This window comes from Carassius gibelio, chromosome B22, assembly GCF_023724105.1.
Source record: "Carassius gibelio isolate Cgi1373 ecotype wild population from Czech Republic chromosome B22, carGib1.2-hapl.c, whole genome shotgun sequence".
NCBI classification, from domain to species: Eukaryota; Metazoa; Chordata; class Actinopteri; order Cypriniformes; family Cyprinidae; genus Carassius; species Carassius gibelio.
The window spans coordinates 16,430,230-16,502,318 of record NC_068417.1 but is presented as its reverse complement, the minus strand read 5'-3'; the positions used below and the strand labels follow the sequence as shown (position 1 = coordinate 16,502,318).

At 36.1% G+C, this 72,089-nt stretch overlaps 2 protein-coding genes and 4 long non-coding RNA genes across 9 annotated transcripts in view; 3 read left to right on the top strand and 3 right to left on the bottom strand.

Moving 5' to 3' along the window:
- LOC127988510 (uncharacterized) overlaps nucleotides 1-1,543 on the top strand; it is a 3,726-nt gene extending 2,183 nt beyond the window's left edge. The window contains exons 3-4 of one of the 2 annotated variants that reach the window (XM_052591314.1): nucleotides 148-432; nucleotides 614-1,543. In XM_052591314.1, coding sequence (XP_052447274.1) covers nucleotides 148-432; nucleotides 614-747 — 419 coding nt within the window. In that variant the 3' untranslated portion in view covers nucleotides 748-1,543. Of the gene's footprint in view, nucleotides 1-147; nucleotides 433-510 lie in introns of both variants that reach the window. The other variant, XM_052591313.1, reaches the window with a different exon arrangement.
- A 14,458-nt stretch (nucleotides 1,544-16,001) lies between these two features.
- Nucleotides 16,002-22,450, bottom strand: LOC127988528 (uncharacterized). The gene is made up of 9 exons (XR_008161717.1): nucleotides 21,965-22,450; nucleotides 18,344-18,503; nucleotides 17,644-18,088; nucleotides 17,202-17,491; nucleotides 17,011-17,101; nucleotides 16,807-16,923; nucleotides 16,633-16,708; nucleotides 16,279-16,516; nucleotides 16,002-16,143 (listed from the first exon to the last, which is right to left on the bottom strand). It is a non-coding gene; the product is annotated as an uncharacterized LOC127988528 (long non-coding RNA).
- Nucleotides 20,216-21,600, bottom strand: LOC127988535 (uncharacterized). Its single transcript, XR_008161728.1, has 4 exons — nucleotides 21,313-21,600; nucleotides 21,159-21,224; nucleotides 20,449-20,508; nucleotides 20,216-20,333 (listed from the first exon to the last, which is right to left on the bottom strand). It is a non-coding gene; the product is annotated as an uncharacterized LOC127988535 (long non-coding RNA).
- Nucleotides 22,451-22,582: 132 nt separating the features above from the next.
- On the top strand, nucleotides 22,583-24,438 carry LOC127988530 (uncharacterized). 3 transcript variants are annotated; one of them, XR_008161719.1, is made up of 4 exons: nucleotides 22,590-22,771; nucleotides 23,386-23,418; nucleotides 23,512-23,794; nucleotides 23,880-24,438. It is a non-coding gene; the product is annotated as an uncharacterized LOC127988530 (long non-coding RNA). The 3 variants fall into 3 exon arrangements; XR_008161721.1 differs by lacking the exon at nucleotides 23,880-24,438 and having other exon boundaries at nucleotides 22,597-22,771; nucleotides 23,512-23,578; nucleotides 23,687-23,831; XR_008161720.1 differs by lacking the exon at nucleotides 23,880-24,438 and having other exon boundaries at nucleotides 22,583-22,771; nucleotides 23,512-23,825.
- Nucleotides 24,439-59,125: 34,687 nt separating this feature from the next.
- Nucleotides 59,126-62,305, bottom strand: LOC127988511 (uncharacterized). Its single transcript, XM_052591315.1, has 4 exons — nucleotides 62,090-62,305; nucleotides 60,617-60,946; nucleotides 60,094-60,378; nucleotides 59,126-59,976 (listed from the first exon to the last, which is right to left on the bottom strand). Exons 1-4 carry the CDS (start codon nucleotides 62,127-62,129, stop codon nucleotides 59,819-59,821), a joined length of 813 nt encoding a protein of 270 aa, XP_052447275.1. The 5' UTR covers nucleotides 62,130-62,305; the 3' UTR covers nucleotides 59,126-59,818.
- Nucleotides 62,306-70,035: 7,730 nt separating this feature from the next.
- On the top strand, nucleotides 70,036-72,004 carry LOC127988529 (uncharacterized). Its single transcript, XR_008161718.1, has 4 exons — nucleotides 70,036-70,232; nucleotides 70,505-70,563; nucleotides 70,652-70,717; nucleotides 71,399-72,004. It is a non-coding gene; the product is annotated as an uncharacterized LOC127988529 (long non-coding RNA).
- The last annotated feature ends 85 nt before the right edge of the window (nucleotides 72,005-72,089 follow it).

Here is a 72,089-nt window from a genome sequence, read left to right as displayed (position 1 = left end):
ATGGAATGAAAAGGTTCTATGGATGTTAAATCCAGGCGATTTACAATGTTTACAGTAACCATTTACACTTTTTTTAATCAATGAACTAAAAAATATTTCACAGCTCTTTTACATACTGAATTTGATTTATCCTCCAATATTCTCCAGCTCATCTTCCTGTTCCTGTCATCAGCAGAAACTGTTCATCATCTTCATCGGCACAGAATTGTTCATTGGCGTGTTCAGTGGTGAATGTGGTTCATGTGACTCTCTCCTGGTACAAAGGAAACAGTTTATTGTCCAGCATCAGTGTGTCTGATCTCAGCATCAGTCTCTCTCTACCTCTGGAGGTGAAACATCAGGAGAAAAACAGCTACAGATGTGTGATCAACAATCCCATCAGAAACCAGACCACACATCTGGACATCAGCAAACTCTGTCACACATGTGCAGGTATGTCAGCAGCACTATATTCTCCCACAAACTAAATGAATCATATTTCATATTTTAAGTGGTTCATTCTTCTCTCAGAACTCTGTATCTGCTGTTGTGGTTCAACTGAAGCTGTGATCCGATTGGCTCTCTCTGCTCTGGTGGGCGTGGCTACTTTTTCTGTGCTGATTTGTGATTTCAGATCCAAAAATCTTCAACAGAAGAAAAGTGTGCAGACATCAGCGTCAGACACTGATTAATAAGATACTCATGAAAATCGAGATGTTTTTGAATGACTATAGACATTATGTTACAAGAAATCCTTTGAGTAAATAGCATTCATGAAGTTATATATATAAAAAAGGTAAATGAATAAATGGAATATATAATTTATGTGATTATTAATTAAATCAAATCTAAATGAAACTTAAAAAAAAAAACAGTATACATTTTTCCACTTCTATAAAATGCAAATCATTCTGTTTTACAGAGAATAATGCCTTACAAACCTGTGATTAATCATAAAATTTATAAGTATAATGATTTTTGTTGTTGTTGTTGTTGTTGTTGTATTCTTTTGCATTATTGTAAGACAGTTTGCAGGCTCAAAGATTCCTGCTTAGTGAGAAAATCTGTAAACTTGTGGTAAGGGGAAGATTAATACTTAAATATATTTGACAGAGAGCTGGGTGTAATACAGATTTTTTTTTTTTTTTCATTTTTGTGTTTTATTCATTCATTGGAATATTAAATAATTAAGTGATATTACTGTCCATATTTCATCACTCACAGTTACATTTACCACAAAACATAATGTGATATTATTAATCAAACTTCTGTTGTAAGCCCATGATTAACATTCAGTTTACTTAACTGATTTTGGATTTATCATATTATAAGAAGAATCTGATTGACCATTTTCATCAAACAGACTGACTGACTCACGAGGTGCAGTTTGTCCTTTTGCTGTCCTGAATTTGTTGCTTCAAGTTTTCTAAAATAAATAAAATAAATAAATAAAAGCTACTGTTACCAATGTTGGAGATTTTCAAATTGGCATAAGGCCTACAGTATCACCTGTGTTTTCCTGGATGTACTGTCTCTCTTTTGTATGACTGTGTATAAAACTTAACGAACCGGTAAGCTGAGTCAGGTGTTTTTTCATTAGGGAGACACAGAGTTCCAGGTCTGGCAACCACTGATTTATTAGGCCTATATATACATATATATATATATATATATATATATATATATATATGTGACGACTCAGCTGCCTCCCCCCTAATTATCATCGGCACCCCGTGCTAAGTCGCCGCCCTTCACCAGGCTCCCGACAGGAGTGGGTGTGTGAGAGAGGAGGGGCGCTGGGTGAGTCAGGGCTTTTTTTTTTATTTTTATTTTTTTATTGAACTTTACGAATAACAGAACCGTGAATACAAAAAAATATATCAATATATAATACAATTATTATATCAGCAGAAATAGATATGAAACAAAAAGTAATTACAAGTAAAAAATAAATCAATAAATAAATAAAATAAATAAAGGATAAATAAAAAGGCTTGGAAAGAATATTATAGAGTCAATAAATAAACAAAGTAGAAGAGGGTACTACACAAAATAAATTACATATTGAGTACATTTATAAGCTTATAGCTTTTACAGATTGAATATGTCCTAATTGCTTTTTTATTTACAGAGGCAGAGATAGTTTTTAAATACTGCTTAATCACTTGTAAGAATACAGTAAATATTGGTATACAATTAGAAAATTTACATTTATGTATGTAAAATCTACAGAGGTACAAAATTAAGTTTATAATGAGGCAAACATCTGAATCTCCATCAAAAAAACCAAAAAGAACCATTTTGGAATTTAAATTGAAACCTTTTAAGATCACATTTGAGATAAACAAGCCAACATGTTTCCACAGTTGCTGAGTATATTTGCATATCCAGAATAAATGAAGAATGGTCTCAGTTTTATCTATACAAAAAAACACAGTCAGAATCAAAATGTGTATCAAATCTTTTTTTAAGGAAATATTTGGTAGGATAAATATTATGAAGTATTTTAAAAGATATTTCTTTTACTTTATTTGTAACAAAAAGTTTATATTGCATAGACCATATAGGTTTCCAATTTAAATTGTCAAAAAAAACTATTCCAATAGGAGACAACAGAAGGGGTACAGGCAATTGATTCAACCAATAAGGCTCTAACTTTATAAGAATGACTTTTTTTTTCCTGTAAAACATATCTCTCCAATTGGGGTCTTAACAGGTTCAGGTAATGGGTCATACCTCAAAATTAAGGTATTATTTTTGAAAAGCATACAAAGGCCAGATGGAATAGCATCCATAACGGTGGCAAACTCCTTTGGTGTCACTGGAATATTATAGGTTGACAGAAATTCTGAATATCTAAAGAGCATACCATCTTTATCAAAAAGTTGGCCAACAAATATCAGGCCATTGCTGAACCAGTGTTTGTAAAATATCGATTTTCTTTTAAATAAAATATTCTTGTTATTCCATATATAACAGCGGTGGGGAGAGAAGTTGTGTTTGTAAATAAGTGTCCATGCAAGAAGAATTTGCTGGTGAAACTGTGACAGTTTGACAGGTAGTTTTGGAATGTCATAGTTGCACATTAAAACAAATTTTGCTCCACCAAGCTGTGAAAAAACTAACTGGGGGAAAATATTCCAAACAGAGGTTGGATTTTTTTAAAAACGACTAAGCCAAGTTATCTTAATTGAATTATTTAAAATATTAAAATCAATAAAATTTAAGCCACCTTTGTTCTGAGAATTTATTACCACTGACCTCTTCAAATAATGCGGTTTATTTTTCCATAAGAAATTATATAACATTGCATCTACTGTTTTACAGATAGACTTATCTACACACAATGACTGAGCGGCGTAAATAAGGCGAGATAAACCTTCTGCCTTCACAAGCAACCCTCTGCCTTTTAAAGACAGGTCTCTCTGCAGCCAACAGTTAAATCTTTTCTTTGTTTTGGTAATGATTGGATCGAAGTTTGCAGAGCATCTCATATTTTTTGTTATTTTTATGCCCAAGTATGTTACACAATCCTTGACAGGAATACCATCAATTGAAGAAGTCAATGTATTTTTAACTGGTAATAGTTCACATTTGTTAAGATTGAGTTGTAAACCTGAGGCTTTGGAGAAAAGCTGGAGAGCAGTCAGTGCTATAGGAATTTGGAGAGAGTCTTCCAAAAACAGGACAGTGTCGTACGCTAATTGACTAATAATTATCTCTGAGTTTTCAATCCCAATTCCCTTTAAAGGGCTTTCTTTAATATATAGACTTAGAAATTGTGTTGCTATTATAAAAAGATAAGGAGAGACAGGGCATCCTTGTCGTACCCCACGCTTTAAGAAGAATCTGGGAGAGGTATTATTGCCTAATTTAATCGAGCTATTGCTATTCGTATACAGCATTTTCACCATATTACATAAATGATCACCAAATCCGATACGATGTAGTGCTTGAAATAAAAATCCATGCTCTAGCGTATCAAATGCCTTATAATAGTCTAAAAATAACATAAAACTTTCTTTTGGAAGTAAATGTGAGTAATCTAATATATCTAGAACTAAACGTATATTGTTAGAGATATGTCTATTAGGCAGAAATCCTGATTGTGTTTCATCTATAACTGAATTAAGAACAGATTTAAGTATTTTGGCCAAAATTAAAGCTATTATTTTATAATCATTATTTAGTAAAGTAATAGGGCGCCAATTATCTATTATGAGGGGATCTTTATTTGGTTTGGGGATTAAGGTTATTACTCCTTGACATAAAGTGGGAGGAAGTGAAGTTTTAACTGAGCTTTCTCTAAAAACCTCGCCAATTTATCACTAAATAACTTATAAAATTCTGAGGTGAGTCCATCAGTACCAGGGGATTTCTTATTTTTTAATGACTTAATTGCATCAATAGTGTCTTCAAGGGTGATAGGGGCATCACAAATATTTTTATCAATCTGATCTAATTTTGGTACATTCTGAATGGACTCAAAAAAAGTATCCACATCTTGTTGGCACAGTTTGGATGTATACAAATCACTATAAAAAGAAGCACAATATTGCCCAATGATTTTTTGATTCTCATTTACTGCCCCATTAATTATAAGTTTATTTATATTATTACTTTTAGATTGTTCTCTTTCTAATCTAAAAAAATAAGCAGAGCTTTGTTCCCCTTCCTCAAGCCACTTTCTTCGAGAACGAATATATGCTCCCTCAGCTTTATACTTATAAATATTGTCTAGTTGATGTTGTAAATCTGCAAGTTCAGATTTTTCAGAGATAGTGATGTTGTCCATATTTTTACATAGAAGGTTGCCTATTTTAGAGATGACCTCATTTTCATTATGCCTGCTCTTCTTAGCCAGATTGCTACTAAATTTACGTAGAAATTTAGAGATCTCATATTTGGCTAGCTCCCAATTAATACCATATTTATTTTCACCTTTTGCTTTGGCCCAAAAACTTGAAATAATATAATTAACTTTGTCTTCAACTTCGTCATGAGTGAGTACTGAATTATTAAGTTTCCAATAGCAGGAGTTTCTTTTTAAATTAATATTAAACAGAGGAATGTAAATAGTAATGCTCTTATGGTCAGACAAGGGTGAAGGTGTAATATCAGTTGACACATTAACAAGTTCTTTAGAAGTCAAAAAAAGATCAATACGGGATTGCAGTGATAATGAATTATTACTCCATGTAAATGATTTTTGAGAGGGGTGAGTTTCTCTCCAGCTATCCACCAAAGAAAACCTCTGCATGAACATCTTTAAATAAGAATTAGAATTATTTGATTTTGGGGGCCATCTATCAATGTTATTATCTACAACCATATTGAAGTCTCCTCCAAAGATTAGATAAGAATTGGGGTGGTTATTTAACAATAAAATAAAATATGTTTTTCTAGTTGACTAAAAAATATCTCGTTTTCTTTTTGTTGATTAGTTCCATAAACATTGGTGATAATAATCTTCCTATTAGAAATTTCAATTAAAAGACAAACATATCGGCCATTCGGGTCACAGTCAACAGACAAAACTTTCCCCTTGAAACCATGAAGTAAAATACAAACACCAGCTGAACTTGAAGATCCATGGGACATCCACATGTCCAAACCCCATTGTGATCTCCAGAGATTTCGATCTTCTCTGAGTGAATGACATTCTTGCAAAAAGTAGAAATCAGTATTAAATTGTTTAAGGTATAAAAAAATAGCTTTACGCTTTAAAGAATTTCGTAGCCCTCTAACATTAAGAGAAAGAATAGATAGAGCCATATCAAAAAGAAAAAGAGAGAAAGAGAAAAAATAAAAATAAGTAACTTTAAATGAAACCTTTTAACAAATAAGACACAGGTAATGTGCCAAACACACTTGTTAAGACAACTGTGCAAAGATGAGCACAGCAAACTCCAGAACAAAAGAAAAAGTCTTATTGATGCAGTGCAAAAAAAAGCCCAAACGAGTGGGCAACATTAAACAATAAGCAAAAACACTCGTCCAAATCTGAATCCAAACTTAACCTACAAATTAAAGTTCTGATTAGCTAAATGCAGCCATGGTTGAACTTCGTTTACCAAAGTATTATACATTTATTTATTTTTTATCCCACGTTGCTCATGTCTGATAGATAGTAGGCCTACTTCAGATTTCAAGCAGGTGGAAATATCTCAGTGCCATCCACAAAAGCTCGACCACCGACAAAAAAAGCCCGTTTGTTTTCACGGCGTGCTTTTTCCACGAGAGGCCATAGTTTATTTCTTTTTTCTCTGTCAGACGGAGATAAATCTTCAGCGATTTTCAGGTTGTTGCTTCTGAGGAACGACGAATCCTTCGCTGCCCGCCAAACTGCATCCCGGTAGAAGCGAGATGTGAATTGAAAGATGATTCCTCTTGGTTTGTCGCCAGCGGGCCGTTTATGACCAAGTCGATGTACAGTATCAACAACAAACGAAAGTTTATCTTTAGCGTCTGGTAGTAACTGTTGGCATACCTGGATGACTCGTTCACGAACATCCTCCCTCTCCCTTTCCTGCATCCCGTAAATTCTGAGATTCCAGCGGCGCGTGTATCCTTCGAGATGTGAGAGACGCTTTTCTTGCTCAGATGTTTGGATATCAATCTTCTTTACTTGCAGCTCCATTGTATCGATTCGGACTTTGACATCAACAATTTCGCCACTCACAAATTCAACGGCTTTCTTCACGTCAGCTATAGCTCTGTTTGGTGTTTTCATTTACAGCATCTTTTACACTTGTGATTACTTTCGCATTTTCTTTCACCATTTTTTCAAGTGCATCCGATCTGTTATTAATCAGATCTGAGAGCTCGCGAAATTGCGTCAGAAAACTTATGTCCGATTTCTCTACCTTGCGTTGTTTAACAGCCGGAGACTTGCATGGGGTTTCAGGGAGCAGAGGAAAAACTTCTTCCACAAGCATGACATCTGTAGGATCCATGCCTGACTCAAGATAGTCGTGTAGGTTGTTGTTCGAAACCGTGTTCGAGGTTTGCTGCAATGTTGCTTTTGCAGAATGATTTTTGCCATTCATGTTTTTGCTTTTCCTTTTTTCAGATTTTCCCATTTTCAATCATTTCGGTTGTCGTAGCAATCGTAGTTATACTAAGTACAACTGAAGGAGTCTTAAATACTGCACTACAAATCAAATTAAACATGAGTTCGCCGAGCTCTAGCAAACACGCCTTGTCAGTGCGCCATCTTGGACCGCCCCACCCGGTGAGTCAGGGCTGGCGGCGTTTGATGAGCACACCTGACGTAAATGGAGCCTCATCACCGCCGCTGTTTAAAACATAGGGTTTAAAAGCCCAACGCGCTTCTCCTCGAGAGACTAGTCTCTTCCCAGTGCGTGCACACTGGTGTCTTCGTGGGTCCAGGAAAAGTGCGTTGAGGGATTCCCGCACCACCAGAGACGTAAGCTGCTGGCCCATACAGAAGTCATATAGATCAAAATATATTTAAAATGATTACATTTTTATATATTGCAATATCTTACATTTAAATAGAAGAAAGTGTTTTATAATATAGGCTATATGTAAATATATCTTAAAATATATTACGAAAATATATTTAAATATTAGATATTGGCCTCTTTTTAATATTTTCCACATTAAACATGTAAATCTATTTTTATTGGAAATATTTACATATTTATTTCCCATATGTAAATGCATTTAGATAGCAGACTATGTAAATGTATTGATTTGGAATGTCTATATATATTAACTTCTAATATCTGTTAACATTATATATATATATATATAGATATATAACAAATCAAACCAGCTACTTTATTGAAATTGCTATTAATACTAAAGTATGATGCTAAAACTGGAAAAGTAATTCTTGAAGGTTTTTTTTTTTTTTTTTTTTTTTTTTTTTTTTTTAATGAGAGTCTGTTTAATAATAAAAAAAAAGCTTTAGAGTTGTCTAATAGAGAGGGTGAAGGAAGAACATCCAAACCCTGCCCCTGATTCCTTCAAGATTTATGAATTTATATAATGGTGGTTTTTTTTTTTTTTTTTTTTTTTTTTTTTTTTTAAACTAAAGGCAGTGGCAAAATTAACATGGCAATACTTTGTTTTTTTGTTTTTTCTTGCAAATGCAAACCGTATCAAAATTGTTGTTTTTTGGAGTGTGTGTGTGTAGTTTAATTTGTAGAACAAAACCTCAAAGTATTGTCAGGTTAATTTTGCCACTGACTTTACTTTATGAAAAAACACAATTATATAAATCCATAAAAAAAATCTTGAAGGGAGCAGGGGCAGGGTTTGGATGCTCTTCCTTCACCCTATCTGTTAGACAACTCTGAACTCTAACAGGTTTCCTTTCTTCAGTTGGAACCTACGTTTCGCCAACTTGGAATTGATGGCCTGTCAAAGGTGTCCATCAGTTGCCGTTTCATGACCGCATCTGCAAAACGAGAGATTAAAAAAAAAAAAAAAAAAAACACTTGGATTAGTCCGTTGTTACTTGACATGACTCTGGTAAAGTGTTTACACAAGTCCTCCGAAACTTGTCCATACAAAAATATTGGATCAAGTTTGATTTTCTGCATTTTCACATCCGTAGCATACACAGGACCGACATCCTGGTGAGTCCCGACACACACACACTTACTCACACACAGGGATTTGGTGGCCCCAAGCAAAATGGACATAGAGGCCCCCCGAACCCCCCCTCCCCCCCTCCACGCAAAGCCTACAGGAACCACAGCGTAGCCATACAGTTTAAGTTCACCCGCACTTTATATAAATTAAAAATGGTTTACAGTGCAAATACTGCTTGAAAAAATAGTTTGGTGGGAATTCAATAGTGATTTGCACTTTTTTTTTTTTTTCTTCTAATAATATGACAGCGCAAACTTAGTTTAAACTCTGGGCTGAGCAGGATATCAGGATATGAAAGCGTCGCCAATAGATGTGCCTACAACAGGTTTATTAGATCCTGTACCCACTAAATTACTGAAAGTTGTTACCTGTAGCCAAAGAACAGCTTCTCAATATTAACTTAACGTTATCTTTAAGTGAAGTGACATTCAGCCAAATATGGTGACCCATACTCAGAATTTGTGCTCTGCATTTAACCCATCTGAAATGCACACACACAGAGCAGTGAACACACACACACACACACACACTGTGAGCACACACCCGGAGCAGTGGGCAGCCATTTATGCTGCGGCGCCCGGGGAGCAGTTGGGGGTTCAGTGCCTTGCTCAAGGGCACCTAAGTCGTGGTATTGAAGGTGGAGAGAGAGCTGTTCATGCACTACCCCCACCCACAATTCCGTCCGGCCCGAGACTAGAACCCACAACCCTTCGATTGGGAGTCCAACCCTCTAACCATTAGGCCACGACATCCCCTTAAGTGAGATGATCCCCTTTATGTCACGTTCCAAAACCATTTAAGCTGGCAGTTATTAAGCCTCTTATTAAGAAACAAAAACTAGTTCCAAGTGAACTGGCAAATTATAGGCTTATTTCAAATCTTACATTTATGTCTAAAATTTAAGAAAAAGTTGTCTGCTCCATTGAGCTCCTTCCTGCAAAAAATTTCTTTTTTTTTGTTTTTTTTTACAAATATACACCAAAACTACCTATATTTAGCTGTAGATCATGCTGTATACCATTACTCAGCCTCAGAAGTGTAAGGGAAACAGATCAATATAGCTCAAAGGGAATCATTTTTTAAAGACTTTAAAGGGAATTTGGACAGAATCACTGTTTCACGGCTGATCACTGAGACGCCCTGCGATTCACTGAACTGTGAATCAAAATCTGCACTGGATATTACAGTTTTTCTTCAATTGCTTACACGCAATTTTGAAAACAGTTCTTTTTGTCAAAATATAAAATCACAATTATCCAAACACCACAATCAATTAGGAAAATTCCTAGATTGTTTGCAAAATGACACACTTCAGTCAAAACATATACACATATTTGTGAAAATGCTATTTGTTTTCATTTAAACACAGTCATCAATGATCATACACTATTGCAGCCAGTTTCACACTGCTGTGATAAACATTTGTAAAAAAAAAAAAAAAAAAACATACTGTAAGAAATAATTTGGGTAACAAAAAAATAGTGAGAAACTCACAACATTATTCATGATTTGTTGAGATATAAGGAGAATGTAGACAAATACTGTAGGCCTACTATAACCTTACCAAGCACTCCATAACACTTGATGCTGCAGACTGAATATTTCAAGTATTTTTCAATACTTACAGTATTTCTTACCATAATCAGTTACAGTAATCAACCAACAATGATATCAATTACTGTAAACAAATAAAATCTATAGACAAATAAAAATTACTGCATGAATTACAGTACATGCACTTTGACTCTGAAGAAATAGACCCCAATCAATAAATGGAAAAAATACAAAAGGGTCTCCCTCTCGCTCTCACACACTCACACACACATAGAAATGAACTGGTAAAACTGCATCAGAATACATTTTTTTTTTTTTCAAGTTATTGAAATAAAAAATAAATCAAATAAAAAAATCCTAAAGAGATTCTCATTCTCTCTCTCTAACATTCAAGTACATTGAATAAAATATTAATTACAAAATGTTTGTATAGTGTTTTGAATGATCACTTTTCATTCCTTATTTTGTTAGAAGTCAAATACTGAGTAACAAAAATGCTAATTGAAAAATCTATGCGTTCCCTTTCTAACAAGAATTTAATGTTTGACTGTAATCATAATGTAAAACCTGATACTTATCTAACCAAAAATAACTAAACCTTGACAAAAAGTAATCTTTTATAATGTCTAGATATATATCTAAATGTAAAACCTAAAAAAAAAAAAAAATGAAGAGATGAGGTTAATAAAATATGGGAATCCAAAAGCCTCATATAGGGTGTTAATACAAGAGGTTTAAAGTTTTTACTTTTTTAATGCCTCCAGATTGCTCAATTATCACATCAAAAAATTGATTTTAAATGCTTTCACTCTATTTTAATGTGAACTACTGCATTTATTAAATTTTTTTAAATAAATAGATTAAAAAAAATTAATTCTAATGGAGAAAATAGCTCATTAAAATTGTATAAATATTGCGTAGTATCATAAAATTCCCTAAAAATCATATATAATAATCAAAAAATATTATGGAACAAAAATATATTACATTGGTTTTCCTGAAGAAAAAAAAAAGTAACATTTCAATGCTTAGGTCACTTTTGACCGCGAAGAAGGTAAGTGTGACTCCCAAACGAAGAGGGTCAGAGGGTTAAATATATTGAAATATATTTTGAAAATACATAGGCTGCATGTGTTTGTTTACATAGGCTATTTGTGAAATTATATTCATGCCTAAAATAACTTTTAATCAATGTCTTTTTGTAGTGCAGCAATGCATTTAGTTTCTACACTAGGTTTACCATTTTTAAAGCTATTATTATATTATATAGATCCTATGTTCTAATTCAGTTTAGGCCTACTATCAACGTAATATGTTATCAAGTGTCAGGACAAGTTTATAATTTTATGTATGTAAACGCTGTGTAATGTGTTTGATGGGCATGCGCGTTGAACATTCGAGGCTCATTTAAACTGGAGTGGAGGGAGTTACCATGGAAACGGGGCAGAAACTTCTTCCTCTCTAACGGTTGTTTTTACTGCTTTCAGGTAAGTTTAGTCCCTAAAATTACACAAATACATACAACTTTTACTGACACTTTCTTACATGTAATTGACATGCTTCTGTTGAATATTTACTTTACAGAAATGGTTCAGTGTCATGGGAATAAGTCCATTAGCATCACAAATGTGAGCTAACAGAGGCTAACTATTGAGAATGAGGAGTTGTCGTCATAGCACAGAGCCCCTCCCTCGATTTCACAGTCTCCGCCATGTTTGCAGGATACCGGCGGCGAAACAGGATTGTTTACATGTGTTGTTAACTTGGTAGTAGAGGAGGTTCTCGCATTTCTGCACTGTTTTACCATTCCTGGAAGTTACTGTTGCGTTAAAAACTGCTCCAGTACCTCTCACGATACATATGGAAAACATAGGAACAATGGAATACAGTTTTTTTTAGGTTACACCAAGCGCAAAACAGCGGTATTTGGAGAGGCTCTCAGGCATCCAAAATATCGACCCATACGAGCTCCCTGCAGTGGCACAGAGACCTGGACCATTTACCTCTGTGCACACATATGGACATTGGGAATTATATTGTTTTTGGTTTAAGTTACTACACAATGCAGGAGTTTAAAAGCCACAAGTCTTTGGAGAGTTACGAGGCTTTCTGCTGTGGCTGGGTCCATTTACAGCAGGTGATGAAAACAGTGTTGTACTGGCCAAAGTAAGTTTATTCACATGCGTTTTAGTGTATTGGAATCGCATTTATAATGCACTTCTTGACCAAAATGACAAAGTAATTAACTGTGAATGTTTCATAAACACTAGATTGTAACGAGATGTTCAATGTACTCAAACGTTTCCAACATGTTTTGATGTAGGCTAAAGCTGTGTATGATTAGTTATAATTTGATTTTAGCCCAATGACACATACTGTACCAGGTTTTTGTGTTGGGGGCTGCAAAGTGGACAAACCAGTTCTGGGTTGGCTAGGGTAGTTAAATGTGTGATTGCGAGATGTAAATGTCCTGGTTAGATTAAAGCTATTAACCCTCTCAGGCTCAAATTAAGTTTTAGTAACTTAGTAACTTTAGTAACCTTAAGTAAAGTTTTTAGTACTCCAGATACATAAAATATGTATCTGGAGTAATAAGGTTTTTATTTACTTTACTGTTGCAAATCTGCAACGCCTGCCTTGAGAGGGTTAACAGCGTGAATGCAAGGTGACTTGCATCGTAAACAATATAATCCCCAATATCCATATGTGTGCACAGAGCTAAATTGTTCAGGTCTCTGTGCCGCTGCAGGGAGCTCGTATGGGTCGATATTTTGGATGCCTGAGAGCTTCTCCAAACACCGCTGTTTTGCGCTTGGTGTGAGCTTGTTCCTGTAAGGTCCCCTTTCTTTCGCCTTATGTTTTTGCATTGCTTTACTTTCTCGTATTCGTAGATCCGTTTCGATCTGTTCCGCCGACAAAATAAATGCGCAAAAATTAAAGAGCTCTGAAATGTTTAGTCGCGCCTCTGTGAAGTTCTGAAGGCATTGCCCCTGGCAACCGATAGCATATCCTGCCATCAGGGCCGACCGGCTCAGACCCCTCCCAAATCAACCCAAATCGGCACATGACTCCTCATTGTCAATAAGAGGTAACGTTAAACCAGCTATAGATTTGAGCTCTTCTTTATGAAAGTTTGGGATTTTAAATCACATGTGTAGATGAGTTTTTTTTTTTTTTTTATAGCTTTGTAAATGTTTTGCTGGCAATTTGTTAATGGATGAATTAAAAAAGCTAATTAAATTTAACCTAAAAGTATGCACTATACTGTTAATTAGGGTTGCCAATCGTTCTGTATAATATGGAATCGTTTTTTTGTCATAACGTTTCCTTTTGTGAATGCCTGCTCATGCCCAATCTAAATATTAGTACAATTTTGAATAATAACTTAGCCGTCAATAAGATGACCAACATGATGACCTTTGACCTGACGACGATGACCTCCTCATCCGACCGGGACGGTTTGTCACGCTGTACGCGCATTTTTTAATTGTCAGAGGATATTTTCAACACCGCGGAAGCTGGTAAGTGGGGTTTCATTCTCAACGAAGTGATTTTGATATTTATTTACTTATTATTTTACAAGAACGACATGATGTGAGAACATGCAGATATATATCACTGATAGACTCTACAGTGCAGACTTTTAGGTTAAATTAGCTTAACTTTACTTCATTTATCTATTGACAAATTACCATCAAAAACATTTACAAAGCAATCAAAACCGATCCTTTACGCATAAGAGGTAATTAAAAGCCCAAACTTTCATTAATAAGAGCTCAAATCTAATATGCTATAACGTTAATTATGTTTCTATGGGAGCATTTCAAGACATTTCAAGAAAAATACCATAATCACAGAGGTATAAATATTAATAAAAAGTACTTAAAGTAGACTGTGGATAATATTAACGTGTTACTTAACAAATCTGTCGCAGTTGTTGGCCTTTTCTTTGGTATAACAGACGAGAAACAGAAAAAATGTCAGACGAGTTCTCTCCTCTCCAGCAGCTGATGTGTAGCGGTTGCCATGGTAACTCAACGGCTAGAAGGCCAATAAAAACAATAAAATAATAAAAAAAGGTTTTAGCGACGTTAGACTTTTGTTTTTACTTTGTTTTATACATTTTATCAACCCACTTATTTATTATAAATTGTAAGACTCACCTCAGAAAGCTAAATTCTCCTGTCAGACACAGTTGAAGTGAAAAGTGCGTTAAACAAACGCGCTGTCCTTCTGATACAACAGTCTCTGCTGCAGATGAGATGAACCAGTCTGTCACTATTTCACGTTATAACTCCATACGAGATAGAAAGTTTCACAACTCTTTTCTTGTCAATACTGTGCGCGCGGTGCGTCAGTTGTGGAAGCGCGCGCCTGTATGTCACGTCATTAAAAGCTTAAAAGCATGTCCATATTCTGACTTGTTGAAAATAAACATTTTATCTTTAAGGAACGTTTAATCTGGTGTCTGAAGTTTAATCACACTTTATATGCTCTCTGAGTATAGAGCTATTTAAAAAGAACGTACAAAAAATATGGTAATGATATTACGTGCATACGACGTTGTAGTTACGTTGCCAGTAAGTCATGAAGTTACCAATATATTGTATATTACCAACAGAGGACCTATCTGGGACGTTCTTGGTTATCTGGTCACGTTGGAAGGACGTACTGACGACGTTGTGAGTTGGTAATGTGATGGTAATAAAATTACGGGAATACGACGTCGTAAGTCGTGGCCTAATGGTTAGAGGGTTGGACTCCCAATCGAAGGGTTGTGGGTTCTAGTCTCGGGCCGGACGGAATTGTGGGCGGGGGGGAGTGCATGAACAGCTCTCTCTCCACCTTCAATACCACGACTTAGGTGCCCTTGAGCAAGGCATCGAACTCCCAACTGCTCCCCGGGCGCCGCAGCATAAATGGCTGCCCACTGCTCCGGGTGTGTGCTCACAGTGTGTGTGTGTGTTCACTGCTCTGTGTGTGTGCATTTCAGATGGGTTAAATGCAGAGCACAAATTCTGAGTATGGGTCACCATACTTGGCTGAATGTCAAATAAATCCATAGTGAAACAAACTACTGGTAAAATTGATCTTTTATTACATGTTAAAACGTGAGTGTCGTGCGAGATGGAGGCTGACTGCCTCATCCTTGGCAACCTTCTGGACGGAAGAGGTGAGGGGGGCGGTGCAGCAGAGGGCCTGTGGTGACTTGCAGTATTCCTCTACCAGAGAGACCATAAGATTTGTTGCGTATACTTGAGGAGAGAAATGTTTAGAAAACATTTAGTTACATGGTTGACTCACATAAAAATAGATAGATTCACACAAAAAAGATATTGAAAAACTAAGTGAAACTACTAACCGTAAGATGGTTTCTCCTTGATGGGGTGGACTGCCCAGCCACCTTTCCGAAACCGTGGGTAGCGAACAGCGTAGCGTCCCTCACCCTCACTAGTTCGCGCTACATCTCTGTTGCCATTACTATTGAAATGTAGGGCTGCCAAGAGAAGTCTGTACGAGATAAGTAGATAGAACATTAGGTCTCCAAAGCTAACCCAATGCAGTGAAATGCAACAGAAATATATGACATTAATTTTTTCAGTTCAAATGGGTCTAAGACAATGACTCATCTTTGCAATTATTTTTTTGCAAACAATATGTAATGCTGTTATCAATCTATAACATTTTGGTCTGCTATACAAGACTGCATTAGTTTTTAGCCATATTCATTCTGTCATCATTTCCTGAAATTGAGAAAAAAAGAAAATAAAACTAATTTTATTAGTATCGATACTTTTAAGTGATAACACTACCTGCTGTACATCCCAAAAAAAGAAAAGCCAGTGTGTTTGGGAGCAAAGTGCAGAATGAGGGAATGGTAGGCCTCCAGGGAGAATGTCTGATGCTGATGTGACAATTGTCGAATATCCTTTACCAGTGCTTTCCTGGCAGCTACACTCTCCAGTTTAGTGGGTGCTGGTGATCCTGAATAAAACGTATTCTGTCATATAATCCCTTGCATTTCATAACACAAGTAATTACTAGTACACATGGGGTTACGTATTGATAAAACCAAACTAAAATTTACAAGCACTGAAAAAAATGTGACATCTGTTGTACCTGGTTCCAGCCACTCCTTGTTTCTTGCCTCTCCTTCCAACGGTGGATGTGCGCAGCTGGCAAATGCAGGAGTGCTGTGTTCATGTATGTCCTGTACATTTTGCCTGCATCTCATCTGGATCTCCTGTAGGGGTGGAAGCTGCGGTCCAGTAGAGATGGTTGATGATGGCTGGCCTCCACAGCTTCAGATCCTCACAGTCCCTCTCTTTTGCAGCAGCATCCAGTGCTTTCTGTACACCTGTTCCAGAGCAGACAAACAGAGCAGAGCAAATTATTAGGAAATTATTAGGAAATTGAATTTAACTACAAAAAAACAAGTCTGTTATATAGAACTACCAACATCCCAATACATACTTTTCCCAATATGCCAGACGTCAAAGAAATGCCTTGTTCCTTCTGAACACATTTTCTCACGTACCCACTTGGCCACCTAAAACACAAATTGATTTTATAGAATTTAGAATTTATTTTGATTGATACTGTGCCTGTCAATGCTGTTCAGATTTAGATCTCTCCTAGCATCATTACCTGCCGATTTCTGTCTGTTATCAGAGCAGATACTTGCATGTCTTGGTCCATCAGGAACTGCATACTCCGCTTTAGACCCTCTAGCTCACACCAAGAGCTGCTTGGGACTTCTGAGCTCTGTAAAACCCACTGATTATTACTGAACAGTAACAGTAATATCAGTAACTAAATCAGACACAAGATTTATGTGTGACATCAGCTTACTTGGACAAGCTGAACATCCAAAACTTTGTTAATTCGATCCTCAATCAAGGAGTAGCTACCGTATTTGGCACAGTGTCCAGGAGAATCTGATCTAAGAACGTCAAAAACAGTTACATTTATAGGTTAATGCAAAAACACATTGACCTGTTCTACATCAGTGACGTGAGCTGGACCAATCTACCTGCAGTCACCAGACAGGATCAATCCACCCCCAGTCTCCTTCAACTCCCTGATGATCCCCCTCTGCTCAGTCCTCCAGGCCTGCATGATGGTAGGGATAGTGTAATAGCGCTGATGGCAGAAAAAAAGTCCCGGGACTTATGCACTGCAGTCCAAACAGCTTCAGCATCCTGATTGTCTGAGTAGCCATGCAACCTGAGAAGTGGATGGCACCGCTGAGTAAAAGGTTGCAGGCAGGCATGTTTCGATGCACCTTCTCTTGGTTTTGCCAGTAACGCTCATAACCACAAGTTCCGCAGGCCTGAAAGATGATAGAAGGTTCAATACTCAAGCAGCTTTAAGATGAGCCAGTAAAAAACCTGTATAGTTAAGACACAAATAATTAATATACATACTGTACATTCACAGACTATAATTCAGCTCCTCACACACAGTTGACAAATAAGACATTACCTGCTTGACTTTTATGAAAGTTCCTTCCGGGTGCATTATGTGTCCCTGGGTTTCCCCGCAGCATGCAGAGCAAACCGTGAACAAGGACAGCAAATGCCTCTGGCAAACAATGAACTTGTCAACAGCACTGAAAACAAGAAAAGGAAAACACACATTAATTCTGACTATGACATTTTTTGATACACAATCAGAAACAGTTTCCATTAATAAAAAGGTTTTTACTTTGGGTCAGTGAGAGATTCCAGCTCTTCTGGTTCCTCCTCAGAGGACTCGCTCAACATCTCCTCCCCTGGACTCCATGACATATCACCAGAATGATTGATGATATCAGAAAATGACCATTCATCATCACTTTGTTCAGGACTGGCCAGTGGAGTTGATCTGCGATGCTCAAACCTTTCGGTTTGAGTCCCCAGATCCACCATCTGAGGCTTTACCTGAACACCTTAGATGAAAGAGATTCATCTTACTAATTGTTCACCATTGTACATTCATTGGTAACAACACATGCACTATCTAATGCAACCCAGTAAAAAATGTATTTTTCTAACATTATGGAGTTCTTAATTTTTTAATGTTTACTGTCTGAAAAGTGGAAATGACAAAATCGTAACCATGGAGATCATGAAATTTTTTGACATAATCCTTATTTGTGATTGTATATGGCATGTATGGTGAATGCTAGATATAAGCTATCTACCTAATGAACGATGTAAACATCTTATGTTGCACTGTGATCCACGATGGACCACTTCTGGCTCAGGGTCCACTGTAGAGATGTCTCCATCTCCATCATCTTCAGGATCTGAAGTGCCAGTTGCACCGCCCCCGTCTTTGCTGGCAGCACTCTCTCCCAAAATCTGAAAACAGACCGAAATCACAACTTTGAACTTAAAAAAAAATGTAGTCCTTTCATGAAAATCCCCCATTCATGTATTATTTAAAAGACTGCTAATCTTTTTAAATTCTTTTCAAAGTAGTCCCGAGCTGCATTCTCTCGCATGTGCCTTGTTGATACCAGCTTCGATAAGTCAAAGAAAACCAAGAATTACTTGGATGCGTTTTGGAGACGGTGAAAAGTGTGCGCGCGCTCTGCTCATTCTTTCAGTTAAACATGCACCCTGTCACAAGGGCAGCAGTTCATCTACATTACTCACTTTGGCAGGGAAAAAAAATCTATTTGGCGGGCGCTAAAACAAGTTAAATGCAGGAAAATTCATGCGTGAATTTAACCGAGTAGTAATATGCGAATGCAACCACATAAATTTTTTATTAAAAAAATAAAATTTTCTGGAACCTGGTCTTAATAGCTCAATAAAATAAGTGTCAGGAGGCTCATGTGCCGCCTCACGGGGTGTAACAAGAGTAAGCTGACGGCAGCTAGGCGCAAGTATCCCAGAGTGCAGTCTGGACGATGGGGCGGGGCGACACGTTGGGGCGGAGCGACACGTGTCGCCCCGCCCACCTCAGCGGTTATTGGTTTATGATTAAGATGAGCTTATTGGTGTACAGATGAGTGACGATTTTACAGCTTATTTGTATAGAGAATTATGACGCTATTAGCAGGATTGGAATGCGGAAGTAGACACTCGGATGAATAAACTTTTAATATAAATTAAAAAGTGAATATACATGTTGTGTTTTTGCATTTATTGTTGCATTTCCACAACATCCCGTATAAATACAAAGAGTTTTGGATTACGACGAACAGAATAGAAATAAATGGTCTACTCCCTCAATGGCTGTAGTGTAGACGCTACCTCGGCATTACTCGCTGGTTTGAAAATGACACGGCAATATTATGCGAAGTATGGTTATGTAGATAGTCATGGAGTACCTTGATTTATATGTTCAAATTATATATATATATGTGTGTGTGTGTGTATATATATATATATATATATATGTGTGTGTGTGTGTGTGTAACAAATTGTCACCAGTCTCTGAACGTCACCAATAATATTCTGAACATTCCCTTGGCCCCTACGAAAATTTACTATGGTTCTGCTACAGTAACTATAGTAAAACTATGGTGTTTTTATAATTACAGCTCACAGTAATTAATATGCCAACAAATATTTTTACTACAATAAATCCATGGTTACTTTTTGCAAGGAAGGAACTATACAGGTTCTAAAGAACTTGCCCAAAAACACTTGTTACTTTTCTGTTATTTGTTTTCTGAACTGCACTACTGAAAACCTCATTAATCCTCACAATCCTGTCACAACTAAACTAAGAATCCATTATGAGCAATGCATAGCAAATGATGTTATCATCAAATATGAGAAACCTTAAAGAATGATAGACTGATGTAAATGACTGAAACCTGTTGTCATGCACGTGTTTTCCATAGCTTTTTTTATTAAAACATTAAACACTGCAAAGTTTAACTTTAAATGACATCAATTAATACATCAAAACCAGTTGATCTCAGTCCATTCTCTATTTCCCTTCAATGAATTTAACACACAAATGTGTTTCATGCCGCAAAAAAAAAAAAAAACAGTCCTTGGAACAAAATCCCGTGTAAACAAAAGCCCAGAAGATCACCACGCCAGTCTCTTCTCTGTACCCTGGTGGGTTAAACTTGAAAGGGCTCTGCACTGCAAGCATTCCCTGATGCTGTACATCCGTCTGAACTCGTTCCGGTCAGGAGACAGGAGGACAATTCTTCCAGTTGGCCACAACTTATAGTGTAAAGACAAAATACATGAAAGATAATAATAATAATACAAAAAAAGTTTAAAAGCCTTCTACTACAAAATTCAATTGGAAAATGAGCATTAAACGGGGAAATCTTACTGTCTAGCCAGGCAAACTGTGCCGCTTTCCGAAAAACTTCGGAGCACAACCCTAAACCATCTGCAAACCAGAGAAAGTGTCAAATATGCAGTCACCCGCCGACAAAATAACTTCCCTGAGGATTCCAGGGGAAGCTGTTGAATCAAAAACATACATAGGTTTATTTATACATGTATATAAAAGTTATTAAACATTATATAAACACTGAATGCAGACAACCTTGCTTTAAAACTCTCATTAAAAACTCTATAGATTGTTGTCACAACTGCATACTCATTCTTTTATAATAACACTAATAAAATGTTAATATATACAGTACTGTGCAGAAGTATAAGGCAAGTTAGTATTTTCACATTGAAAAAAAAAACTATTTGTATATATTTGTATGCATGATCCACATGAAGATCTTTTACATTGAATATAAATATTTCTGTCTTATATGGTGAACAAAATCCACATTAGATCGCAAACAGAAGTTATTTAAAAAACTCGCTGAAAATGAATTAAGCTGAAATGTTTTTAAATGTCTTTGATGCTGATGTTAACTGATAGCTATATATTAAATAATCCACAGTGCTGACCAATATAGTACTTGTACATAATACCAATTTCACATCTGAACAACTATGTAGCTGTAATAACTAAAATACCTCTGCATGTACACACATATGTAATTATTAGTTCTTAATGAATGTATGTGCACAAATAACCTGCTTTGCTGGACTCTGCCTGAAGACATGGTGAATGGTGAAGTTCCTCCCCTCAGTGGTTGAGCTCTAAAAGAACAAATGTCAAGAGGTAGGTATATTGCTAGATATAGTACAGAGTAATGTTTCATGTAGCAACATTCAAACAGCTACATACATTTGCGGAGTAAAGCTGTCCAGGAGAACAGAACACCACCACCTCCTGATCATGTCATCCTGAATAATAATAATAATAATAATATACACACAATAATCATGCATGTCTGTTCAAATAACTTGACAAATGTGATGCCATACCTCTGTAAAATCGAACCTATGCACTAAAGCCATGTACAGAGTGTACTGTTACAATCCACAAAGAACAATAAAATGAGCAATTTATAACAATTATTAACGATAATTATTCAAATTGAACGTACCATGGATAAATAAATGATCGAACATCGCATTTCATATTATAAGATATTTACACAACCAGTTTTACTCACTTTAAGCAATCAACGGAATCGCGTTATTACTCTGCTGCTGTAGTTGCCACCGTTCTGTTTGTTTCAACGCAAACTGCCCCCTGCTGGCTCGGAGGAAAATGTCAAAGGCGGGGAAAACAAATATGGGCGGGGCGACACGTGTCGCTCCGCCTCGAAGTGTCGCCCCGCCCCATCGTCCAGACTGCACTCTGGGGTTACTCGCTAGGCGGGCTTTCGTGCCATGCCAAGACCATTATAACGTCAAGAAAAATACATTTGCAGAAATTACATGCAGAGCTACATTTCGATACAACAATTTATATATGGTATTATAAGACTTACTGTGCAAAGCTCCCTTTTTCGACGCGCAGATTCTCTCCTAGTGCTAACATTAACGTTAGACTCTTCACTCCCGCCAGATTTTGCAGGTGGACCTGCATGCACCGATGGCACAGCTCCATTTGCCAGCCTAATCCACTCTTTTCGTCGAAATCCCATGCGAAATTCCATAAGATCTCCTTGGTTGTAGCTGTCCGGTGTGAAGTGTTTTTCACATACCACCGTGTCTTCCCAGCAAACACAGAACGTTGTGAGGACGTCGCCAGTTAGTCGTCATTTGGTCAGCGCGACATTACTTTATGGCAGTGAGGACGTGAGGACGTCGTGGTAAAGTTCCATTTTTTAAAATCTTGGCTAACTTCCCAGAAACGTAGTGGGCACGTACTCAAAAGACGTCGCTAGTTAGTCCCATTGGGGACATTGTAGCGACGTGGTCAGCTGGTCTTCAGATAACTTTTAATATTATTGCACTAGATGTCTTATTATTATTAAGATACCATTTGAACAGCATATTCTTTGGGAAATATACAAAAAAATTAATCAAGCATGTTAAAATAATTATATATATATATATATATATATATATATATATATATATATATATATATATATATGCCATCAGTTTAACAATAAAATAAACAATTTACTTAGCAAATGGTGATAATGTTTGTTAATGAAAGAGAGTACGGGACAAATTAACATTTAAACCTTAAACTAGCAGCGCACGTCACTTTCTGAATGAGGTGCGCGACGTGCGCGTGCCCGTCATTTTGTAACGGTCAACTTCCAGCGGACGGACACGGAGGAAAGGTAAGTCCTATAAATCTACTTTTATTCATAGATTTTAACTGATATAACGTTAAATGCCATCAAAGAGGAGTAGTGTTTTGTATTTTTGTAGGTTTTCTCTTTCAATTTAATAAATAAATGCTCTGTTTGGTTAATTAGCTCAAAAGCAGTCTCAGAGGTGGTCTAAGGTAACGGTAACTGTTAAAATCGAATATAACCTTACCTAGTTTAAATTATTTGAAATTTATCACTATAAACTATACAGTGTTAACTTTCTAATAATTTAATTTTTAACCGTAGTAACGTTAATTAGTTTGTTTGAATGCCTGCTGCTCGAGCTTGATGATGCTCATGCTATCCATGCTGTGAACTTGAATATAAACCGATAGAACGTTAAATATAAAGTTTAACGTTAATTAGACCGAGGTTGCCGAAATCATGTTCAGTGTAACGTTATGTGGGATTAATAATTTCCCCTTTTCTCCCTCAAGTGGCAGGCTTGTAAATTCTGTCATCTGTTCATTATTGGTGTTAATGGTGTTTTTCACATGCATGCTTTTTAATGCTAGTTTAATTCTCAAATTGATCTGATACTTTCGTTTCACAAAAAGTAAACAAATTTTTCACTTTCTTAGGGCCTGACAACCACCAGTTGAGTCCATGATTCAGTGAGTTCCTTATAAGGAAATATATTTGTTACCACCTAGTAATTTAAATGTATTATTTATTGCTTTAAAATGAACACATATATTTATCATCAGGGGAAGAGACAGTCTGGGCAGCAGCAACAAGACAACTATTACAAGTAGAGATGGGTTTCAAGAACTGGTACTAATTTGGTTCCTGACTTGTTCAGTACTGAAAACATTTACATAAGGTACAGGATCAATAGTGCTGCTATCAGTATTCTTGTAACATTGATTCATTACCCTTTAGACACAACCACATATCCTCCAAATCATCTCTGCGTGGATGGCAGCAAGGATCCAGGATCAAGAGATCATTCATCATGGAGACTGTTCCACAGGAAGCAGTTTCTCCTGGGTGAAAAACTAAACCTGGTTGTTTCAGCATCACTCAGGCAAGACTTAATACTTTTAAATTGATTTCAGTTGGTTATGTGTTTCAGGTCATCCTGACCATTCTGCTGTCCTGGATGTAAGGCCGTGCTGCAACTACATTTCTCGTGGTTGAAAGATTTGTGCAGCGGTATAAAGACATATAACGCCCCATCACACGGGGCGTCAACGCCTCTCGTTTACTTTTAAATGAAGTGACGTCAAGGATGGTGAAATTAATTCTAGAAATTAATTCTAAATAGAAGTTGAAGACTTCTCAAGCGCCAATGCAGCCGTCCTCCAGTCAGAACATCTTATGCAAATACCCTAGCGCAGACGCAAGCCAATCGAGTGCATGCAATACCAGAAAACTAATGTGATTGGCTGTCACTATGAGAAGAGACAGTAGTTCTGATCCGATATCAGTGTCGTTTTTTACAAAAAAAATTTTAAATCAATGTAGAATTTTCTATACTTCTGTGTAGGGATGTCAATTTTCAATCATTTCCATGATCGATCGTTGTTTAAATTAATGAACAAATAATCGATTAATCGTTAACCTTAATGCTGCAAAGTCTATTGCAGTAACACCCAGTCACTGGTATGACAGGATGTGCAAAAGTGTGTATATGTGTGTGTGTGTGTGTGTGTGTGTGTGTGTATATATATATATATATATATATATATATATATATATATATATATATATAAAACTGTAAATATATATATTTTACAGTAAAGACCAAAAGTTTGGACACACCTTCTCATTCAAAGAGTTTTCTTTATTTTCATGACTATGAAAATTGTAGAGTCACACTGAAGGCATCAAGGACTATTTGGCCAAGAAGGAGAGTGATGATGACCTGGCCTCCACAGTCACCGGACCTGAACCCAATCGAGATGGTTTAGGGGTGAGCTGGACCGCAGACAGAAGGACAAAGGGCCAACAAGTGCTAAGCATCTCTCGGGGAACTCCTTCAAGACTGTTGAAGACCATTTCAGGTGACTACCTCTTGAAGCTCATCAAGAGAAAGCCAAGAGTGTGCAAAGCAGTAATCAAAGCAAAAGAAGAACCTACAATATGACATATTTTCAGTTGTTTCACACTTTTTTTGTTATGTATATAATTCCATATATAATTCCACATGTGTTAATTCATAGTTTTGATGCCTTCAGTGTGAATCTACAATTTTCATAGTCATGAAAATAAAGAAAACTCTTTAAATGAGAAGGTGTGTCCAAACCTTTGGTCTCAAACTGATATATATATATATATATATATATATATATATATATATATATATATATATATATATATATATATATATATATATATATATATATATTAGACAGTTTCATCGGATGCACGCGCCTGGACCTAAGTTAACTTCCGGTCTGTGTTGTGTATATCGGTCTGGCTGCGGTGCCTTCTACAAACACAGTTAAAGGCAAGGTGATGAGTAAACTGAAGTTGGGCTCAGGTGGTAGTGCTGCGGGATATGTTTCCCATACATTTATTTATTTTTGGAGACCCGCCACAATTTTAAAACTGATCGATTTTCAAAAAGGCTTCGTTAAATAAACATGAGTAACGTTACGTACTGCACGTTTAATAATTCCTAACATTTATATGTTTAAATATCAAAACGAGGCACAGGTGTTTTTATATCGCTGTATTTCTGAAGGAAGACTTGCATGTTATATGCCTGATAAAGCAGCGTGTGAGCGTAGCTCTGCTTTGTTTACAGCTGTTACTGGGGAAACCTCAACTTTATGTCTATGCTTTAAAACATCTCCTGCTGGCAAAGGATGAATTTGCATTTTCATTAAGTCCGCCTGATCCACGCAGCAAACATTTTTTGTTTGTTATCAAAAAATATCTACTCTAGAGGGACTTGGCTGTTGTTATTGATTCTATTTGGAAGTGTACCGGTTAGGTTAGGTCCACAAAAGCGCGCATGCGCAGTAACGTTTGTTTATGTTGTTGCCGTTGAAACCGTCTATATATATATATATGTGTGTGTGTGTGTGTATAATGTAAGTGTGTGTAAAATACATTTCTTTTAAATTCATAGCACAGTAATGAAGGCAGCAACATGTGGTAGATGGGACAGAACAAGAATCTTTCATTGTGCTAATGTATTATAATACGAAAGGGTATGGCTCCTATACAGCGTGCATCGCGTAAACACAACCAGTGCGCAGAATGATGCACTTGAAGCAACACAGAGTCACAGCGTGTAGCATTACTCACAGAAATGTTCAAAACACCAAAGGAAGAGATATTGTTGTGTATTATATGTGTGCAATATTTTGAGCCTTTTCTTTTAACAGTTTTAAATCGCAGTTATTGTGCGCTCTTGAAGAGAGTTTCATTGTTTTGACTGTAGTAACTAGGGCTGGGATGATACGCTAATCTGCCAATTCAATACTATCCCGATACTTGTGTGCCTATTCAATATATATTTATAATTATATATATATATATATATATATATATATATATATATATATATATATATATAATTTAGCATTGTGATTATAGTTATATAACTATTGTAATTCGTGACTTATCCAAATTGTCTGTAAAATGATGTTTGTTTCTGTAGATTTGAGGGAAAGATTAAAAACAAGGAGGTCTGGGAATGACTGAAGGGAACTGACAGCAGTGAGGGAAGGAAGTTATCACCAGAATGTAAGTTCTTTGAGAATGTGTGCTTTGTTTATTACAAGTTGAGTTTTCATTTAAATGTGGCAATGTACACAGCTGGTCAAAAGTTTTAAATATATTTTAAAAGTTTAATTTATTTCTATAATGCACAGCTATATTTTCAGCATTAATTACTCCAGTCTTCAGTGTCACATGATCTTCAGAAATCATTCTAATATGATGATTTACTGCTCAATAAATTTTTCTGATTATTATCAGTGTTGGAAACAGTTGTGCTGCCCAAACATTTTGTCTACACTACAGTTATATTTATTTATTATTTATTTTATTTATTTATTTTATTTGGGGGGGGGGGGTGGCTAATAGCAAGAATGCATAAAATTGAAAACCAGTGGTAGAGAAGATTTTTGTAATTTTACAAAAGATTACCTTTTTTTCAATGTTTTGAACTTTGTGTTTTATAAAATAATAACGAAGAAAAAATTCAACTTTCCAGAAATGCTAAGTTTTCTTCCCCATCATTTCTAATATGCGGTGCGTTTCCCTAAAACCAACTTTGGTCACAAGTTCCTTCTTTACCAATAGAGTTCAGTGGAACTAACAACCGTAGTAAGCTAACTGCAGATGTGATTCACATCATGTATGTCATGAGCAGATGTACACTTTGATCATAGCGCCAATAATGCGATTAGGTGCATGTAAATGCACTGATTTGTGATAATCAGCAATGTTTCCTGATCAGCAAATCAGTATATGAAAAAGATCGTGACACTGAAGACTGGAGTAAAGTTACTGAAAAATTCAGCTTTGCCTCATAATTATTTCAATAAATATGTTTAAGTATATTAAAAAAAAAGAGTATGAAAACTGTTATTTCTTTCTTTCTGTTTTCTTTCTTTTTTTTTTTTTACAATTTAATTTTTTTTTTTAATCAAATTAATCTAGCCTTGGTGAGTAGAAGAGACTTCTCTTGAAAACCATAAAGAAAAGATTCCAGATTTTTGACTGGTTGTGAACATACATGAGCGACATTAACAAGATGATCCTCCCTTTCAGCTCAGAGGATGTTGACAGCAGGCCCAGGATGAAGAAGAGGAGGAAGAACACGTTTAACAATTTTCTATAAGCTTGCCATGTGTTAAAATAAAAACAATGAACATGACTACAATAATATGCTAAATGTTATTAAAAGATTCCAGTTTGCAAGAAGTCTGAGTGTCTGACTCTACACTAGAGGAACTCTTTCCTGAAGAAGATCAGGTGCTGGGAAGAAGCCTTGTTCTACAGCACAACACTGCAAGCCTCCTGTCCTTCCCTCAGAAGAGCCTGTCTTCTGCTGCTGGGGTAAGAAACACACTCTTCCTCTTCTCTATTTTTCATATCTTTACGCTTTATGAATGTTCTTCTTCTGAGAAGCTCAAAAATTATGGTTCTTTGGTAATTGCTTTATTGTTTAGGTTTATCCTCTGATAGTGAGCACAGCCCTGATCATGACATGCAAGAAAAAGAAAGAAATCATGTCCATGATTTACTAATTCGTTCCCTCTATGTACTAAAACATGCACGATTACTTTTACATTTCATTGATTTGCTAAATCGTATGCACAATTTACTAATTCGTTCTCTTGATGTATAAATAGTGTACACGTTTTAGCAAATCGAGGGAATGAAATAGAAAATCGTGCGCATGAATTAGCCTAAATTTTTTCCTGCATGTCGTGTAATTAAAGCACATCACCACCAGACATTTATATCAGGAGCCTCATATATGACGCTCACAGTTTTACTTTGTGCAGTATCTCGGTGCAGTATCTGCTGAATTGTTTCATATCTATTTATCATGTATTTTTCGTTGCACTAAATTATGTTGTATCAATAAGTTTACTGACAATTATTTTAAATTTTCACTAATAACGTCATTAACCATCTCCCCATCTTTAAGACAAAAATTCTCTATTGTTTATATTGTGTAATCTATGAATTTATGTGTTTAGTTTTCTGTGCTCATAACTTAGTAACATTTTGCATGGTTAAAGAACAGGTGCGATGTTCAAAATGTTTTTATACAAAGTAGTGCTGAATAAATATTGATTTGTGAATGAATTCAGTGTGTTTTTGTCTATTTTATATTAGAATGTAATGTTTTTGTATTTGTTTGCATTGCATGTAATGTATGTAATTAATGTATTAACTATGAATCCCCTATAATTAGATTACAATTAGATTTCATAAGGTTTATTTTTTGCACCAGAGATGGATTGAGTTTATTAGTTCTTTATGTATTTCAAGGTAATGGTGAGGTGAAAATATGAATTACCAATATGATCCTGTAATGTCACGTCCTCATAACGTGCCAGTTTGGTCGTCAGGACATACTCATCACGTTCCAGCGACGTTCCAGTATAACGTCGCCACGACGGATATGGGAATCACAAAGTTACGTCACTGGAACGTTATGTGGTACGTCGCTGAGACCAATATGGTATTTTATAGGAACGTCCTCATAACGTGTCAGTTTGGTCGCTGGGACATACTCATCACGTTCCAGCGACGTTCCACTATAACGTCGCCACGACGGATATGGGAATCACAAAGTTACGTCACTGGAACGTTATATGGTACGTCGCTGCGACCAATATGGTACTTTATAGTAACGTTCTCATAACGTGCCAGTTCGGTCGCTGGGACGTACTCCTCACGTTCCAGCGACGTTCCACTATAACGTCGCCACGACGGATATGGGAATCACAAAGTTACGTCGCTGGAACGTTATTTGGGACGTCGCTGCAACGAATATGGTCTGGTCCAGTTACGTCGTCACAACGTAACTGTGTTAGCTGGGTTGTCAACGAGGAGGCAGCGAAATTGCTTCTCTTTGCCTGGACATCGGTGGACCCGATGGCCAGACAAGTTGGAGTTGTTGCATCCAAAACAAACACAAGAACTCACCATTGTGACAACTCAAACCTACTATAACTATAATAACGAGAACGACAATCTCTATTTTCTGTTTCCACTGTCGGTACACGATCCGTCCACCTGCACGATCCGTTCTGCGCATGCGTAGTAGACTCTTTAGAAAACGCACATGCGCAAATGATAATTCTGTTTTGTGACGATTTACGACGCTGCACGATCCGTTCCACGCATGCGCAAATTTGTACCGCGAATTCCCTCACAGCGAAAGAAAATGGAGTTCAGCGGAAGAAATGAGAAGTTTGCCCTTTACGATGCCGTTAGGCAATATTTGGTTGACGGGTTAGTGGATACGGTGTTAAAGAAGAAGGTCTCACGAATGGCTGCAAATTTACATCATATGATATATTCAAAAATAGAAGATCATAACAAACAGTTCAAGTCAAGGTGGGTCAGATGTACACCAATAATGCGATTCTTTCCAATGATCAGAGTAAGAAGTTAATCGCAGTAAGATGTTTACATGACTGGAGCAAACCTCTTCACTTCTACATGCAGTTTTTATTTTCTGATTATTCACACATAGCCTAATGCAGCAGAGCACAAATGATGAACTCCTATACTGTCCACTGTTTTAATTTATGTATATTAAATAACAAACGGGTTCTTATGGATGTATTTTGTTATTCTGTGCCGTGATGAACACTGCTGTCATGTTATCTGAGCTGTTTCTGGATGAAGGGAGAATGCTGACAGCGAGTCGTATTGACAGAGTTCAGGGAAAACTTCCTAATTTCTGTATTAAAATTTTTGTTTTTTATTGGTTGTGTGATATTCTAATTTTGTGAGCTACTGATTTTGAGTTTTATTTAGATATAAGCTGTAGTAATCTAAATTAACACACCTAATAGAAATATTTCACACAGTGTTTAATAAATCTGTATAATGTATGAGATTCATGTTTTACATTTGAATTATTGAAATTGACAAACTTCCATAATATTCTAATTATGTGAGACCTACATGTATTTACTTTGTGCATGTTATGGTTTAAATGAAAATACAATAATAATATACAAACCTTAACTCATAATAACTGTTTAATTTAGGCTGAAAAGATGTCTTTAGGCCCCTTTTGAAAGACCCAAAACATCTTATGTTGTAGTGTAGTCTTAATTTTTGATATTTTATTTTATCATAGGAGGAACAGGTAAAAGTGGAGGAGCTGCCCCTCACATTGAAACACATGTACGAGGCAGAATACATTGTGAGGAACAGTGTTGGGCTTTTCACTGGCCAGATGCAAGAGCCAACATACATGTTCATGGATCATGATGACCGAAGGGAAGCATGGAGGGAGCTGGAGTTAATGCAGTGCCATGCTATGGAGCCCTTCACATTCATTTTTGAAAAAATCAAGGACATGGAAACCTTTATGATTATTTGCAAAGACACCCTCAACCTGAGAGTAAATGCTGGAGTTGGCCTGCACAGTGACCCACACTCTGTGTGAGTGTGTGTGTGTGTGAGAAAGGAAGTGTGTGTGTGTGTGTGTGTGTGTGTGTGAGAGAGAGAGAGAGATAGAGGGGGAGAGAGAGAGAGTGTGTGTGTGTGTGTGTGTGAGAGGGGGAGAGAGAGGGTGTGTGTGAGAGAGAGGGGGGGAGAGTGTGTGTGTGTGTGTGAGAGAGAGAGAGCGAGAGGAAGGGTAGGAGAGTGTGTGTGTGTGGGAGAGAGGGGGAGAGAGAGTGTGTGTGGGAGAGAGGGGGAGAGAGAGAGAGGAAGGGTAGGAGAGTGTGTGTGTGTGTGGGAGAGAGAGGAAGGGTAGGAGAGTGTGTGTGTGTGAGAGAGAGAGAGTGTGTGTGTGTGAGAGAGAGCGAGAGGAAGGGTAGGAGTGTGTGTGTGTGGGAGAGAGAGTGTGTGTGGGAGAGAGGGGGAGAGAGAGAGAGGAAGGGTAGGAGAGAGTGTGTGTGTGTGTGTGTGGGAGAGAGAGGAAGGGTAGGAGAGTGTGTGTGTGTGTGTGTGAGGGAGAGAGAGAGAGAGTGTGTGTTTGTGAGAGAGAGAGAGAGTGTGTGTGTATGTGTGAGAGGGAGAGTGTGAGAGAGAGAGAGAGAGAGAGTCTGTGTGTGTGAGAGAGGGTGAGAGTGTTTGTGTGTGAGAGAGAAAGCCATAGATCATTTTTACTGTTAAATAAAACTTCTGTGTGCACACATGCTTCTTTCAAGTCATTTCCATTGTCAGTTTGAAATACTATATAACGTTTCCCCACACTTGTTTGTAGTTCTTTCTTCATGTAAGTGCAGATAGTCTTGGCAGAAATGCACTATGTTCTTTGTTGTCTTCTGTAAACAACATTGAAGGGATTATTTCCCTCACTTCGATTTATATATATATATATATATATATATTAGTCTATATAGACCCATACTAATACAAAATTACTAACTTAAAGGTTAACTATTAGTCAAGTCTGCTTTATTGTCAATTCTTCCACATGTACAGTACATACATACAGAGAATCGAAGACCCCCGGTGCATACAGATATTATTAACAGTACAGCCTAAAAATCTAGGTCAAATATAAAATGTAGATACAACTATACAATAAGGGAATGTGCATACAGATATTATTAACAGTACAGCCTAAAAATCTAGGTCAAATATAAAATGTAGATACAACTATACAATAAGGGAATGTAAAAAAGACAATAAAATTAAAAATCAAGTTAAATAAAGCGGCACAAGGCAGATCGAGTGTAAATCAGTGAAGTGAACAAAGTGCAGATAAAAGATTTTTAGTGCAAAAAAGAAGCTTATTCAGTTTGATTAAATTGACAAAGGGCTCAGTTATTTTATTTAACTGACAGATGAGATGGTAGAATGACGCCAGTTGGATTAGCAGCTTTTAATAAATAAATAAACTACACAAACGGCCTTTGACAATACTACTGACCTCAGACCAAAACACGGCAAGCTAAGTAAATTAAGCCTAATACCAGCAATGAATCGCAAAGTATGGAGGAAAGTGATCATGTATTTTCATGTAACGACTCGCAAATCCTTTATTATTTTGGATTGGCAACCACGTAAACACATAGTACATTTACATTTATTCATTTAGCAGACGCTTTTATCCAAAGTGACTTACAGATGAAGACAGTGGAAGCAATCAAAAACAACAAAAAGAGCAATGATATATAAGTGCTATAACAAGTATCAGTTAGGTTAACACAGTACACGTAGCATGGGATTTTAACTAATATAATAAATAAAAAGAAAACAGAATGCATAGCGTAAAGCTACATTTAAAAGCATCAAACTAGACCCGCTGTTAAATGTTAAACACAATAAAACTAACGTTACACAAATATGCCGCAAGTTGTGCCGCCTTGCCGTCAAGTGTTTTAGTAGGTACCGATTGTGTAGGAAAACAGTGACGTTTTCTTCTACGTAGTTACGCGCATGCGCAGAGCGGATCGTGCAGGTGGAACGGATCGTGTTTTACTGTCTATGATCGTGTACCGACATCCACCTCTCAGACTACGTAAACCCACACTGAGAACCAGGGCTTTTTTTTTTTTTTTTTTTTTTTTCTTTTTAAATGTGAATGCAAACAATACAAAGATGACATCAATTATATACAACTTTGTGTAGAGTACACAATATGTATCAACAATATGTCATCTGAATATACAAAACAAACATACAATTTAACAATTGCTAACATGAAAAATAAAAAAAAGAGCATGAGGGTAAGATATTGATTTATATTTCAAGTAGAGTATACAAATTAAAGTCATTACAAATTGAAGTTGTTTTTCTAGCTTTCTTATTTACAGAGGATGAAATAGTATTAAGATACACTTTAAATTCTTTCCGAAAAACAAGAAAAATTGGTTTGTTGTTGGTGAATTTACATTTATGGATATAGAATTTGCCAAGAAAATAAATTAAATTTATAACAAAACAAGATTTGTTGTTATTTGAATCAGAATCAAAGTGTCCAAAAATAATATCTTTAAAAGTAACAGATATGTCTTTTTGGATATTATTTTTAATAAATGTTTCCACATCTTTCCATAGATGTTCAGCATAGGAACATGTCCAAAACAAGTGAAAAACAGTTTCTGTGTGAACTTGGCAGAATGAGCATCTTGTCTCAATATTGTTTTTATATTTAATCATAAAATAATTAACAGGGTAAAATTTATTTAGTATTTTAAATGATACTTCTTTCACTTTATTGGTGAGAAAATATTTTTGTTGTAAAGACCAAATCTTTTTCCACTTCAAATTTTTAAATAAATTATTCCAGTAAGAGATTGCAGGAGATATTGAGATAATATCTTCAGTAAAAAGGGATCTAACTTTCTTATTTCTATCTTTTTTTCCTGAAAAACATATTTGACCTATTGCAGTGTCTACTGGCTCAGGGAAAGCAATATTTATTGTAGTAGATTGTTTGTAGTTTTTAAAAAGCATACAAATTCCTGATGGTATTGCTCCCATAACTATTGCAAATTCTTTGGGAGTAACTGGCATGTTGTATTCTGAAAGAAATTCTGCATAATTCATTAGTAATCCTTTGTCATTAAATAACTGACAAACTAAAAGTAATCCATTATTAAACCACCGATCAAAAAATAAAGTTCTATTTTTGTATAAAATATTCTGATTGTTCCAAATAAAGAATTTATGGGGAGTGAAATTATGTTTATATATTAAAGCCCATGCCAAAAGAACCTGTTGGTGGAAATTTGAAAGTTTGATAGGAATTTTTGATAAGTTATAGTTGCACATCAATAAAAATTTTATACCTCCAATATATGAAAAAGTTTGTTGAGGGAAAATATTCCAGATGGAGTCTTGATTTTTCAAAAATCGATGAAGCCAATTTATTTTGAAAGTATAATTTAAGGAACTAAAATCAATAAAGTTTAAACCACCTTTGTCGTAAGAATTTAAAATTACAGATTTCTTCATATAATGGCATTTATTTTTCCAGACAAAATCTGTTAGAGCTCTATCAATCAATTTACATGTAGGCTTATCTACATTTAGAGATTGTGCGGCATAAGAGAGGCGTGAAAGTCCCTCAGCCTTAGTGAGCAAAACTCTTCCTTTAATGGATAGATCCCTTTGAAGCCAGCAATTAAGTTTTTTCTTAGTTTTTTCAATAATCGGATTAAAGTTTGTTGTACATCTATTTATACCTATACCAAGATATTTAACAGTGCTTTTAACAGCTATGCCACATATTAAAGAGAGATTACAATTTTTAATGGGAAATAATACGCATTTATCAATATTGAGATTTAAACCAGAAACTTTAGAAAATGACTGAAGGATATTTAAGGCTACTGGGATTTGAGAGGAATCTTCAAAAAACAATGCTGTGTCGTCAGCCAACTGACTAATGATTAATTCTGCATTTCCAACAGTGATTCCTTTCAGGTTACTGCTTTTAATATGTAAATTGAGAAATTGCACTGCAATTAAAAACAGATAAGGAGACACTGGGCATCCTTGACGAACACCACGATTTAGAGAAAACCTGGGAGAGGTGCCGTTTTTCAGTTTAATTGAACTATTTCCATTTACATATAACATTTTAACCATCTTACAAAAATAATCACCAAAACCGATTTTTTGAAGTGCTTGAAATAAAAAACCATGTTCCAAAGTATCAAATGCTTTATAATAATCTAAAAAAAAGATAAAGCTGTCATTAGAAATTAAATCAGAATAATCTAAAATATCTAATATTAATCTTATATTATTAGATATATGTCTATTTGGCATAAAGCCAGATTGTGTTTCATCAATAATAGAAGGTAACACTCCCTTTAATCTTTTAGCCAGTACTAAAGCAATTATTTTATAATCATTGTTTAACAATGTTATTGGACGCCAATTATCTAACAAAGTAATATTTTTACTTGGCTTGGGAATTAAAGTGATCAGCCCTTGGCATAATGTGGGTGGAAGAAACGATTTATTTATGCTTTCCTTAAATACGTTTAACAAAAAAGGGGCTATGTTTTTACTGAACATATGATAAAATTCTGATGTTAGACCGTCTGTACCAGGGGACTTATTCATTTTTAAAGATTTAATTGCTTCCTCGATTTCTTTTAAGTTAATGGGAGAATCACAAATGGTTTGATCAGTGTTACTTAATTGATTAATGGAAAATAATGACTCAAAAAAATCATGAGCATGTTGTTTGTTAAATTTAGAGGTGTACAAATCGTGATAGAATTTAGCACAAAAATTTGCAATGGCCTTTTGGTCTTCACAGAGAGATCCATTGATTAGTAGCTTTCCAATCAAATTTGTTTTCATTTGTTGTTTTTCTAGTCTAAAAAAATATGAAGAGTTTTGCTCACCTTCCTCGATCCATCTTTTTCGTGATCTTACAAATGCTCCCTGAGCCTTTTCTTTATAAAACTCATCTAGAACATTTTGATGCTGAACAAGCTCAACTTTTTCAGCATTAGACAGAACCATTTTAGATAGAAGATTTGAGATTTTATATATTATAATGTTCTCTTCATTTTTTTTCTTTTTAGCCAATTTGCTACTAAAAGTACGCAAGTATTTACCAATTTCATGTTTCATCAATTCCCAATTACTACAAAAATTGTTTTCCTCATTAGCTTTTTCCAAATAATTAGTGATTATGAAATTAATTTTATCCTTTACTTCATTATACTTAAGCAATGAAATATTCAACTTCCAATATGAGGTGGTTCGATGTAAATTAGCAGTATTTGATAGAGGAATGTGTATAGAGATGCATTTGTGATCAGAAAGTGGTGATGGAATAATATCAGAAGATACATTGTTTAAATCTCTAGAGATAAGCCACATATCGATACGTGATTGGTTTGAGAAGGAATTATTGTTCCACGTAAATAGTTTTTGAGAAGGATGAGTTTCTCTCCAACTGTCAAGTAAAGAAAATCGCTGCATAAACCTCTTTGAGTACAAACTAGAATTATCAGGAGACTTTGGAGGCCATCTGTCTAAGACGTTATCCAAAGCTACATTAAAATCCCCTCCAAAAACTAAATAAGAATTTGGAAATTTGGTTAGCAAATTTAACACATGTTCTTCCACTTGATCAATAAGTTTTTCATTATTTTTTTGTTGATTAAACCCATAAATATTAACAATAATAATGGTTACATTCGAAATTTCCAATACAAGACAAATATAATGTCCACCAGGATCACAATTAGAACATACAATCTTCCCATCAAAACGGTTTTTAAGAATACAGACACCAGCTGAGTTACTTGTTCCATGAGCCATCCATAAATCAGATCCCCACTGAGATCTCCAGAAATAACAATCCTCTTTGGTTGAGTGGCATTCTTGCAAAAAAACAAAAGTCAGACTTAAATTGTTTAAGAAACAAAAAAATTGCTTTCCTTTTTGTAATGTTTCTTAACCCTCTAGTGTTGAAAGAAATTATAGATAGAGACATAAAGGAAAAAAGAAAGGTCTACAATAGAAGTAGAGTATATTGGTCTCTGAAAATGTGTTAACACACGTAAAATGATGAGAACAGCAAACTCTATATTAATACAAATAAAGTAGTGCAAATCAGAATTTAGACATCAACATCTATAGAACTTGAGTAGTCTTTTGTCTTATAATTTCAGATTTCTTATTTATGTAGTGTAAATACAGCCAATATAATAATAAAACCATCAATGTTGTTGGCTTAGTTTTTTTTTTTTTCTCCTCCACAAGGAGAAATATAAAAGCATATTCCTGAGATTAGATTGCCTTCTAAGTTATAAGAGAAAAAAAAACACAAAAACAAAACAGATCTCCAGAGTATCTTTTTCTCAAAATTATTTAAGTAATTATAACTTAGAATGGTAGTAATTATAATAAATACCTTCAAAATACCAACTAAAAATAAATATATATATTTGGACTTTGCCTTCTTTTAAGGGAAAAAATAAATTAAACCTAAGGGCAACAATCTTTAAATTAAATAGCCTCTCGTTAACCCACGGTTTCGGCACAAAGTGAAACAAGTTTCATGTATATCAGGTCAGCTAAATGAAGTTTCAGGCTGGAGGGAATATTTCAATTCCTTCTACAAACGCCCTACCTCCAATAAAGTAAGCACGCTTATTATTTTGTCTTGCTTTTTCCACCGCCGGCCATAATTTGTTTCTCCTCTCTTTATCTGCAGGAGATAAGTCCTCAGATATTTTCAGGCCGTTTTCCCTGAGAAAAGTAGATTCCTTTGCTGCACGCCACACAGCGTCGCGATAAAATCGGGAGGCAAATTGAACAATAACTCCTCGAGTTTTGTTCGGCTGCTTGCGACCAAGTCGGTGTACAATATCAATGGCGTTCAGAAGTTTGTCTCTGTCCTCTGGCAGGAGTCGCTGACACAACTGGATCACCTGTAGTCGAACATCTTCCCACATAGCAACATTGTTTCGGCCCAGATCCGGCCCACATCTGGCACCCGTGGAAAGATGATCTGGCCCACATGCAGCGTGGACTGATGGCACTTGGGTGGACCACTTCTGTTTGCCAGATTTGAGCCACAAGCAGGCCATAGCAATGCCACATGTCAGCCAAGAGTAAAGAAATTAACCAGAAATTGACCTTATCTGAGCCACAAAATCTGTGTATATTAAATATGAAGTAATTTCAGCCTTAATAAGCCTGTTAACAAGCAGAATCACTGAAGGAAAAAAAAGAAAACAGAAAAAGAGATGAGCAGAAACACAATAATTACAACTGACTTCAGCCACAACCTTAGATGAAATCAATTGAAGATAAAAGAAGACATTAAATATCTGGATATCTCATCAGAGGAGGATTAAACAACTCCACAAACAGCTTTAACAACTTCACTTATTACTAACCAGACTGACTTTATTTCTGTTGGACATCTACAAAAGTTTTTATTGAGAATAAACAATGAAAATTTAACTCTAATATGTTTCACCATAACAGTGATTAGTGTTATCTTTAGTTGGGCTCTTAACTCTTATTATATATTTTGTCTTTTTTTGGCGGCTTTGATGTTGTGTTTGTTAAACACATTTGCAGCTTCAAAGACAGCTAGAGTGACATGATATCAAGTGAAGGCTGTTTTCTGTTGGTGGTTTTATAATCATCATGACGTACACTGGTTCACTGTTTTTTTTTTTAATCTAACAATTATGTTTTATCCAATGATACACTCATATTACAAACCTTGTGTTTCTGCCGTATGAGATCCAGCAGTATTATAACAATCAGTTAAAATCTTTTAACAAACATGAGCTAAAAAAAAAATTAGTCTTTGCTGCCACACACAGATATAAACAATCAGCACATGAATCTCGATAATGGTGACAATCAGAAATATTTAGATAAACTGATCAATTCACAACTTCACTGAAAAGCTACTAAGTCACAACTAAACAACAGCAAAAAATATAAGAAACTATTAAGAATTAAACGAAATAATAGGACAATTCAGCTGCATAATTTATTCATGTTGCAATGCATGCTGGGAGTTTTGTACTATGCTAGTACCCAGCATGCATTGCAGCAAGGTACATTTGATTGTCACCATTGTTGAGATTCATGTTCTTACTGTTGATGTATTTGTGTGTCATCATAGATTGATTTTTTCATGTTTGTTAAAATCTTCTAACTGATTGTTGTAATATTCCTGGTTATTATGCTGCAGAAACACAGGGTTTATGATGTAGTGATGGGATTTATGGCTCTTTGAGGGGATCCGGATCTTCGCGATCCGTTCCTTTCAAAGAGCCGTTCAAAAGAATGGCTCTTTTGGCTCTTTTTAAATATTTAGTCAATTTTAAGAAGCCAGCTTGGGGGCATCTCAGTTTATCCTGGAAATAATCACTGGGAGGAATGATGAGGGGAGATTTGTAGTCAAATAATTAAAACTCAGATATCACACACCAATATCTGAGTTTGAATTATTCTGAAATATTGATTATTACCTCATTTGTCATGTGTGGACTATATTCCATAGGGTTGCACAAATCCCTCTGCTTAGACAGTGGCATCACTATTTTGGATTTACCTTTAGTACAAAGTGTGTGTGTGTGTGTGTGTGTGAAGCTACGTTGATTGACTTATGTTATTCATACAATACCTACTCACAAATAAACATCAAAAACAAAGCCAGCTGCAATGAATTTCTGTGCAAAACAGCTTTTACTACAAACACTTCCACACAAGAACATTTTGATTGAAAACAAAAAATATTTAAAGTAGATAAAAAGAAATGTCTACATACTACATACTATCACTACTGTAAACCTTTGGCTCTGCTCCTACCCAATGACAGAGGCACGCAGGTTTTTTTTCCACTGGAGTACTCACGTGAAGGATGCGTGCACAACTAATAACTAATATCATCACAAGGGTTGGCCTGCGCTGGGTGCGGAGGACTGTTCTGTCTCGCGGAGGAGCTCATTTGTGTGTATCTGTGTGAAACACGCATAGGAAAAAAGAACGACAGAAAGAACGGCTCCCCTCCAGCCGCGACTCGGCTCCCATCGTTCATGTTTATGAGCCGTTCAAAAGAATCGGTTCGTTCGCGAACGTCACAACTCTATTATGATGTGAACATATTAATTAAACAATTGTTAGATTAAAAAAAGCAAATCAGCCTGTCTCATGATGATAATAAAACCATCAACAGATAACCGCCATCACTTGACCTAAATTAGTTTTAGCTTTCGTTGATGCCGCAAATGTGTTTAACAAACACACCGTCACAGCAGCCAAAAAAGACAAACGATAGAATAAGAGTTAAGAGTGCAACTAATGGAAACACAAATCACTGTTATGGTGACACATATTAGAGTTAAACCTCTGTTAATTCTCAATAAAAACTTTTGTAGATGTCCAACAGAAATAAAGTCAGTCTGGTTAGTAATAAGTGAAGTTGTCAAAGCTGTTTGTGGAGTTGTTTAATCCTCCTCTGATGAGATATCCAGATATTTAATGTCTTCTTTTATCTTCAATTGATTTCATCTAAGGTTGTGGCTGAAGTCAGTTGTAATTATTATGTTTCTGCTCATCTCTTTTTCTGATCTCTTCTTTCCTTCAGTGATTCTGCTTGTTAACAGGCTTATTAAGGCTGAAATTACTTCATATTTAATATACACAGATTTTGTGGCTCAGATAAGGTCAATTTCTGGTTAATTTCTTTACTCTTGGCTGACATGTGGCATTGCTATGGCCTGCTTGTGGCTCAAATCTGGCAAACAGAAGTGGTCCACCCAAGTGCCATCAGTCCACGCTGCATGTGGGCCAGATCATCTTTCCACGGGTGCCAGATGTGGGCCGGATCTGGGCCGAAACAATGTTGCTATGTGGGATTCTCTCTCCTTCTCGGGGACTCCGTAAATTCTTAAATTCCAACGTCGCGAATAACTTTCCAGATGTGCTAGTCTTCTCTCCTGCTCAGAGGTAGTCTGCTCCATTTTGCCCATCTTGGACTCCACTGCACCGCACTTGGTTTTCAGACAGTTAACCTCTTCGCTCATAAATTCGATTGCTTCTTTGACACTTGTGATTTGCTTGGTGTTTTCATTTATTACCTCCTTCATGTTGGTAATCGCGCGTGTGTTTTCTCCAAAGATTTTCTCCAGGGAATCAGATCGAGTGTTTATTAACTGAGAAAGTGCTCCAAGTTGAGAGAGCACGTCAGCAATCTCAGATTGATTAGTCTTCCGTTGTTTGGCGGCAGGAGATTTGCATGGCGTGTCTAATAGTGAAGGAAATTCCTCCTCGCACAACATGAACTCGTCAGAAATTGCATCTACCTGTAAATCTGTCTTGACGTAATCATGCAGGTTTTCTGTCGCAAGATTATTAGAGGCTAGCAGCGCTTCATGATTAGTTTTGATTGCAGGACTAGTGGTAGCCTGTGAAGCGTTCTTTGTTTTCCTTTTTTCGGACTTGCCCATTGTGTCACTCTTTACTAGAAGAACATTTATTTATAAATTGCTATTTGAAGTAAGTAAGTCTAAAAAAGTAATTTAGACTTATTCTGACAGCACTAAAAGTAAATTTCACCATTTGAGTTTGCAGAGCACATCAACTCACATGTTTCTAGAGCGCCATCTTGAACCGCCCCCCTGAGAACCAGGGCTGCAGCGCCTATGTTTGCCTGTCGTTACGTCATATGACGCGTTCTCTGGGAAAAGGCGGGTTTTTGGAGCTTAGCTTAGAATAGGCACTTTTTTTTCTTAATTTCTGCCCGTGGGTGTTGTAAAACATATGTATTCTTATGTATGTCTTTTTAAATTTACATTTTCATGCAATATTCTGTATAAATTAAGTTATAAAATTAAATTGAAAGATGGCCTTTAATGAAAATGCTAATTCATTATTTGCCAGCAGGAGATGTTTTAAAGCATAGACATAAAGCCCAAGAAACAGAGGTTTCCCCAGTAACAGCTGTAAACAAAGCAGAGCTGGTACGCTCACACGCTGCTTTATCAGGCATATAACATGCAAGTCTTCCTTCAGAAATACAGCGATAAAAAAAAAAAAAAACACCTGTGCCTCGCTTTGATATTTAAACATAAAATGTAAGGAATTATTATTATTAAATATGCAGTACGTTACGTAACGTTACTCATGTTTATTTAACGAAGCCTTTTTGAAAATCGATCAGTTTTAAAATTGTGGTGAGTCTCCAAAAACAAATAAATGTATGGGAAACACATCCCGCAGCACAACCACCTGAGACCAACTTCAGTCTACTCATCACCTTGGCTTTAACTGCGTTTGTAGATGGCACCGCAGCCAGACCGATATACACAACACAGACCGGAAGTTAACTTAGGTCCAGGCGCGTGCGCCCGATGAAACCGTCTATATTGCGGTGTGTAGCCTGTAGTGTAGAGTAACGTTAGCGTGCTGTTTGAGGGAGAAACGTTTCACAGGCATCGAGGGCAGAGGCGTCATGCCCATTCAAAGATTTCTGAGCCTAGTTGATTTTAAATGCAGCTTCCAAACGACGTTCGTACAACGCTTCATGACAATCAACGGTTCTGTTGCGCAAATGCAATGGCCAATCGGAGACGTGCAGAAGAGTCATCATGAAACGCGGTGTTTTTGTTCACTTGCTCACTGACTGAATTATTTAGCGAATTCTTTCTTCAGAGAGAGAGAGAGTAAAAAATAAAAATAAAACTGATGTGAATAATGTAATATAAAGTGCTTCAGTGATTGTAATGGTAGTTTTTGAGAGTGCCTGAACTCTGGCTAGACTGAATGAAAATGTTATTTGATAATGTTCTTTACTCTCTGTAAAATGAAAGTGTTAAAATAAGTAACTTACAATATTATTAAAATTTACATTAAATGCAAATTCAGTCGTATTAAAAATATTTTATGGCATGATATGGCACTTAAGTAAAAAGTCGGGGTTTTATGTGTAGTTAATAGATTACACTACCTTTGCCTTTATTGATCAAATAACAATCTATAAAGGTGCAAAACGCGTTTACTTAAACGTTTGAGAATCGAGATATTTCCTGATATATTAAGCAGGTTTAGTATGGTTTCGAATAAAAAGGAAAAATAAACAAAACATAAGCCTATATAAGTTACACAGTGCTTTCATAGCATGACTCAGTTGTTTATTGTTTTGTATCAGTATTTAAGGTGGACTTATTGATTAGGTGCAAGAATAGTAGTGATGGTTAAAATAATAAATTGATAATTAAATAGTAGATTGTGCCTTGTTCCTAGATGGACAGAGACTGGAAAGTAATAGATCAGATGAGGAGATGGAGATAGAGGAAGAAAAAGAGGAAAATGCAGAGGCACAAGTGACAGAAAGAGAGCAGGGAACAATAAGCTAGGAGACAGAGGCTGGTGAGAAAGAGGAAAATGTAGAGGCACAAGTGACAGAAAGAGAGCAGGGAACAATAAGCTAGGAGACAGAGGCTGGTGAGAAAGAGGAAAATGTAGAGGCACAAGTGACAGAAAGAGAGCAGGGAACAATAAGCTAGGAGACAGAGGCTGGTGAGAAAGAGGAAAATGTAGAGGCACAAGTGACAGAAAGAGAGCAGGGAACAATAAGCTAGGAGACAGAGGCTGGTGAGAAAGAGGAAAATGTAGAGGCACAAGTGACAGAAAGAGAGCAGGGAACAATAAGCTAGGAGACAGAGGCTGGTGAGAAAGAGGAAAATGTAGAGGCACAAGTGACAGAAAGAGAGCAGGGAACAATAAGCTAGGAGACAGAGGCTGGTGAGAAAGAGGAAAATGCAGAGGCACAAGTGACAGAAAGAGAGCAGGGAACAATAAGCTAGGAGACAGAGGCTGGTGAGAAAGAGGAAAATGTAGAGGCACAAGCGTTTTCTATAGGTTTTACTATAACAGCTGTTCTTAATTATTCTGTTGAACAGAGAAGAAAAAGCCATCAGTTTGGGACAATTTAAGACATTTCAGTTTCTAATCCCAGAGTTATTAGTAGGTGGAAATAATTTTTCTTTTTTTACTTTTAAACTTAAAATTGTCTCTTCTAATCTTTTTCTTTTTCAAAACTGCATCACAGCATTTGCTGCCGTATCAAAACATAATCATCCATATCAATACGCAAATCGGCAAGGAATGCATCACAATATATTTCTGTATTGATATTTTGAACCGTGCTATTTAAAGCCTTGTTCCATGTGCCCCTTTTATACTTTGAGCACCTGCCCCTCCAAAGGTCTCTGCACGGCCCTGAGAAAGAGCTTTATTGTCAAGCAGGTGATCTGAGAAACCTTATTAAATAACAATGATTTTTTTCACAATATATTTCACCTATATCTTTAAAGCATCTTTAAAACCTAAACACGTAAATTTTCTTTTCTTAAGATTATTTGTAGGATGTTCTGTACATTATTCTTTCTCTTGTCTGCATTTCACCTCTGCTGTAGTTTATTTATAGTAAATCTGACATTGTATACTACGCATTGTTGGCTCTGTGAAAAATTGTTTATTTTCCTATATTCTTCCTTCCTGATGACCATGCAGCAGAGTTGGAGTGGACCTCTTGTTGAAGAACTTCTCCAGGCACTATGAACCATCTGACTAGCAAGAAAAACCGCACACATTCAAAAGTTTCAGATATTTAAAAAAAATATATCAAATAAATATAAAATATGTTTTGAGTCCTGTATGTCTTACAAGGCCATCCGATTTAACACTGCACTGAGGACACTAAACCCGAGAGGTACAACTAGTGTTGTCACAGTACCAAAATTTCAGTATTCAGTACTGATAACAGTGAAAATCCATGGTTCTCTGTACCAAAAAAAAAAAAAAACCTAATCACTAAAAATAAAACCAATGCCATTCTTTATCCTCAAGTAATATAATTATGAAAAACAGTAGCCTAAACAAGTTATACCCAAATTTAAATTGTTTTAATGAAATTTAAATAAATTTTATTTTTTGGTAAATAAGGGGATTTGCTATTAAAATATGGAATACATTTTTTGTGATTTATTTCTTTAAAAAATAAGTTTATTTTTTTCCAATAGTAGCAGGATCACATACATTCTACTAAATAATAGTAATATTTCTAGCACAATGCCGTTATGTAAAAATGAACTTATATTGACGGGATGCTGTGAATACCTTTATTAAACTGACACTGGTTTTACTCGAATGAAATGGTAAAATGCTTGTGAAGTGGTTTATGTATTTATGTCCTCATTGAGATGGCAGATGCTGAAATTACTGCAAGCATCATGCGCTTCAGTCTATGTAGTAAACAAACCATTCATTCATTCACACAGAGACGCGCAGAACATGTAGGATTCATAGTTCAACCAACATTTACAGATACTGGTCCATATGGAGATTTGATTAAATTTATGCTAACGTCGACAAATTCCTTGACTGTCCATATTAAAACATAAGTTTCATTTTCATGACTGGATTGATGTTCCATCCAAGTTTTCTGCTTCGTGGAAATCATAGCGCTGTATGTGTCAAGAAGTGAGTTGACCAGGTCCTCGGTACCACCGGTACTTACAGAAACCTAGTACCGTCACATTTTCATTTTTTTAATGTGAATACTTTATTTAAATACTTTATTTAAATACTTTATTTAAAAACCCACCTGGATTGCACTTAAATGCACTTAATTCATCTATCAACTTTATTGTTATTGTTCAAAGTACAAGTACAGACAGAGAAACAATTATTAATAATTAAATGTTTTTTTTTTATGTATGCATTGCATTCTATGCATTTAAAAAAAATAAAAAATCTAAAAAAGGAAACTTAGTTGTTCATTTAACGCACCCCTGAGCTGGTAATAGTGACCTCTTTCAATATGCTAACAGTGAAATGGTAAAACGTACTTCACAGGTAATTTCAGATTTTTGTTTCAATTATTTCCCAGCTACACCATAAACTTCATCCTCAACATCAACAGATGCATCACTTCTCAGTGCTGATTTTTCCTCTATAAAGCACAAGGTACCACAAGCTCTATAATTATAGCTGATATCCTGCTCAGCCCAGAGTTTAAACTAAGTTTGCGCTGTCATATTATTAGAAGAAAAAAAAAAACAGTGCAAATCACTATTGAATTCCCACCAAACTATTTTTTCAAGCAGTATTTGCACTGTAAACTTTTTTTAATTTATATAAAGTGCGGGTGAACTTAAACTGTATGGCTATGCTGTGGTTCCTGTAGGCTTTGCGTGGGGGGGGGGTTCGGGGGGCCTCTATGTCCATTTTGCTTGGGGCCACCAAATTCCTTCAGACGGCCCTGCATGCTACACAACAAATTACCAACAACTGATCGTGCGCGCGCTCTGTTTCTGACGCACTTTAAGGAGAAGGGTATTCCTGCACAACCGGAGGCTACAGTTACAGGACCGCAATTCTGTGACCGCAGCTTTAGGACCCTAGTATTTTAGTAACAGCGCCACCTACTGTACTGAATCAACACTAATTAAAGATGGACGACGTGGACAGCAACCAGACGGTGAGTATCGATATTTAATTAAGTTTTATTTTATAACGTTTAAACGGTGCAAAGTTTACATAATGAGAACTGCTACCTATGAATTAATAATTAATTCCCACCAAATTAAGAATTTGTGAGCTAGTTCTATTAATTACTACGACGTTAATTTGTGGCTATGATTTCATAAATTATAATTGTGTTTTAATGACGAAGTATTATAAGTGAATCTAGCCTGCACATTAATTAAACTTATCAGATGAAGCATGGTTGATGTAAGGTTTGTTAGATTTACCTGCAGCTTAATGTATTAGAGTGAATACTGGCTTAATTGTCGTTGTTTTACCATATTTAGGTATAAAATATATTTCATAATTAAACTTCACTGACTGCATAGTTGCAGTATGTGTTAGCCTGTTGTTTTGGCATTATTTTGCAATGATAAATTAGGCATTTGGCAATTTTAATAGTTTGTTACAATTTGGCCTAATCTGCAGGTCTATTCCACATACAGTTATACATTGCTATCATGTGTTAAGGCGGGCGTACACGGTGCGAATTCGGATGGTCGGAAGATCGTATGTCAACGCACACGGCACGAGTGAGTTTATCTGAAAATCGTACGGACGAGATGATATACGACACGATTTTACAACCTGCGAATTCCAGAAGCAATCGCACGAAGTTGATAGACGCGTTCGACTTGAAGCAGCGCTGCACGCACAGAAGGATCACTGTATGTCATTACCGCGAGAGCGATAAGAGAGCATACATATCCAATGCATTCGAATCGCTCTCGCGGTACTCTGATGTCATACAGGTGATCATTCTGTGCATGCAGCGGTGCCTCAAGTGGAACGCGCCTAATATAACTGCTCTCCCTCTCTCATAACTGCAAATAAAATATTGATATGAGCCGTGACTGTTTCCTACACGTACAGGTTATTTTTCAGCAATAGGAAACCGGGACGTTTGGTTACCCTGTGTGTGTGTGTTCTTGTAGGCCTATATGGTTTATAAATATCTGAAATGGGTATTAAAATGTAAACATGGTTTATGAGGACAATTACTGTGCTCTCATAAAAAATACTATACGGTGTTTAATAGAAATTTTAAACATGCATTTCGTGATGGATAGAGGTAGTGTAGTATGGGGATATACAGTATAGAATACCGTTACGTTTATGGAGAGTCCCTGTAAACTACATATGCGTGTGTGAGCGAGAGAGGGAGAGAAAGAGAGAGAGAGAACTAAAAAGGCATTGGAATACGTTGCTAGAAACATCATACAGCGCTTGCTGTTCCTGTCAGACTTCAGCTGCCTTCGTCTTTCTTCTTCTGTGGTTTTCCTAGTTCGTGATTGGTCAACTTCAGATAAATCAACAAATCGGCTCGTTCAACAGCACAAATGGCACGAATTCAAACCGATAGCTCACAAACTTTTTAGACATGTTTAAAAATGATCGGGAGGTCGGGAAGTGCTCGTAAGCCACTCTGCTCGGCTCGTAATTCATCGCAAATGATACGAGCCGCGACCATACGAGAATACGCGATTTCCACACGATTGAAAAAAATCGCATGCGAACTCGTACGACAGCAAAAATCGCACCGTGTACGCCCGCCTTTAGTTTCTGTCATGTTCTGCATGGCCAATATGAAGTGATTTTATGGATTCGATTAGGCTCATTGTAGGACAGATGATTAAAAAAGGCACTAGGGATATTTTCATGATCTCAAAATATTCTAACAAGTACACTCGAGTCGTGGCCTAATGGTTGGAGCGTCAGACTTCCAATCGAAGGGTTGTGGGTTCTAGTCTCGGGCCGGACGGAATTGTGGGTGGGGGGAGTGCATGAACAGCTCTCTCTCCACCTTCAATACCACGACTTAGGTGTCCTTGAGCAAGGCATCGAACCCCCAACTGCTCCCCGGGCGCCGCAGCATAAATGGCTGCCCACTGCTCCGGGTGTGTGCTCACAGTGTGTGTGTGTGTTCACTGCTCTGTGTGTGTGCATTTCGGATGGGTTAAATGCAGAGCACAAATTCTGAGCATGGGTCACCATACTTGGCTGAATGTCACTTCACTTCACTTCACTTCATATGAATTGAAGAGATGCACCACATGCTGCAAGGACTTTCACTTTTCATATATATATATTCCAGTTGAATATGTTAAACAAATGTTTCTTATTTATTTCTCTTTGTCTCTCGCTCTCTCTTTCTCTAGAGTTGAAGCCTACAGCCATTCTATCCATGCAGCAACTGATGGAAACGGGGTTCACTTTGGTGCTGTTGTGATGTTGTCACAAAAATGACATGTAAATTCTGTACAGACCAAGAGTTTGGACACACTTCTCATTCAAAGAGTTTTCTTTATTTTCATGACTATGAAAATTGTAGATTCACACTGAAGGCATCAAAACTATGAATGAACACATGTGGAATTATATATGGAATTATATACATAACAAAAAAGTGTGAAACAACTGAAAATATGTTATATTCTAGGTTTTTCAAAGTAGCCACCTTTTGCTTTGATTACTGCTTTGCACACTCTTGGCATTCTCTTGATGAGCTTCAAGAGGTAGTCACCTGAAATGGTCTTCCAACAGTCTTGAAGGAGTTCCCCGAGTGATGCTTAGCACTTGTTGGCCCTTTTGCCTTCTGTCTGCGGTCCAGCTCACCCCTAAACCATCTCGATTGGGTTCAGGTCCGGTGACTGTGGAGGCCAGGTCATCTGGCGCATCACCCCATCACTCTCCTTCTTGATCAAATAGCCCTCGATGCCTTCAGTGTGACTCTATAATATGTATATAAATAAACATTCTTGAATCATTCTTGTGTCTTGTCTTGCTTCTCAACAACTTTTAAAATATTGGCAGTAATTTAGTGACTCCATATGCTGATTCCAACTTTAACTTACCTGATAATGAGCTAATTCACCTTAAGGAATACAAAACAAAGATAATGGTATAGGCCCTATAGCATTACATTTATTTATTTAATTAAAAAAAGAGCCCTATAAGGTTCAAAAGAAGCAAGTTGAAACATAATTGCTCAGCATTAAAGGCAAACTTTCCAATGCGCTGGTCAGTTTCTGTTCTGTGTAAGGGAAACAGGTCAATTTAGCTCAAAGGGAATCATTTAAGATTTTAAAGGGAATTTGAACAGAATCACTGTTTCACGGCTGTTCACGGAGACGCGCCTGCGGTTCAGTGAACGAGCCGTTTAACATCAAATCTGCGCTGGATACTAATATCCAAACTATAGTGAAAACACTATCAATTAGCACAGTAACAAGATCGGCAGTTTAAGACATTAACTTGTAAGCACAAAACACAAGATACTTCTCTTTTCAATATGAATAAGGCTTTATTAGATAAATCTAAGACATATAAACTAATCTAACACATAAACGCACGCACACACACATTCACACAAGTTGCAGGAAGGTCGAAAGTTAGGGAAAGATGAGTTTAAGAGAATGGAAATATGGAATCCCAAGTTAACAGCAATACGTTAAATTGCATAAACATGAACAACCATCAATCACGTAATTAGCGCTCGCATTGAGTTCCTCAATGAGGTTAAAATTATATTAGATACACCAGTAAAGGTCACAGTCTGGAGGTAAAGTTACTTGCATCTCCTGTGAAGAAGGAGCCTCGGTGAAAGGGCTATCCCGAGGTCGTTGATTGGCTGGAAGTTCAGTCTCTGAAGTGACGTCTTGGGAAGCCCGTGGTTGTTGGGCGTTGGCTGAAAGTGCAGAGTCGTGTTCGCTGGTTGAAGTTGAATGGACGTTACAAAACTTAACTCAGAACACGAAACTCTCAAACGGAAAAGAAAAGAAATAAAGTTTGACGAGACTAGGTTGTGTTCCTTCTCATAGTAGCAGCAGGCAGGCACGCTGGAACCGCGCTCAAAGAACAATGATGACTACCGCATGGCTAGATGCTACAAGCTAAAGCTAGGTAGCAAAGCTACAAGCTAAAAGCTAAGAGCAGGCATGACTGATAGCACGAGCAATGCTAGAACTAAAAGCCGACATGGCTAATAGCAGCAGCTAGACTAGAACTAAAAGCAGACTAAAAAAACAAGGCATGACTGATAGCACGAGCAATGCTAGAACTAAAAGCCGACATGGCTAATAGCAGCAGCTAGACTAGAACTAAAAGCAAAAATTTAATCGTATCCAAAGTATTTAAACTTTCCTGTTGGCCACCCCTCAAATGTTGCCTTGACCAATCAGATATGTTCTTGGGTCTTGGGTATCATAAATCATTTGTTTATCTTACCAAGCATGTGGTTCTTGCCTCACAGGGTCTAATTTTGGACATGATTCCTATAACATGATTATGATATATTTTACAAATAAATGATTGTCAGGACAATATCAAGCAAGAAAATGCGATTATTTCAATACTAGACATGACTAGGTATCCTATAGTTATCAAAAGACATACACAATAAGTGATTATACATGATAGTCAAATGTGTGGGTTACACGTAAATGAATATGGAGTTAAGCAATGGAATGATTCATTCATAAGTCTTTTTTGAGTTCATTCTGGTCCATATATAATGTATAAAAAGGGTTTCTTTGCCATTCTCTGGCAAAGGACTTTTCTGTGAAGACAAAGGTTTAAAGCCCTTCCCCCTTAGGAATTTCAGTCTGGTTTCACTGGCTGGGGGGGAAGTCAATGCAAGTATTTAACTTGATCTCCTGGGTTTACATGTGATGTCCAGCGTTGCATTTCAATCACGAACAATAAATTTGACAATCTCTTCTTCGAATTAAAATTGTTAATAATTGTTCTATTGGTGTTAATGTTGAAAGCTGTTGTGTGAACAAGTTGGTTGGTTGGTTATCTTGCTTGGTTCCTGTGGCACTAGAACTGATTTATGACTTCCTGAGGAATTCAGCTCATGTTTCAATGCACACAGCTCTGATAGACTCTTTGATTTGTCTGATTTGACTCATTTCTGCTACATCTGTTTTCGACACTTCATCTTTCTCACACACATTTAGATGCATAAAAGCAGAAGTAACTGCATCTTTTTGACACTTTTAGCTCCTCGCATCTTCAGTTTTTTGAAGGATAACTTATCAGTGTTCATTTTAGCAGAAGTGCATTAGCCACATGTTGTATTGAGCTCATCAAGTCTGTGAAGTTTGATTATAGTTTGTAGGAAGCAGGAACACTAACTGAACAAAACAATAATTTTATCACATTTGTGCCTGAACTTTTCTGAATGGTTTCCTGCATATAGTTGAATAAATAGGCCTTTGAAAATGTTCTTCATTTATTTTCCTCAGGTTTTTTTTTTTTTTTTTTTTTTTTGCCGGTACATCTAACTGCTTGATTTTAGTTAAGTTGTTATGCAGTTGCACTAACTATGGGGTACTAGACAAAAATACTATTGAAGTATTAGCAAGCATGAGGTTGCATACTTTATAGTACTAGCCATAACCTCAGGTTATTGTCTTAGCTTTATTCAAGTTGTTATATATTAATACAGTATTTTTCAAAATAATAGCAGTACAATGTGACTAACCAGAATAATCAAGGTTTTTAGTATATTTTTATTGCTACGTGGCAAACAAGTTACCAGTAGGTTCAGTAGATTGTCAGAAAACAAACAAGACCCAGCATTCATGATATGCACGCTCTTAAGGCTGTGCAATTGGGCAATTAGTTGAAAGGGGTGTGTTCAAAAAAATAGTGTCTACCTTTGACTGTACAAACTCAAAACTATTTTGTACAAACATTTTTTTTTTCTGGGATTTAGCAATCCTGTGAATCACTAAACTAATATTTAGTTGTATGACCACAGTTTTTTAAAACTGCTTGACATCTGGGTGGCATGGAGTCAACCAACTTGTGGCACCTCTCAGCTGTTATTCCACTCCATGATTCTTTAACAACATTCCACAATTCATTCACATTTCTTGGTTTTGCTTCAGAAACAGAATTTTTGATATCACCCCACAAGTTCTCAATTGGATTAAGGTCTGGAGATTGGGCTGGCCACTCCATAACATTAATTTTGTTGGTTTGGAACCAAGACTTTGCCCGTTTACTAGTGTGTTTTGGGTCATTGTCTTGTTGAAACAACCATTTCAAGGGCATGTCCTCTTCAGCATAGGGCAACATGACCTCTTCAAGTATTTTAACATATGCAAACTGATCCATGATCCCTGGTATGCGATAAATAGGCCCAACACCATAGTAGGAGAAACATGCCCATATCATGATGCTTGCACCTCCATGCTTCACTGTCTTCACTGTGTACTGTGGCTTGAATTCAGAGTTTGGGGGTCGTCTCACAAACTGCCTGTGGCCCTTGGACCCAAAAAGAACAATTTTACTCTCATCAGTCCACAAAATGTTCCTCCATTTCTCTTTAGGCCAGTTGATGTGTTCTTTGGCAAATTGTAACCTCTTCTGCACATGCCTTTTTTTTAACAGAGGGACTTTGCGGGGGATTCTTGAAAATAGAATAGCTTCACACAGACGTCTTCTAACTGTCACAGTACTTACAGGTAACTCCAGACTGTCTTTGATCATCCTGGAGGTGATCATTGGCTGAGCCTTTGCCATTCTGGTTATTCTTCTATCCATTTTGATGGTTGTCTTCCGTTTTCTTCCACGTCTCTCTGGTTTTGCTCTCCATTTTAAGGCATTGGAGATCATTTTAGCTGAACAGCCTATCATTTTTTGCACCTCTTTATAGGTTTTCCCCTCTCTAATCAACTTTTTAATCAAAGTACGCTGTTCTTCTGAACAATGTCTTGAATGACCCATTTTCCTCAGCTTTCAAATGCATGTTCAACAAGTGTTGGCTTCATCCTTAAATAGGGGCCACCTGATTCACACCTGTTTCTTCACAAAATTGATGACCTCAGTGATTGAATGCCACACTGCTATTTTTTTAACACAACCCTTTCAACTAATTCAACTAATTGCCCAATTGCACAGCCTTAAGAGCGTGCATATCATGAATGCTGGGTCTCATTTGTTTTCTGAGAATCTACTGAACCTACTGGTAACTTGTTTGCCACGTAGCAATAAAAAAATATACGAAAAACCTTGATTATTCTGGTTAGTCACATTGTACTGCTATTATTTTGAACAATATTGTATGAATGAGCTTGAGTTAGAAAGGGACAGATTCCAGAAAATCTGTGGTAGTGTGAATGAACCAAATTCATATGATCATGGGACAAATTATCCATTTTATTTTTCAGAATCTCAGTGTGAAAGGGGATAGATCAGTGGTTCTCAACTCTGGGGTTCGAGGTCTACTTTCCTGCAGAGTTTAGCTCTAACCCTGAGGATTACTAACTTTCATGAGTTCATGCTTACATATAATTAGCTGAAGTATGGTAATGTGTAATTGGCGTGCTGTCCGGGGAAGGACTCCGAACTTGGAATGACCCAAACCTAGAGTACCCCCCGTATAAGTGTAATATGAAATCGAAGTGAGGAGATGGGGCAAAAGAGGGATGCTGATAAACCATCAATGGATAGAGGTAAGTCAGCTGTATTTATACCATGGTGTTGATTAATTTAATAAGGAGCATTAATTAGACTTTGTATCTGACGAGCTCCTCCCGAACCTTGTTAATAAAACATCATTAAATTTGATCAAGCTGGAGCAAAACAGGAAAGTTGAGTTGAGAACCCCTGGGTTAGAGAGAGCTGTTAGTGAAATAACATGTGATCAACTAGGTGGAGCTCCAGCACATTAATCTGTACCAGAAGAGACACATAGATAACCATAGTGATGGTGAGCTTTTGATCATAGACAGTAAAAGAAATGGACACAGCGACCCCATTGGATTCAACAGAGACAAGTGAAGTCGATTAGAAGCACGCACTTCCTGGGGGTCGAGCGTACTGCAACTCAAACTGAGCTTGATGACGTAGATGTGATGTGAGCAACCAGTCTGACAATTGTAAGTCTTCTAATCGCTCTGCCAACAGAAATCTGAATCACCCAACGAATTCATCAAAACATTGTTGAACAATTATGTCCCGTTTCTTTTATGGACTCTCTATGGGCTTCTCCCTTGAACTTGATGCCTCCAAGTCCCCCCGATAGCCTCATAGACAGTAAAAGATTGTCTGCGAGCTTCTCCTCCTGTCCATATGGTAATTTCTCTACTGTGCGACTGAGAGTTGCAGGTTATGATGCAATCGTTAGCCTATTTTTTACAAAAACTGTGTCTACGGGGCCACAACGTAAGATACAAGGTAATGGAGCCTTTTATACATTTTCGTGTTTCTTTAGAAATAATTAATGGACAAATGGAGTCTTTAAACGCCTCAGATGTAAAGTTATTCGCTGTCAAAGTGACGGCAAAATGAATGGGAGTCAATGGAATGCAAACAGCAGGTGGGGGTCCGCTAGCCAATGGAGGCGCCCAGGGGTGCTTCAATAAAATATGAAACCCTGCCCCCCTGCTTTGATGGACAGGTGCTCTCTGACCTGGAAGTACAGACCTCACTCAGTGGTGTGCATATTGGAAAGATGAACTCTCAGGAGAGATACGGTGCGGCATCATCCTTATGCTTGTGAATGAAAATAATAACCCACAACGAACTGTTGCACACTGTAACATGAAAAACTTGTATCGATGTTATTGGTTACTTCAGTAACACAAGCTTACTTCAAGCTGCCTTGAAGGACAAGCGGAGGAAGAAGATGATGCCGCTCGGTGTCTCTCCTGAGAGCTCATCTTTACTGAGACGATCGAAGGCCAAATATAATTTACATATTTAGTAATACAAAGCATGACGTATTGCATTCAAATCACACAGAGAGCTGTTAATTAGCTGAAGTATGCGTGCCACTGAGTGATGTCTGTACTTCCAGGTCAGAGAGCACCTGTTGTTTCTGAAAAAGTTACTTTCAGTTTTATAAAGTAACATTCATTTTTTGTATATAATTAATTCCATACATTAATAGTAATATGACTGTATCTGAAAACAATAAAAAACATGCATTAAACCAAAAGACGGCACAAAAGTCCTGAGATAAAATCCATTCATTTACATTTAATTAATACCACGTTATCTTTCATAATATACCTATTTGAGAACAAGGATTGTGTTGGTGTTAGGTTTAAGAAATGTCATTATGACTGAACACCATCAGCATGAGATCCTCAATATTCACAGGACTGTTTGTGATTCCAGTGCCATAAAATATGCATATATAATTATATTCGCATAATATATCTGCACTTGTACAGTTAACCACCTCCTTTTCCATTTTGGGGTATTTGGGTTCTAGAAAGTTAGTATCTCATAGCTGTATCAGTGTCTCATGGTGACTCCTGAATATACCACATCCTCGTCATCTTGAACTCTCTGAAAGAAAACACCAACACGTTCACATGTAGTAATCAGAAATATCCCTGGCCATGAATGAGGAATATTAAAAACACATTTAGATGTGGTGCTGTTGTGTGATAGATCATAGAACCAGAAGCTCACATATTTGAACTCATACACACAAACACACTGCTGAAATAATACACACATCATAAATAGAATAAACATTTCTTACCGATTTCTGTGCTTTTCTTTTGTAGAATGTTGGATCAGCATAAGTGATTTCTTCACCACTCTGAACTGTTTCAACAATAATGACAAACATGTAAAAACAGCAAAACTCTTTGCAACACTGTTTTACATTTTATTATTATACTGTAGACCTGTTGAAAGCACAAACTCCGTTAATTCACACACACTTAAGTAATTTATAGATCTCTTTAATAACTTCATTATCAATGGCTCAAATCTCTGTTACTAGCTCTTTAATGACAATGTCTTGAGGTATGGTAACTGTAGACAAAGGAAAAATTGATTCTGGGGTTTACAGGTATCTCAGCTGTGGGTAATACTTGCCCTCTTGGTCTGTTTTCCTGTAGATGCAGAAGATCCCGACTGCTAAAATCAACAGAGTTCCAGCAGCAGCAACAGAAATGATCAATATGTAAAACCAGGGTATGCCCTGATCTGTAATGGACAACGTGAACCATTAATTTGAACGAAGATGACACCCAGATCCACAACAACCACTAGCCTATATGATATATCAGCACTATATAACCTCATAGTTCAGTAAATAAACAGAGGTATAAACACTACTGTACCTGAACATGGTTGACAGTGTTGAGTGATGTCCAGATGTGTGGTCTGGTTTGTGATGGGATTGTTGATCACACAGCTGTAGCTGTTTTTCTCCTGATATTCCACCTCCAGAGGTAGAGAGAGATTGATGCTGAGATCAGACACACTGATGCTGGACAATAAACTGTTTCCTTTGTACCAGGAGAGAGTCACATGACTCACATTCACCACTGAACACAACAATGAACAATTCTGCTCTGATGAAGATGATGTACAGTCTCTGCTGATGAGAGGAACAGAGAGACGAGCTGGAAGACATGAGAAAATAAAGATAAAAGAGAATAAGATGAGGAATCAAGACTGATCAAAAGTATAGCATTACAAACAATCCTATATTCAAATTATTTCATATTGAAATAATAGTGTACACATTTAACAACAAGAAGACAACAGTCACTGAAGAGCCTGTGATGAATTATGAGATGTGGTGTGTGAATAAAGCATGGACATTTTAAGATAAATGACACAAAATATTCCTGTTATGCCTCATTCACAATTAAGCTGTGACTGAATAAATGATCTACAGGAATGTTGAGTAAAAAGCTATCAGGTGTTTATGATGCCACAATACTGTGTATTTATCCTTGGCCATATGATAAAAAAGGCATGTTATTCCAGGTTTAAAATGATTAAGATATGTTTAATGATGAGGTCTATAGCTTCTACAGCATCAAAGAGGGTAAAATTCTCTACTCACCATAGACAGTAAGATTGAATGTGATGAGCGGTGTGTCTCGGCTGATGCTGGTGACTTTATATTCTCCAGAGTCTGTGGTTCTGGTGTTCATGATGATCAGAGATCCAGTCTGATCCAGCTTCAGTCTGTCTCTGAATCTCTCAGTAACACTGGTATTATAAAGCGTGCTCTTATTCTCCTTCATGTTGATGTTAGCTATGAGAATTTTTCCAAACCTCCAATCGATCTCTTCATGTTTCAGTATTTCAGTAACATCGGTCCTGAGAGTGACAGAATCTCCCTCCATCACTGACTCTGACTCTGACTTCACTACATCAACACCAGACACACCTGGTGAAAAAACAGAAATATTATTTTATGCCAAAAATTATTAGGATATTAAATAAAGATATTTAGTACATTTTATAATGTAAATATATCAAAACTTAATTTTTGATTTGTAATATGCATTGCCAAGAACTTCATTAAGACAACTTTAAAGGCAATATTCTCAGTATTTTAACTTGACTGTATTTTGTTTTTTCTTTTGTTTTTTTGCACTCTCAGATGCCAGATTTTCAAACAGATGTATTTCGGCCGATTATTCTCCTACATTGCTCTAACAAATCATACATCAATTTAAAGCTTACCGTTTCAGCTTTCAGATGATTTATGAATCTCAATTTAAAAACATTTACCCTTATGACTGGTTTTGGTGTCCAGGGTCACAAATAACATAAACAGTAATGACATTTGGCTATATTAGTCTAATAAAATATGAAAATTAATGATAGAATAATAATAATAATAAAGATGCAAGTGGACAAAGGATTAACAGAAACAAAACCATACTTACCACTTAGTCGCCATAGGCATAAAAAGAATAATATAAACATGGCAAATATTTCTGTTTTACTGAACGGTTATAAAAAATAATAATAATAATAATAAAAGAACAGTTGCTAATCTTGAAAATACAGTTAGTGCTGCTGAACTGAAGCGGTTTACTGAAACTCTACAGTCAGCGTGATTAGACTCCTTCAGATGGCACCTCCCTCACAGACTGTATAGGCCTATTACTGTCACATGTTTTTCACATACATGCTCCTTTAGTAACTAAATTACTTTTATGAAGTAATAACTAAAAACGTGTCTAACGTGCTGCAACAGATTGAAGCTGTCTTAACTGGACCTTACAAAATGTATTCATTCTTCGTGTAGCACAAGTAGAGAATTTGTGTCGCGTCGTATGTCGTTTATCACTGATCGTAATGGGTTCGGATGAGACTTTTTTTTTTCTCTCGTCCGATATAGATATGGTGTAGGCTATGTAGAAGAATTGCAGTTCCCATTCCTCTCAATTCAATATTTAACAGGTTGCTTCTAAGTGTTTATAAACATTTACATTTATATAAAAAAAAATATAAATATTTCATATAATGAAATTGTCATATATTAGGCTACTGACATGCAACTCGGAGTTAACGCGTTGTGCTCATGTGGTTAGCTTTACCGTAGCGCACCAAGAAGATGCCTGATTCACACTGCTTGAAAAATTAAATAAGGTATGTTATACAAACAGAAAGTAGAAAAGAGAAAAACAATGTTTTAACCACAGCACACTTTTCAAAGGCAAGTTTTGTGTAGGTTTTTAATACTAAATCCCTTACATGGAGTTGCGCTGAACTTATTTGGGATATACAATACATCTCTCCGGGCATCATTTCTTTCATCATCCCTCCACCTTTCATGTAGTTATTGATAAATTTAGGACACGTCAAGTCCTGGAACACCTTTGAACTATTTATTTATTATTTAATAAGAAGGAAACACTACCATATTTAAAATGTGAGCTTGACTCAAAATATCAATTATTGAAAATGTATATTCACTTAAAAAGAAATGAAAATTTGTAAAAATAATAGTTTGTCTATTTAAAGGAAAATATTCCCACTTATTAAAGCCTGTCTGTTCACACTAAGAACAACACAATCAATATGAAGTCTGAGAAAACATTAAAAGAAAAAAGAAACCAACATGATAAAGTTCACATTTGTATATATTTAGGCTACCTATACTAGAAAGCACACAAATTGTATTAGCTGAATATAAATCATGGCTTATGGCAATTGTTTTATTTATATCATCACATTATTCTGTGTTGTCTAAAAATAACAAGTGATGAAATGGGGATAGTAATATCACTATTCTTTCATATTCTAGTAAACTAATAAAACAAAGTACAGTCTTACAACACTTAACAATATGTCAGCAAACAAGCTTTTGAAATAAAAGCTTCCTAAAGCTTTTATTTAGACATATTTAGAGATCATTTTCTAACTGAGAAGCAGTCTTGGGTCTGTAGTCATCTTACAACAGTATTCAGAAAAACATTATTTCAGAATTTCAAAATTTGTATTATGAAAAGTGATATACACACACAACCGACATAAAAAAAAAAGAAAACTAAACAAGAAAAAGAAAAAAAAAGTAAATTATATTCCTGTAACAATGTCTAGTAATTTAAGAACATCTCCACATTTCTGAGTATCTGTTTAATCAGTGTCTGATGGTGAAGTCTGCTCTCTCTTCTGTTGAAGACTTCTGGATCTGATGTCATAAATCAGCATAGCAACAGTAGCCACGCCCACCAGAGCAGAGAGAGCCAATCGGATCACAGCTTCAACAGAACCGCAACAGCAGATACAGTGTTCTGAGAGAAGAAATGAGCAATAAAAAAATAGAAATATGATTGAGTTACTTTGTAGAAGAAAATGTAGTGCCACTGACATACTTGAATGTGTATGACCTTACAGTGGCACAGAAGTACCTGAACATGTCTGACAGAGTTGAGTGTTGAGATGTGTGGTCTGGTTTCTGATGGGATTGTTCACCACACAGCTGTAGAAATCATCTAGACACTCCAGATGTAAAGAAAGTCTTCTGCTGAGATCAGACACACTGATGCTGGACAATAAACTGTTTCCTTTGTACCAGGAGAGAGTCACAGCACTCACATTCACCACTGAACACACAAACACACAACCGGACAATGATCCTGATGATGATGAATTTTGAGAAGTGTTACTGCTGATGACAGGAACAGGCAGACGAGCTGGAAGACATTTGACAGAATAAATAATTCAGTTTAAAGTGCTGTAATATGTCAGTTAATGTATGCTTAATACTGAACTAAAGTAACAGAGAAAGATGTTATAGAATGTTTATTCAAATATTGTATTATAATGCAGAAATTAAACTGTATCAAAATAGAATTATCTGTAATTTTATAATATTCTCAATAAGTATGACAGTGAATTTTGTTAAAGGTGAATATAAAATTGTCTACTCACCATAGACAGTAAGATTGAATGTGATGAGCGGTGTGTCTCGGCTGATGCTGGTGACTTTATATTCTCCAGAGTCTGTGGTTCTGGTGTTCATGATGATCAGAGATCCAGTCTGATCCAGCTTCAGTCTGCCTCTGAATCTCTCAGTAACACTGGTATTATAAAGCGTGCTCTTATTCTCCTTCATGTTGATGTTAGCTATGAGAATTTTTCCAAACCTCCAATCGATCTCTTCATGTTTCAGTATTTCAGTAACATCGGTCCTGAGAGTGACAGAATCTCCCTCCATCACTGACTCTGACTCTGACTTCACTACATCAACACCAGACACACCTGGTGAAAAAACAGAAATATTTACTCCAAAGTTTGAGATTTACAATATTTTGAGTTTTGTCATTAGGAAACATTTTAAACAGTTTGGATTGCAAAAAATTATAATGGATTGATTATAATGTATAATCCAATAATGTGTAATAAATTAAAACTTCTTAACTGCCACCTGTCCCCACCAGTGTGACGCCTACGTTTACTTCACTATATTACAATTTAATACTAATCTAATCGTGACAAACTAAATATCATTGGAAAGGTTCATTGGAAAGACTCCTAAATAGATATTTGTGACCCTGGAGCACAAAACCAGTCTTAAGTAGCAGTGGTATATTTGCAGCAATAGCCAAAAATACATTGTAGCTATGGGTCAAAATTATTTATCTTTCTTTTATGCCAAAAATCATTAGGATATTAAGTAAAGGTCATGTTCCATGAAGATATTTTGCAATTTTCCTACCTGTAAATATATCAAAACCAAATTTTTGGTGAGTAATATGCATTCTTAAATACTTCTTTTGGACAACTTTAAACCCCTTAACTGTCACTCACATTTTTGAACATAGATGTGAAAGTGCACGGTCCAAACTTCGATTTTCATAATTCATGAACGAATACATTTTGTAACATGATTTTGAGGTACCATTTTCATGGTAATCCAATGTCTGATTTTAAAATGGATTTCAAAGGATGAATTGAGATTTTATGTTTTCAACTGATATATAATTTGTACAGTGTGATAGAAAAAAAGGCATGAAAAATACTTTTTGTGACAAAAGGTCAGAACTGTTATGATGTAGATTTGTAAGGTGCACTCATCATAAATTAATCTATTACATTTCCAACATAATTTTTAACAAAAAACAGTGGTGAAATATCGGTTCTGTGTATGTATAAAATCTGAAAGCTGTATAAATAAGCTTTCCATTGATGTATGGTTTGTTATTATAGGTAAATATTTGGCCAAGATACAACTATTTGAAAATCTGGCATCTGAGGGTGCAAAAAAATCTAAATACTGAGAAAATCACCTTTAAAACATTCAATGTCATCAATAACATCATGATCAATAATATTTGAGTTTACAATAGAGTGGTCTGTATGTGGACAAATAATAACATCAGAAATTAAGCCATAAATACTTACCCATCAGACTCCACAAGGTCAAGCAAAATAATAGAATCATGTCATATATATATATATATATATATTTTTTTTTTTTTGCTTTACGTTTCAAATAACAAAAGTTACTTATTTTGTAAATGCTACATTTAAACAAAAAAGAACAACATAAATGTCATAATTATATGGAATATAAAGCATCAGAACAGCCGTAAGTGACAGACCTGCTGGTCAGTTTTGAAGTGGCTTAGTGAAGTGAAACTGCAGTGTGAATAAGCTCCTCCTAGTAGGAAAGCCACTGATGACACAGCTTAACAGCAATGGTCTAAACAATTGCATTCTCTTCTCAGTGTGGGCTGATTTTATTAGGGCCCTAGCTCCGATATGAGGACCGTATTGGAATTGCTCAGATACTTCTTCAAAATGAATCGCATTTGCTCAAAAACTTTGCACTGGCATCATCAGAACCGGCAAAAATGTACATCTCATATGGTTTTCCGAAGTGGATGTTTCAAAATAGCTTGATAGCTCCACCTATAAAATTTCAACGAAGTGCACCTCGAGCTTGCTAGACACATGTAACACACAAATACATTCAAAAATGGTATGAAGTCCGAAACCCAACAGGAAATTTGTTATTTAGATTCTTCCCTGCATGTATTGTGTCGTTTTTGCCATTTTCAGGCAATGTATTTAAACAAACTCCTCCTAGAGATTTAAACAGATCAACACCAGATTTGATCATTGTAATCTAAAGCCCTTTGTGATGTTAAATTGCGAAGATCTTGAGTTTTCCTTGAAGGGTGTGTACATGGCGGCCTGACAAAGTTTGATGTCTCGCCATGGGAATAGAAGTTGATGTAACTCAGCCACACAATGTCCAATCTGCCTCAGACTTCACACAATCGATAAGTACCCAAGCGAAAAAAAAATGTACTTCATTGTATTTCAAGTATATTTATATTTCCGATAGTATGTTGAAAATGTACTTACTTAGTTATACTTTTTGTAAATATATAAAAAGTATACTGGCATTACGCTTTCATGCTAACTCTTTTAACACACTTTAAAATAATTAAACTATATTACACTTTACAGAAATATATTATCCTATATCCTAAAATATACTTTAAGTGAAAGTTATGTGTACTTTCTAAATTGTACTTATTTGGAAAAAAAAAATTGATATATTTTAAATTGTATGCTCAAAATTGTCATTGTAACATAGAATAAAAGCACATTTTAAAATAACACATTTTAAAATAAAAACTGTAATATTAAGTTTGAGTGTATTTCAAGTTAGATTTTAGTCTAATTATGGAGTGAAGTTATTCACGCTAGTACTTCAGGACATTCTTTTAGAAAGTGTTCAGTAGTATTAATGCACTTAACCCCATTTATGAAATTTTTTGATGCAAGTACACAGATTACTGCAATTATCGCAGCTGTTCTGTAATGCTTAATCGGTTTTGCAAAAAAAATATGATACATCTTACACACAAAATGACAGATCCGAAACGAAGGCTGATCGCGGACCCGTTGCTCCGCGCTGCATCCGCTCCGCATCCGCGATTAAAACCTTACCTCCACGATGGGTCCGTTTTGGACGCGCACATTGAAACATATCCGCCACGGACCCGCAACGGACTCCTAAAAATACTGTCTCATCTGGCCCAGGTCCGTTTTGGACCCGTTTATCTCATTTTCAAAATCCCTTCTGTTCTTGTTGTAGGATAAAATAGGATAAACTAAATATTAAGATAAACTATGCCTCATAAGATAAACTATCACTACACTGTAAAACCCGACGAGTAAACTTAACTCAAACCGTTTGAGTAAACAGATTGCCTTGATTTAAACCATGTAAGTTTTAAAACTTTGCATTCAAGTAATTAAGTGATTAACTAAGTGCTGATTGAGAATTAGTGATGAACAGCTGCTGTTAACAAACAGAATCACTGAAGAAAAGAAACAAGAACTACAACTGACTTCAGACTATAGGGCTGGGCGATATATCTAACGATATGATCATGCGCATCTAATCAGTAAAGCTGCTTCCGTGATCACCGCTAAAATCTCCATCACCTGCTTATAATTGGCAGAGGTGGGAAGTCCAGGGGCCAAAGAGTAAAAGTCCGGCCATATTTTTGTTCCACCCATGAACTCATCAGCCGATTTCACCAGAGGAGGAACCAAGTCATTCCTTCCAAGTCACAAACGAGTCTTGAGTCAAATCCCAAGTCCTCAAAGAGTTAAAGTTAATGAGATAATTAAGTGACTATTGAATGTGCATTAGTGATGAACACCTGCTGTTATTGAGAATTACAGAGGATCAGATGTTTATGTTTTATTGGTTAAAAAGATGTCACCATCATGGAGATCAGTGTTTGGTTTAATTGTGCTCTTGACCCTTGACTTCTTGTGCTAGATCTTTCTCTGTAGCTCTGCATGGGTTGTTGTGGAGAAAACAAAACTGTAACATATGAAAAACATATAGTTACAATGAGCTGGTTTAACTAGATCTCAAATATTTTTGTCTTCTTTCTTATCACATGCCTAGGTTTTGTATAGTTCCAGTGAAACTATAGCGTGCACACACACAAAAAAAAGCATTGGTCTAATATTTACAGGATATGGATTTTTTTTTAATTTGTAACACATATAAATGTTTGAACTCCAGTGCTTTTTAGACACACACACAGATATCAAGAACCAGCATATGAATCTCTACAATGGTTACAATTAACGAAATGCTTCATGTTGCAATACATGAATTACTCCCATAATGCACTGCAGTATGAATAATAATTTTCACCACTGTTGAGGGTCACATGATAAATGTTCATGGCTAAATGCCTAAATAATTTTTTTTTTCTTAATATTGAAGTGTTATAAAGCATTATATGGTGGCATTTGCATAATGAGATTTCTCTCTTTTTTGTGAAAGTGACATACAGTTAAGTGTGGTGACCCGTACTCAGAAATCATATTCTGTATTTAACCCATCCAAAGTGCACAGACAGAGCAGCGAATTCACGGCAATTCTCTCTAACAACTGAGCCACGAACTCTTCTCACATAATCAAGAAATTTAATCAAGATCATGCAGTCATCAAAAGCATAAGACACCTGCTAGATCAAGAGTTGTATCAGCATTGCACAAATGTTTGCTGCTAAACAATAATGCAATTGTATATAAGCAAATTTGTGAAAATCACTTAAACGCTCACGATATCAACTGAAGCAAATACTCACCACAATTATGGTGGCAAAGTGTTTTTTTTTTTTTTTTTTTCAAGGCTGTGCTTAAAGTCAGTTGTAGTTCTTGTGTTTCTCTTTTCTTCAGTGATGTTGATTGTAAACAGCAGGTGTTCATCACTAATGCATCATCATTTAATTAGTCACTTAATTATCTCTTTAGCTTTAACTCTTTGAGGACTTGGGATTTGACTCAAGACTCGTTTGTGACTTGGAAGGAATGACTTGGTTCCTCCTCTGGTGAAATCGGCTGCTTAGTTCATGGGTGGAACAAAAATATGGCAGGACTTTTACTCTTTGGCACCTGGACTTCCCACCTCTGATAATTGGAGTGGCATTTAATAGACAGCAGAGGTGGGACTTTCAAGTCACAAGCAAGTCTTCAAGTCATATCCCAAGTCATCAAAGGGTTAAAGTTAATGAGATAATTAAGTGACTAATTAAATGATGATTGTGCATTAATGATGAACACCTGCCGTTCTTGAGAATTACAGAAGATCAGATGTTGATGTTTTATTGGTTAAAGTGATGCAACCATAATGGAGACCAGTGTTTGCTTTAGTGGGGCTCTTGACCCTTAACTGTCATGTTAGATCTCTTTATGTAGCATTGCATGAGGTGCTGTAAAGCAGCGAGAAGAAATTAATCTGTATGTGATAGGTGGTCAGATTACAATCAAGTTAACATTAGCTCTATTTAAGTTTAGCATAATCAACCCAGTAAAACTACACTATGGAAAAAAAATTAAAGTAAGTGAATTTTAAATCTACTAAGTGCATACAAAATTTGAAAAGCTATACTCTGTAGACACACACAGACATCAAGAACCAGCATATGACTCTCAACAGTGGTGACAATCAACAAAATGTTGCATGCTGGGTAAAACCTTAGTAAAAACTCCCGTCATGCACTGCAGTATGAAAAATTATCACCACTGTTGAGGATCGTGTGATAAGTGTGTTTGTCTAAAAACCTGAACTGATTGTCTCCTTTTGTGTCTTTCAACATTTAGATTTTTTTTTTTTTTTACTTCAGCTCAGTAATAGCTGAGTGTCAGTCTACTATCCAAAGATAAACACAATTTCATGATGTTCAGTCATCATGAGCTATAATCAGAAAAAGCATAAGATCATCTGTCACTACAAGGTTTGATTCAGCAGTGCATACATGTTTGTTGCGAAAACAATATTGCAATTGTTTTGAATCAAATTGGTTTGAATTAGTAAAAGGGTCAAGACACTACTTAAAGCAAACCTTGACCACAATTATGGTGACATAGTGTTTGTTTTTTTTTCGTTTACTTTTTTTGCAGTTGAAGGCTGTGGCTAAATTCAGTTGTAGTTCTTGTGTTTCTCTTTACTTCAGTGATGTTGATTGTTAACAGCAGAAGTTCATCACTAATGTACAATCATCATTTAATTAGTCACTTAATTATCTCATTAACTTTAACCCTTTGAGGACTTGGGATATGACTTGAAGACTTGCTTGTGACTTGAAAGTCCCAACTCTGGTGTCTATTAAATGCCACTTCAATTATAAGCAGGTGATGGAGATTTTAGCGGTGATCACGGAAGCAGCTTTACTGATTAGATGCACATGATCATATCGTTAGATATATCGCCCAGCCCTACTTTCAAGTCACAAGCAAGTCTTCAAGTCATATCCCAAGTCCTCAAAGGGTTAAAGTTAATGAGATAATTAAGTGACTAATTAAATGATGATTGTGCATTAGTGATGAACATCTGCTGTTAACAATCAACATCACTGAAGTAAAGAGAAACACAAGAACTACAACTGAATTTAGCCACAGCCTTCAACTGAAAAAAAAGTAAAAGAAAAAAAACACTATGTCACCATAATTGTGGTCAAGGTTTGCTTTAAGTAGTGTCTGGACCCTTTTACTAATTCAAACCAATTTGATTCAAAACAATTTCAACATTGTTTTCACAACAAAACATGTAGTGACAGATGATCTTGTGCTTTTTCGTCTTATAACTCATGTTGATTTGGACATCATGAGATAGTCTTCTTTGGATTGTTGACTGACATTCAGCTTTTACCAGAGTTGGGACTTTCAAGTCACAAGCAAGTCTTCAAGTCATATCCCAAGTCCTCAAAGGGTTAAAGTTAATGAGATAATTAAGTGACTAATTAAATGATTGTGCATTAATGATGAACACCTGCTGTTCTTGAGAATTACAGAGGATCAGATGTTGATGTTTTATTGTTTAAAGTGATGCAACCATAATGGAGATCAGCGTGTGCTTTAGTGGGGCTCTTGACCCTTGACTGGGGATGTTCCGGTACTAGTACCGGTACCGGGGCTAATTAAATTTGGAAATGATCATCCCTATCCCCAATTCACTGATGGACATCGACATAAAAACAATATACATTTAATATTTTAAAAAGTTTTATATATATTCGTTATCATATATTATATACACTGTAAAACCTGACAAATAACTTAACTAAAACCGTTTGAGTAAACAGATTGCCTTGATTTAAACCATGTAAGTTTTAAAACTTAGAATTAGTGATGAACAGCTGCTGTTAACAAACAGAATCACTGAAGAAAAGAAAAACACAAGAACTACTACAACTGACTTCAGACACAGCCTTAGATGAAATCAACTGAAATAAAATACATGAAATCTCTCAAGATCTGATGAAACAACCCCACAAACAGCATCACCAGCTCCACTTATTAATAACCAGACTGACTTTATTTCTGTCAGACGTCTACAGAAGATCTTATTGAGAATGAACTAAGGTTTAGATGTTGATTTATTGTTTCATTTGAAGTAACCATGTTAGAGATCAGTGTTTGCTTTAGTTGAGCTCTTGACCCTTGATTTCTGTCTTAGTCTTTTCTCTGGCTGTTATAACCATGTGTTTCTAAAACATGTTTGTTATAACTCAAATGCCCAGAGAAAATATTAACAGATATTGGTTGTTATGCAGTTTTCTGATGATGACAACTGTCAATTATGGAGCTGTTTAGAGTCCAAAAACTGACAATGTACCTGATGCATGATTAGTTTACTTCATTATAAAGTTTACTTCATTATAATGGAATGTTTAAAGAGTCTGTGGTTTCATCAAAATCAGTTTACAAAAAATTACTGAACACTTTATGCATTCATTTTTTTTCTATGACAGCAATAAGTCACACACAGACATCAATAATCAGAATATGAACCTCAACAATGGTGACACACAACACACAAAATAGCAATGCATGCTGGGTATTATTATAGTACAAAACTAATCTATGGCTCCCAGCATGCTCTGCAGCATTTTATTTTTATTATGGTACCATTGTTGAGATTCATATTCTGATTATTGATGTCTGTGTGTGACTGTTTGACACCGTAGAAGACCACACTGTTTAGTGTATAAATCTTTTATATTAAATGATTATCACAGAAGCACTGTTTCTTGGAAACACTTTTACTATATTATCTATTTAATTAAACACAATAATTGATGATTTTCATCAATGTGGTAAGTATAAAATGCTAATGGTATTTCTTCAGGGCTTTTGAGTTACAACAGATGTGTTTTAGAAACACACGGTAATAACAGCCAGAGAAAAGACTAAGACTGAAGTCAAGGGTCAAGAGCCCAACTAAAGCAAACACTGATCTCTAACATGGTTACTTCAAATGAAACAATAAATCAACATCTAAACCTTAGTTCATTCTCAATAAGATCTTCTGTAGACGTCTGACAGAAATAAAGTCAGTCTGGTTATTAATAAGTGGAGCTGGTGATGCTGTTTGTGGGGTTGTTTCATCAGATCTTGAGAGATTTCATGTATTTTATTTCAGTTGATTTCATCTAAGTCTGTGTCTGAAGTCAGTTGTAGTAGTTCTTGTGTTTCTCTTTTCTTCAGTGATTCTGTTTGTTAACAGCAGCTGTTCATCACTAATTCCCAATCAGCACTTAGTTAATCACTTAATTACTTAAATGCAAAGTTTTAAAACTTACATGGTTTAAATCAAGGCAATCTATTTACTCCAACGGTTTGAGTTAAGTTTACTGGTCGGGTTTTACAGTGTAGCATATTTTTAAAACGTATTTAAATATTAAATGTATGTTTATTTGCAACGGTTATGCTTAACAACAATAAAAAAAAAAATATATATATATATATATTAAAAAAACACATTTATCAGTAAAACAGCGACATCTGCTGACGGACACATGCTGCGCTGTCACAGGAACATCTCAGCTGAAGATGAGGAAATGATGTCGCTCCTTTAGCAAAGTGCTTTCCTAACGACTACTTAATGGCACGCACATGCCCTACTCACTCCAAAGTCCCCGTTCCAAGGGGATAGGGATGATCACTTCCATTTGGAATTTGCCCAGGAACCGTTCGGTACCGGTACTAGTACCGGGACATCTCTAACCTTGACTGTCATGTTAGATCTCTTTATGTAGCATTGCATGAGGTGCTGTAAAGCAGAGAGAAGAAATTAATCTGTATGTGATAGGTGGTCAGATTACAATCAAATTAACATTAGCTCGATTTAAGTTTAGCATAATCAACCCAGTAAAACTACACTATGGAATTTTTTTTTTAAATAAGTTAATTTTAAATCTACTGAGTGCATACAAAATTTGAAATGCTATACTCTTGAGATTGAGGAGTCACGTGCCGATTTGGGTTGATTTGGGAGGGGTCTGAGCCGGTCGGCCCGAGTAACCCCAGAGTGCAGTCTGGACGATGGGGCGGGGCGACACTTCGAGGCGGAGCGACACGTGTCGCCCCGCCCATATTTGTTTTCCCCCCCCCTTTGACATTTTCCTCCGAGCCAGCAGGGGGCAGTTTGCGTTGAAACAAACAGAACGGTGGCAACTACAGCAGCAGAGTAATAACGCTATTCCGTTGATTGCTTGAGGTGAGTAAAAGTGGTTGTGTAAATATCTTATAATATGAAATGCGATGTTCGATCATTTATTTATCCATGGTATTTTCAATTTGAATAATTATTGTTAATAATTGTTATAAATTGCTCATTTTATTGTTCTTTGTGGATTGTAACAGTACACTCTGTACATGGCTTTAGTTCATAGGTTCGATTTTACAGAGGTATGGCATCACATTTGTCAAGTTATTTGAACAGACATGCATGATTTTTGTGTGTATATTATTATTATTATTATTATTCAGGATGACATGATCAGGAGGTGGTGGTGTTCTGTTCTCCTGGACAGCTTTACTCCGCAAATGTATGTAGCTGTTTGAATGTTGCTACATGAAACATTACTCTGTACTATATCTAGCAATATACCTACCTCTTGACATTTGTTCTTTTAGAGCTCAACCACTGAGGGGAGGAACTTCACCATTCACCATGTCTTCAGGCAGAGTCCAGCAAAGCAGGTTATTTGTGCACATACATTCATTAAGAACTAATAATTACACATGTGTGTACATGCAGAGGTATTTTAGTTATTACAGCTACATAGTTGTTCAGATGTGAAATTGGTATTATGTACAAGTACTATATTGGTCAGCACTGTGGATTATTTAATATATAACTATCAGTTAACATCAGCATCAAAGACATTTAAAAACATTTCAGCTTAATTCACTTTCAGACAGCAGCAAGTTTTTTAAATAACTTCTGTTTGCGATCTAATGTGGATTTTGTTCACCATATAAGATAGAAATATTTATATTCAATGTAAAAGATCTTCATGTGGATCATGCATACAAATATATACAAATATCTCACTGGATTATTACAATTAATGGCAAAATGAATGTGTGGAAATGTAAACTAATATATCCTACTGACACACAACAGCAAAAGATATAAATAATTGGCTTAAAACAGTTTTTTTTCAATGTGAAAATACTAACACTAATACTTCTGCACAGTACTGTATATATTAACATTTTATTAGTGTTATTATAAAAGAATGAGTATGCAGTTGTGACAACAATCTATAGAGTTTTTAATGAGAGTTTTAAAGCAAGGTTGTCTGTATTCAGTGTTTATATAATGTTTAATAACTTTTATATACATGTATAAATAAACCTATGTATGTTTTTGAACAGCTTCCCCTGGAAATCCTCAGGGAAGTTATTTTGTTGGCGGGTGACTCTGCATATTTGACACTTTCTCTGGTTTGCAGATGGTTTAGGGATGTGCGCCGAAGTTTTTCGGAAAGCGGCACAGTTTGCCTAGCTAGAGAGTAAGATTTCCCCGTTTAATGCTCATTCTCCAATTGAATTTTGTAGTAGAAGGCTGTTAAACTTTTTTTGTATTATTATTATTATCTTTCATGTATTTTGTCTTTACACTATAAGTTGTGGCCAACTGGAAGAATTGTCCTCCTGTCTCCCGGAACGAGTTCAGACGGATGTACAGCATCAGGGAACACTTGCAGTGCAGAGCCCTTTTCAAGTTTAACCCACCAGGGTACAGGGAAGAGGCCGGCGTGGTGATCTTCTGGGCTTTTGTTTACACAGGATATTGTTCCAAGGACTGTTTTTTTTTTTTTTTTTTTTTTTTTTTGCGGCATGAAACACATTTGTGTGTTAAGTTCATTGAAGGGAAATAGAGAATGGGCTGAGATCAACTGGTTTTGATGTATTAATTGATGTAATTTAAAGTTAAACTTTGCACTGTATAATGTTTTAATAAAAAAGCTATGGAAAACACGTGCATGACAACAGGTTTCAGTCATTTACATCAGTCTATCATTCTTTAAGGTTTCTCATATTTGATGATAACATGATTTGCTAT

Coding starts and splice junctions, on each gene's coding strand:
- LOC127988511 (XM_052591315.1), bottom strand. CDS start 62,129: ATGATTCTATTATTTTGCTTGACCTTGTGGAGTCTGATGG. Junction 60,947..62,089: donor GACCTTGTGGAGTCTGATGG/GTAAGTATTTAT, acceptor TTTTTTCACCAG/GTGTGTCTGGTGTTGATGTA. Junction 60,379..60,616: donor ATTCAATCTTACTGTCTATG/GTGAGTAGACAA, acceptor AATGTCTTCCAG/CTCGTCTGCCTGTTCCTGTC.